This window comes from Choloepus didactylus (assembly GCF_015220235.1).
Source record: "Choloepus didactylus isolate mChoDid1 chromosome 26 unlocalized genomic scaffold, mChoDid1.pri SUPER_26_unloc3, whole genome shotgun sequence".
NCBI classification, from domain to species: domain Eukaryota; kingdom Metazoa; phylum Chordata; class Mammalia; order Pilosa; family Megalonychidae; genus Choloepus; species Choloepus didactylus.
Window position 1 is genome coordinate 81,607 of NW_023637616.1, and position 72,089 is coordinate 153,695.

At 37.2% G+C, this 72,089-nt stretch overlaps 2 pseudogenes; both read right to left on the minus strand.

The window, feature by feature from the left end:
* Window positions 1–29,772: 29,772 nt before the first annotated feature.
* Window positions 29,773–30,905, minus strand: LOC119525798 (annotated as a pseudogene).
* A 4,147-nt stretch (window positions 30,906–35,052) lies between these two features.
* Window positions 35,053–35,990, minus strand: LOC119525795 (annotated as a pseudogene).
* Window positions 35,991–72,089: the final 36,099 nt, after the last annotated feature.

Below are 72,089 nucleotides of genomic sequence, written 5' to 3' on the forward strand. Positions count from 1 at the left end.
CTCTCTCCCAGTTCAGGGATTTCCCTCAGCACACTGGAAATTCCTGGACCAAGAAACAAACAAAATTCAGTGGACACTGTCATGCCTGCACTCTGGGAGTCTCCATCCCTGTCCCCATTCTTGCACAAACCCACTCAACTCTTAACACACTGTTGGTCACCATAATGATGGCTCTAAATCACAAGACACCTTGACAGTCACTCAGCCTTTAGACCCAGAGTAAGACTTCTGGCAAGCAAAAAGAGAACAAGAAAGCCAGGACAAAGACAGCCATGAATGAAACCTCTTGGCCACTAGGATCTTTGTACAGGACTCAGGTATTCCAGGAGTCCAAGTTTTCCTTGACTTCAAACAGGTTTGTGGATTGCTCATGGGCATCCTTCATTGTGACTACTTGTAAATGAACTCTCAGGTTGCTGAGCACTATTCTTCAGATCCAGCAGTAATTACTGTGCAATTGGAAAATTGAGGTTGGTCAAGGCAGGGACGGGGACACTTCACTTCATGCACCACCTATGCAACACCAACCTGGACTTGCATTTGGATATCCATTATAGGATAGCCATGGGAGAGTCAAAACTCATCATCCAGCAAGTGTGCTCTGGTTGCTGTAAGCTGTAGAAAAGCCCCCATATAAGTACTCCAGCCTGCATGGCCCCAAAAGTCTCCCCAATCTACTGCACTCCTGGGATGCTCTTTTCTTTTCTGATGGCAGGGCATTCATGGGGTTAGAGGCCTGTGGCTTAGCAACCTGATGCTCAATGTGAGGAAGGTGAGGGACAGCATAACTTGTGCATTCACATTCCATATTCTCACCAGATTCTAGGCTTCTTTGGGAACTTGGCTGTCTCTGTACTCTCCACAGATCCTAGCCACATTGAGGTTGCTTTCCTGAGGCTACTTATCTTGGAGTTTCCTGCAGTATAATGGGTACCCTGGGTGCAGGAATCCTATTTTGGTAATGGGAAAAATCCAGTAAAACTTAGTGTGCAATGTAGCTGCTTCTACTCATAAGGTTCAGCAGAGGAATCTGTATTTGAAATGGATATGATGGATACAAAGCTGTATAACTGGAACTAAATGACAAGTTGGGGAAATGAGAAAGAAAGGACTGTGCAGCAATAAAAAGGGCCACAAAGAAAATACACTGGCCTCATGAAGAGCACTGTTGATAATGCTACAAATCTTTAATTAACTGCATTGAAGATAACACATTAATGCCAACATGAGCAATAGGGGGAGCAAACAGTTTTTTTTCAGTTTATTTGCTTTTCTGAAACTTTGCTTTGTTTTGTTATAAGGCAGTGATTTTCGGTGTTTGTGCATTTTTTTTCATTTATAGATAGACTTTAAAATAAATTAATTACAATGAAAGGAATTAAAAATAAATCATAACATTTAAAAACTAATCACCCTGAGGGCACAATAAATTTCTGCAATTACTACCTAAAATTCATAAACTCAGTCGCATCATGAAGAACTGGATAAGTATAATTTGAGGAAAATTCTTTAAAAGGAGGGTTCAGGACTTTTCAAATATATCCAGATGACATCCAATGAAAAAAATGAAAAATTATGCAGAGACTCCCTGGGAAAATAGACACTCTAAGGACCTCAATAGGCTTGGTCCCAGATCAGGGATTTCCCTCAGCACACTGGTAATTCCTGGACCAAGAACCAAATAATATTCTTTGGATGACATCATGCCTGCACTCTCGGAGTCTTCATTTTCCCCATTCATGCACCATCCCACTCAACTCTAATCCCACAGTTGATCATCATCATGTTGGCTATGCATTTCAGGATCCCTTGACAGTCACTCAGCATTTAGAACCAGAGTGATACTTCTGGCAAGCAAAAAGAGAACAGGAAATACCATGGTTAAGACAACTATGAAACAAACCTCATGGCCACTATGATCTTTGAACAGGCATGGCATTCCAGTTGTCCAAAACTTCCTTTACTTCAATGAGGTTCATGGACAGCACATGGTAATGGCTCATGTTGAGCCCTGGTAAGTGAGCCATCAGGATGCTAAACTCTATTCATCATATCCAGTGGTAATTTCTGTGACATTGGAAAATTTAGGTTGTCCCATGCTTGGACAGGGAAATTTCAATGAAAGCACCACCTATGCCACACCAACCTGGAATTTGCTCTTGGTTTTCTGTTTTAAGATCATCATGGGACAGTCAAAAGCTCACCATCCAGCATGTGTGATATGGTTCCTGTCAGCTGCAGTAGAAGCTGATATAACTACTCCTCCTTGCAAGGTCACAAACTCCTACACTGTCTACTGCACACCTGGGGTGGTCTTTACCTTTAAGATGACAGGGTAGCCATTTGGTTAGAGGCCAGTCACTTGGCAACCTGATGCTCATTGTGAGGTAGATGAGGGACAGAATAACTTATGCACATGCAATCCAAATTCCTACCAGATTTCAGGCCTCTTTGTGATCCTGGTGTGACTCTGTCCTCTCCACAAGTCCTAGAACCATTGTAATGTATTTGCTGTGGTGATACAGCTTGGGATTTCCTGCTGTATGATTGGCACAGCTAGGTACGGGGATTCCTCTTTGGAGTAATGTGAATTGTCCAGTAACACTTGGTGTGCAATGTATCTGATTTCACTCATAATGTTCAGCAGAGGAGTGTGTATTTGAAAGTGGATATGGGGGATATGGAGTAGTCTAACTGGATCTAGATGACAAGTGGGGTAATGAGAAACCTAGGACCATGCAGCAATAAACAGGATTGCAAGGAAAATACATGAGCTTCCTGAAGAGTACTGTTCATAATGCTACAAATCTTTAATCATCTGCATTGATGATAACACATTAATACCAACTGGGGCAATGGGATGAGCAAAGATGGTATTTCAGGTTATTTGCTCTCTGAAACTTTGCCTTGTTTTGTTATAAGGTAGTGATATTTGGTGTTTGTACATTGCTTTCTTTTATAAGAGGTACCTTGGCATTATCAGGGTGAAAGACAAGGGATACTATCCTCTGCTTGTATTCAAAGTAATTCCTGGTACACTTGTGAGAATGAATTTCCAGGTGAGCTTCTATTTGACAGGAACTGACCAAAATTTTTAGGTTGATCTATTTTACCTCAAAAACAAAAACAAAAACACACAAACCAGAAATGTGTACACAGAAAACAAACAAAAGTTACCTCAATAGAAGCAAATATTATATCACAGAAATTTTAGGCTTCTTAAATGGCTTACCTCTATATTTGTGAGACAAACTTGAGGTTGATGAATTTCTAGACAGAAACTATAAGAAGTATTTCATCAACTTTGGCTCATTGTGAGTATTAATCTCAAAGTTAAAGTGTTTAAGTTTATCTCAAAAAATGGGGATATTTTCAGAATTGTGTGCATATACATAAACATATCAGGTAGGCCTTACCTAAGTAATTCCAGAATTTGTAGAAATGGAAATGTAAAATTGATGTAATCATAGTCATCAATAAATATACATATATTGGAATATATTTTGGGGGGATATTTGATTAAATAATCTGTCAATATGTCTTCTGAAAATTAGTAGTAATGAGTGAGCTATAGTATTAATACACCTGAATAAAGTAGTCTAAGGTTTAATGTATGATCTGCCATTTGTATTAAATAATACTGCATACAATAGAACAGTAAATAATGCATGAATCTATCATTTTTTGTTATATAGCTAGTACTTTTTTCTGTTTTGCTGAAATTAATTTTGAATAGGAAAATAGCATTAAGAGCATGACCTCTGGAATCAGATTATCTTGGCATAATCACAGAGCCAACAGCATATAATGATTGTGACTCTTGATGAGTTACTTAAACTTCTGTGCCATTTTTCTCATCTAAAAATGTGTACAAAAGTAATACCTATGGCATATTTTCAAATGTATAAATGTGATATAAGGTATCAAATTCATTCTAATCATACAATATATTGGAGTCTCTATTATCTAATACACAAATAACATGCATAATTTATATTTGAAAGGTAAACTAAAATTTTCTTTAGTAATATCTTGCAAACTATTATTTATTATGAATTTCTAGAATCATAAAATACTTTTTCCAAAAAAGCTACATCTATCGTATAAACAAAAACTGTTTTGAAGTCATTCAACTAAATATGGTTTCTCAGCAGCTTACAAAAGTTGAATGCTATTATGGAAAGTACAAATAACACAAATATGTCTGGCTTCATCCTGATGAAGATGGGATTGACAGACTCTGATGTGTTTGATGGATGTTGAAGAAATCTGGTGGGTACTCTTTATGTTATTTCTCCTTATATATCTGATTATCTTCCTAGGGAATGCAGGGATGATACTGCTAATTTGCTTGGGTTTCCAGCTTCACACCCCCATGTATTTCTTCCTCAGTCACCTGTCATTCTTTGACCTTTGTTACTCAACTGTCATCACTCCTAAAACTTTAGAGAACTTACTGACTTCCAACAAGTATATCTCATCCATGGGCTACTTCAACCAGATGTATTTTTTTGTCTTTTGCTGTGTCACTGAATTTTTCCTTCTGTCTTCTATGGCCTATGACTGCTATATAGCTATCTGCAATCCTCTCCATTACCCAGTAGTTATGTCCATGAGACTTTGCCATGCCCTCATCACTGGGTCCTATGTGATTGGCTTTACTGAATCTTTAGTCAATGTTCTTTGCATAAACAGTTTACACTTCTGCAAATCAATGTAATCTATCATTTTTCAGTGACAAAACTCCAATTTTATCCCTGTCCTGCACTGACACTAGTGACACTGAAATCATGATATTCATTCTCACTGGATTAAATGTATTGGTGTCTCTTATCAAAATCTCTGTGTCCTATGGGTCCATCTACTATCATGAAAGTTAAATCCACCCCCAAAAATCACAAAGTCTTCCCTGCTTGTGCCTCCCATCTCCTGGGAATCACCATCTATTATGGCACTACAAGTTTTGCTTATTTAAAATTAAATAAGTCCTACTCTTTGGGAAGGGATCAAGTGGCCTCTGTGTTTTATACTATGGTGATCCCCATGCTAAATCCTCTTACTTATTTTCTTAGGAACAAAGAAGTGAAAAATGCTATCTTTGTCATGCAGAATAGAAAGGATTCCAGGAAATTGAAATAACAGTCAAACTGACATTTAAGTGAATCTTTTCTTTCTTTCTTCTTTGAATATTTAATTGGTCTTTCTAAATACTGCAGCAGCCTTTAGTTTCCATGACTATTGAGTCATCTTCTATTAGAACTCTCATGATTTGCAACACTACCAAGAATATTTTTTTAGAAATTGACATAGTAATTGGAAATCATGAAATATGTGTTAAATCTGTGATTTAAATATATTTATTGTTTACTACAACTCCTGTGTAAAAAATGTGGTTTGTCATTTAAATTGTATCAAAGAAATCCCCATACATAATACATTTTCAGAGAATTTTATTAAAGAGAGCACTTCCAAAAGTCATTCCACATAATCTCTACAGAAGAAATAACAACATGTAAAGAGTGCAGCTTTGGACTGGACAATTCCAGTGCTTATTTCCCAGATCTGTCAATTTTTTAGCTGTATGGATCCTCACCTTAGAAAGTCACTGAAACTGTTAATCTAATTTTCAGAGATGGACTAGGAAAATAACTAAATCTGTATAGTTTTGTTAAAGATTGAATTAGACAATAAATGGAAAGAATTTAATGCAATTCTAATCAATTACAGACTTATCATCAGAGTACTTATATTCCTGCAAAATTTGAAAATACAATAACTTTTGCATGAAAATGTTCACAGGTGTTTTCTAAATATTTTGCTTATTCTTATTCATAAAGAAATAGCATGAGAGGATCTAAGATGGTGGCATAGAGAGGAGTGGAAGCTAAGTAGTCCCTCTGGAACAACTAAAAAAACCAGAAACAACTGGTAAATAATCCAGAATAACTGCAGGGAAACAAAAATGACAATCCACTCATCATACACCAACCTGAATTGGGAGGAATGCTTGAGATCACAGCATGAAATCTGTAAGTAAAAACTGGAGATTCATATTGAGACCCCTCCCCCACAGCCTGAGCTACAAAGCCTCATGGTGCCAGAGTGAATCTTTCTCCCAGCAAGTGAATACAGCTCAGCTGAGCTCCAACTGGGTTTTAATTAGCGAGTGTGAACTGCTCACTATGAGGTATGAATTCTCAATAATTACACAGAGGCTTTGGGTGATGACTGACCTTGGAGAGCTGGAGGGTCACCTTGGACTAACTCTGTTCCTTTTTTGACTTAGTGGATCCATTTTCAGTTCCCAGTTCTGTGACCCAGACAAGGGTATAGCATAGGCAGAGAGAGACCATTGAAATGCTAATGACCTCCCCCTAGGGCGTCTATCTTCTCTAAGAGGAAAGGGGTGGGGCCAAGCTCTACTACCTGCCTTTCATTCAGAACTTGGGGAAAAAGAACCACACCTCCTTATACTGGTCAAAAATTATAGGCTAACAGGCACCACCTGCTGGGCAGAAAAGCATAGTGACTGGAGACATCAGAGAGTGTACCAGTTTTCTAAGACACACCCTGAGGGAAACAGGATACTGAATATTTCTTCCTTCTGGGACCTTAGCCCATTCTGGTCTGGGGAGGCCTGATTGGGGTAACCAAGGAAACTATGCCTAGACAACAGAAAACTACAACCTACACCAAGAAAAATGAGGCTATGTCCCAGTCAGGTTAACAAACTTGCACTTCAACTGTGATGCAGGAATTGAAACAACTAATAAGTCAATTCAAAAAGTTTAGGGAACATATGACAAAAGAGCTGAACCATATAATGAAAACACAGGGCATACATAAGGTAGAAACTGAAAGTTCATAAAACCAACTGGCAGAATCTATGGAAATGAAAGGCAAAACACAAGAGATGAAAGACACACTGGAAACATACAACAGCAGATCTCAAGAGGCAGGAGAAAACACTCAAGAACTGGAGAACAAGGCACTTGAAAACCCACACACAAAAGAACTGATAGAGAAAAGAATGGAAAAATACAAGCAGTGTCTCTGGGAACTTAATGACAAAATGAAAAACAAGAATTTATGTGTCATTGGTGTCCAAGAAGGAGAAGAGAAGGGAAAAGAGGCAGAAGCAATAATAGAGGAAATAATCAATGAAAATTTCCCATCTCTTATGAAAGACATAAAATTATGGATCCAAGAAGTGCAGCATACCCCAAACAGAATAGACCTGAATAGGCCTATGTCAAGACAATAATCAGATTATCAAACATCAAAGATAAAGAGAGAATCCTGAAGGCAGCAAGAGAGATACTTTCTATCACATACAAAGGAAGCTTGATAAGACTATGTGTGTATTTCTCAATAGAAAACATGGAGGCAAGAAGAAAGTGGTGTGATATATTTAAGATACTGAAAGAGAAAACCTCCAACCAAGAATCCTATATCTGGCAAAACTGTCCTTCAGATATGAGGGAAAGCTTAAAATATTCTCTGACAAACAATGACCGAGTTTGTGAACAAGAAACCTGCTCTACAGGAAACACTAAAGGAAGCACTGCAGATAGAAAGGAAAAGACAGGAGTGAAAGCTTTGGAAAACTAATTTGGGAGATAGTAGCACAAAAATGTAAGTACACTGAACAAAGATGGCTGTGAATATGGTTGAAACAGGAAGGCTGAGATCATGTGGGAAACCAGAACAAAAGACTAATGATAAAGACTGGGACTGTGTAACTCAGGGAAACCTTGGATGCTCAACAATTGTAATAAAAGGTACAAATATGTTTTTACATGAGGTAGAACAAATGAATGTTAACATTGCAAAGTGTTAAAAATAGGGTGGGATTGGGGGAAGATACAATCAATGCAAACCAGATGCTAGAATTAACAGAAACATTGTATTATGCTTCCTTTAATGTAACAAAAGCAATATACCAAAGCTAAATGCATATGGGGGGCTGAGGAATAGGGGAAGGATATGGGACTCCTGGCATTGGTGATGTTGTCTGACTCTTTATTCTACTTTAGGTTAATGCTATCTTTCCTTTTGTCACCTTCTAGCTATCAAGATTTTTTGTTTGTTTTGTTGTTTGTTTTGCTTTCTCTTGCCTTTTCCTTTTGTCTCTCTTCCTTCTTTGACTCTTCTTTCATCTTTGTGGAGGAAATGTCCTTATATTGAGAGTGGTGATGGTGCTGAATACTTAAATACATGACTATATGGGGAACCAATGATTGTTTATTTAGGACAGAATGTATAGTGTTTGAACAAAACCATCTTAAAAGAAATGGGTTGATGAAGAAATCTTTATGGCAATATATTGAGTGAAATAAGACAGACATGTAAAAGCAAATATTGCAGGGTCTCACTGATATGAACTAATTATAATATGTAAACTCATAGACATCAAATATAAGTTAACAGGATACAGAATGAGGCTAAAGAATGGGGAGCAGTTGCTTATTATGAGCAGAATGCTCAACTAGGGTGAACTGAAATATTTGGAAATGGACAGGAATGATGGTAGCATGTAATGGGAATGACTAACAGTGCTAAAAGGTGTGTGAAGGTGGTGGAAAGGGTAAGCTGCTCAGAGTCATGCATGTCACCAGAAGGAAAGTTGGAAGTTAAAAGATGGGAATGTATAAAACAGTGAATCTTGTGGTGGACAATGTCCACAATTAACTATAAAAAATATTAGAAGTCTCTCTCATTAAATAGAACAAATGTATGTCACTATAACTAGAGGTTAAAAAGAGAGGCATACAGGAAAAATCATATACCTATTGTAAACTATATACTACAGTTAGTAATATTTTAACATTCTTTCATCAACAGTAACAAATGTGCTATACCAAAACTATGAATCAAGAATGTGGGGAGGCGGGGCAAGATGGCAGACTGGTGAGATGTATCTTTTAGTTACTCCTCCAGGAAAGTAGGTAGAAAGCCAGGAACTTCATGGACTGGACACCACAGAGCAATCTGACTTTGGGCATACTTCATACAACACTCATGAAAACGTGGAACTGCTGAGATCAGTGAAATCTGTAAGTTTTTGCAGCCAGGGGACCCGTGCCCCTCCCTGCCAGACTCAGTTCCATGGGAGGAGGGGCTGTCAGCTCTGGGAAGGAGAAGGGAGAACTGCAGTGGCAGCCCTTATCGGAAACACATTCTACTGATCCAAACTCCAACCATAGATAGACTGAGACCAGACACCAGAGAATCTGAGAGCAGCCAGCCCAGCAGAGAGGAGACAGGCATAGAAAAAAAACAACATGAAAACCTTCAAAATAAAAGTGGAGGATTTTTGGAGTTCTGGTGAACATAGAAAGGGGAAGGGCAGAGCTCAGGCCCCAGCTCAGGCCCTGAGGTGCATATGCAAATCCCGAAGAAAAGCTGATCTCTCTGCCCTGTGGACCTTTCCTTAATGGCCCTGGTTGCTTTGTCTCTTAGCATTTCAATAACCCATTAGATCTCTGAGGAGGGTCCTTTTTTTATTTTTTTTAATCCTTTTTTCTTTTTCTAAAACAATTACTCTAAGAAGCCCAATACAGAAAGCTTCAAAGACTTGCAATTTGGGCAGGTTAAGTCAAGAGCAGAACTAAGAGAGCTCTGAGACAAAACACAATAATCCAGTGGCTGAGAAAATTCACTAAACACCACAACTTCCCAAGAAAAGGGGGGTTTCCGCTCACAACCATCATCCTGGTGGACAGGAAACACTCCTGCCCATCGCCACCCCATAGCCCAGAGCTTCTCCAGACAACCCAGTGTGACAGAAGTGCTTCAAATAACAGGCACACACCACAAAACTGGGCGTGGACATTAGCCTTCCCTGCAACATCAGCTGATTGTCCCAGAGTTGGGAAGGTAGAGCAGTGTGAATTAACAAAGCCCCATTCAGCCATCATTTCAGCAGACTGGGAGACTCCCTACACAGCCCAGCAGCCCAGAACTGCCCTGGGGGGACGGCACTCACCTGTGACATAGCACAGTCATCCCTCAACAGAGGACCCGGGGTGCACGGCCTGGAAGAGGGGCCCACTTGCAAGTCTCAGGAGCCATACGCCAATACCAAGGACTTGTGGGTCAGTGGCAGAGACAAACTGTGGCAGGACTGAACTGAAGGATTAGACTATTGCAGCAGCTTTAAAACTCTAGGATCACCAGGGAGATTTGATTGTTAGAGCCACCCCCCCTCCCTGACTGCCCAGAAACACGCCCCATATACAGGGCAGGCAACACCAACTACACACGCAAGCTTGGTACACCAATTGGACCCCACAAGACTCACTCCCCCACTCACCAAAAAGGCTAAACAGGGGAGAACTGGCTTGTGGAGAACAGGTGGCTTGTGAATACGACCTGCTGGTTAGTTAGAGAAAGTTTACTCCACGAAGCTGTAGATCTGATAAATTAGAGACAAGGACTTCAATTGGTCTACAAATCCTAAAAGAACCCTATCAAGTTCAGCAAATGCCATGAGGCCAAAAACAACAGAAAATTACAAAGCATATGAAAAAACCAGACGATATGGATAACCCAAGCCCAAGCACCCAAATCAAAAGATCAGAAGAGACATAGCAACTAGAGCAGCTACTCAAAGAACTAAAGATGAACAATGAGACCATAGTACGGGATACAAAGGAAATCAAGAAGACACTAGAAGAGCATAAAGAAGACATTGCAAGACTAAATAAAAAAATGGATGATCTTATGGAAATTAAAGAAACTGTTGACCAAATTAAAAAGATTCTGGACACTCATAGTACAAGACTAGAGGAAGTTGAACAATGAATCAGTGACCTCGAAGATGATAGAATGGAAAATGAAAGCATAAAAGAAAGAATGGGGAAAAAGTCAAAAAAATCGAAATGGACCTCAGGGATATGATAGATGATATGAAACGTCCGAATATAAGACTCATTGGTGTCCCAGAAGGGGAAGAAAAGGGTAAAGGTCTAGGAAGAGTATTCAAAGAAATTGTTGGGGAAAACTTCCCAAATCTTCTAAACAACATAAATACACAAATCATAAATGCTCAGCGAACCCCAAATAGAATAAATCCAAATAAACCCACTCTGAGACATATACGGATCACACTGTCAAACACAGAAGAAAAGAAGCAAGTTCTGAAAGCAGCAAGAGAAAAGCAATTCACCACATACAAAGGAAACAGCATAAGTCTAAGTAGTGACTACTCAGCAGCCACCATGGAGGCGAGAAGGCAGTGGCACGATATATTTAAAATTCTGAGTGAGAAAAATTTCCAGCCAAGAATACTTTATCCAGCAAACCTCTCCTTCAAATTTGAGGGAGAGCTTAAATTTTTCACAGACAAACAAATGCTGAGAGAATTTGCTAACAAGAGACCTGCCCTACTGGAGATACTAAAGGGAGCCCTACAGACAGAGAAACAAAGAAAGGACAGAGAGACTTGGAGAAAGGTTCAGTACTAAAGAGATTCGGTATGGGTACAATAAAGGATATTAATAGAGAAGGGAAAAATATGACAAACATAAACCAAAGGATAAGATGGCTAATTCAAGAAATGCCTTCATGGTTATAACGTTGAATGTAAATGGATTAAACTCCAGAATTAAAAGATATAGATTCGCAGAATGGATCAAAAAAAAATGAACCATCAATATGTTGCATACAAGAGACTCATCTTAGACACAGGGACACAAAGAAACTGAAAGTGAAAGGATGGAAAAAAATATTTCATGCAAGCTACAGCCAAAAGAAAGCAGGTGTAGCAACATTAATCTCAGATAAAATAGACTTCAAATGCAGGGATGTTTGGAGAGACAAGGAAGGCCACTACGTACTAATAAAAGGGGCAATTCAGCAAGAAGAAATAACAATCGTAAATGTCTATGCACCCAATCAAGGTGCCACAAAATACATGAGAGAAACACTGGCAAAACTAAAGGAAGCAATTGATGTTTCCACAATAATTGTGGGAGACTTCAACACATCACTCTCTCCTATAGATAGATCAACCAGACAGAAGACCAATAAGGAAATTGAAAACCTAAACAATCTGATAAATGAATTAGATTTAACAGACATCTACAGGACATTACATCCCAAATCACCAGGATACACATACTTTTCTAGTGCTCATGGAACTTTCTCCAGAATAGATCATATGCTGGGACATAAAACAAGCCTCAATAAATTTAAAAATATTGAAATTATTCAAAGCACATTCTCTGATCACAATGGAATACAATTAGAAGTCAATAGTCATTGGAGACTTAGAAAATTCACAAATACTTGGAGGTTAAACAACACACTCCTAAACAATCAGTGGGTTAAAGAAGAAATAGCAAGAGAAATTGCTAAATATATAGAGACGAATGAAAATGAGAACACAACATACCAAAACCTATGGGATGCAGCAAAAGCAGTGCTAAGGGGGAAATTTATAGCACTAAATGCATATATTAAAAAGGAAGAAAGAGCCAAAATCAAAGAACTAATGGATCAACTGAAGAAGCTAGAAAATGAACAACAAACCAATCCTAAACCAAGTAGAAGAAAAGAAATAACAAGGATTAAAGCAGAAATAAATGACATTGAGAACAAAAACACAATAGAGAGGATAAATATCACCAAAAGTTGGTTCTTTGAGAAGATCAACAAGATTGATAAGCCCCTAGCTAGACTGACAAAATCAAAAAGAGAGAAGACCCATATAAACAAAGTAATGAATGAAAAAGGTGACATAACTGCAGATCTTGAAGAAATTAAAAAAATTATAAGAGGATACTATGAACAACTGTACGGCAACAAACTGGATAATGTAGAGGAAATGGACAATTTCCAGGAAACATATGAACAACCTAGACTGACCAGAGAAGAAATAGAAGACCTCAACCAACCCATCACAAGCAAAGAGATCCAATCAGTCATCAAAAATCTTCCCACAAATAAACGCCCAGGGCCAGATGGCTTCACAGGGGAATTCTACCAAATTTTCCAGAAAGAACTGACACCAATCTTACTCAAACTCTTTCAAAACATTGAAGAAAAGGGAACACTACCTAACTCATTTTATGAAGCTAACATCAATCTAATACCAAAACCAGGCAAAGATGCTACAAAAAAGGAAAACTACCGGCCAATCTCCCTAATGAATATAGATGCAAAAATCCTCAACAAAATACTTGCAAATCGAATCGAAAGACACATTAAAAAAATCATACACCATGACCAAGTGGGGTTTATTCCAGGCATGCAAGGATGGTTCAACATAAGAAAATCAATCAATGTATTACAACACATTAACAAGTCAAAAGGGAAAAATCAATTGATCATCTCAATAGATGCTGAAAAAGCATTTGACAAAATCCAACATCCCTTTTTGATAAAAACACTTCAAAAGGTGGGAATTGAAGGAAACTTCCTCAACATGATAAAGAGCATATATGAAAAACCCACAGCCAGCATAGTACTCAATGGTGAGAGACTGAAAGCCTTCCCTCTAAGATCAGGAACAAGACAAGGATGCCCACTATCACCACTGTTATTCAACATTGTGCTGGAAGTGCTAGCCAGGGCAATCCAGCAAGACAAAGAAATAAAAGGCATCCAAACTGGAAAAGAAGAAGTAAAACTGTCATTGTTTGCAGATGATATGATCTTATATCTAGAAAACCCTGAGAAATCAACGATACACCTACTAGAGCTAATAAACAAATTTAGCAAAGTAGCGGGATACAAGGTTAATGCACATAAGTCAGTAATGTTTCTGTATGCTAGAAATGAACAAACTGAAGAGACACTCAAGAAAAAGATACCATTTTCAATAGCAACTAAAAAAATCAAGTACCTAGGATCAACTTAACCAAAGATGTAAAAGACCTATACAAAGAAAACTACATAACTCTACTAAAAGAAAGAGAAGGGGACCTTAAAATATGGAAAAATATTCCATGTTCATGGATAGGAAGACTAAATGTCATTAAGATGTCAATTCTACCCAAACTCATCTACAGATTCAATGCAATCCCAATCAAAATTCCAACAACCTACTTTGCAGACTTGGAAAAGCTAGTTATCAAATTTATTTGGAAAGGGAAGATGCCTCGAATTGCTAAAGACACTCTAAAAAAGAAAAACGAAGTGGGAGGACTTACACTCCCTGACTTTGAAGCTTATTATAAAGCCACAGTTGCCAAAACAGCATGGTACTGGCACAAAGATAGACATATAGATCAATGGAACCGAATTGAGAATTCGGAGATAGACCCTCAGATCTATGGCCGACTGATCTTTGATAAGGCCCCCAAAGTCACTGAACTGAGTCATAATGGTCTTTTCAACAAATGGGGCTGGGAGAGTTGGATATCCATATCCAAAAGAATGAAAGAGGACCCCTACCTCACCCCCTACACAAAAATTAACTCAAAATGGACCAAAGATCTCAATGTAAAAGAAAGTACCATAAAACTCCTAGAAGATAATGTAGGAAAACATCTTCAAGACCTTGTATTAGGCGGCCACTTCCTAGACTTTACACCCAAAGCACAAGCAACAAAAGAGAAAGTAGATAAATGGGAACTCCTCAAGCTTAGAAGTTTCTGCACCTCAAAGGAATTTCTCAAAAAGGTAAAGAGGCAGCCAACTCAATGGGAAAAAATTTTTGGAAACCATGTATCTGACAAAAGACTGATATCTTGCATATATAAAGAAATCCTACAACTCAATGACAATAGTACAGTCGGCCCAATTATAAAATGGGCAAAAGATATGAAAAGACAGTTCTCTGAAGAGGAAATACAAATGGCCAAGAAACACATGAAAAAATGTTCAGCTTCACTAGCTATTAGAGAGATGCAAATTAAGACCACAGTGAGATACCATCTAACACCGGTTAGAATGGCTGCCATTAAACAAACAGGAAACTACAAATGCTGGAGGGGATGTGGAGAAATTGGAACTCTTATTCATTGTTGGTGGGACTGTATAATGGTTCAGCCACTCTGGAAGTCAGTCTGGCAGTTCCTTAGAAAACTAGATATAGAGTTACCATTCGATCCAGCGATTGCACTTCTCGGTATATACCCGGAAGATCGGAAAGCAGTGACACGAACAGATATCTGCACGCCAATGTTCATAGCAGCATTCTTCACAATTGCCAAGAGATGGAAACAACCCAAATGTCCTTCAACAGATGAGTGAATAAATAAAGTGTGGTATATACACACGATGGAATACTGCGGCAGTAAGAAGGAACGGTCTCGTGAAACATATGACAACATGGATGAACCTTGAAGACATAATGCTGAGCGAAATAAGCCAGGCACAAAAAGAGAAATATTATATGCTACCACTAATGTGAACTCTGAAAAATGTAAAACAAATGGTTTATAATGTAGAATGTAGGGGAACTAGCAAGAGAGAGCAACTAAGGAAGGGGGAACAATAATCCAAGAAGAACAGATAAGCTATTTAACGTTCTGGGGATGCCCAGGAATGACTATGGTCTGTTAATTTCTGATGGATACAGTAGGAGCAAGTTCACAGAAATGTTGCTATATTAGGTAACTTTCTTGGGGTAAAGTAGGAACATGTTGGAAGTTAAGCAGTTATCTTAGGTTAGTTGTCTTTTTCTTACTCCCTTGTTATGGTCTCTTTGAAATGTTCTTTTATTGGATGTTTGTTTTCTTTTTAACTTTTTTTTCATACAGTTGATTTAAAAAAGAAGGGAAAGTTAAAAAAAAAAAAGAAAGAAAAACAAGGGAAAAAAAAAGATGTAGTGCTCCCTTGAGGAGCCTGTGGAGAATGCAGGGGTATTCGCCTACCCCACCTCCATGGTTGCTAACATGACCACAGACATAGGGGACTGGTGGTTTGATGGGTTGAGCCCTCTACCACAGGTTTTACCCTTGGGAAGACGGTTGCTGCAAAGGAGAGGCTAGGCCTCCCTATGGTTGTGCCTAAGAGCCTCCTCCCGAATGCCTCTTTGTTGCTCAGATGTGGCCCTGTCTCTCTAGCTAAGCCAACTTGAAAGGTGAAATCACTGCCCTCCCCCCTACATGGGATCAGACACCCAGGGGAGTGAATCTCCCTGGCAACGTGGAATATGACTCCCGGGGAGGAATGTAGACCTGGCATCGTGGGACGGAGAACTTCTTCTTGACCAAAAGGGGGATGTGAAAGGAAATGAAATAAGCTTCAGTGGCAGAGAGAATCCAAAAGGAGCCGAGAGGTCACTCTGGTGGGCACTCTTACTCACACTTTAAACAACCCTTTTTAGGTTCTAAAGAATTGGGGTAGCTGGTGGTGGATACCTGAAACTATCAAACCACAACCCAGAACCCATGAATCTCGAAGACAGTTGTATAAAAATGTAGCTTATGAGGGGTGACAAGGGGATTGGGAAAGCCATAAGGACCACACTCCACTTTGTCTAGTTTATGGATGGATGAGTAGAAAAATAGGGGAAGGAAACAAACAGACAAAGGTACCCAGTGTTCTTTTTTACTTCAATTGCTCTTTTTCACTCTAATTATTATTCTTGTTATTCTTGTTTGTTTGCTAATGAAGGTGTCAGGGATTGATTTGGGTGATGAATGTAGAACTATGTAATGGTACTGTGAACAATCGAAAGTACGATTTGTTTTGTATGACTGCGTGGTATATGAATATATCTCAATAAAATGAAGATTAAAAAAAAAAAAAAGACATAATGCTGAGCAAAATAAGCCAGGCACAAAAAGAGAGATATTGTATGTTACCACTAATGTGAATTCTGTGAAAAATGTACAATGTTTTATACTGTAGAATGTAGGGGACCTAGAGATACCAATTAGTGGAGGGGGAATGATAATCTAATAAGAACAGATAAACTATAGAGGGTAATCTCAAGGTTATGGGAATGCTCAGGAATGATTATGGTTTGTAAACTTTCTTGGATATAGTAAGATCATGTTGGAAGCAATAGAGTTATTTTAGGTTTTTTTTTTTTTTTTTTCTCTTATTCCTTTGTTTTCTTAGGGGTTGTTAATTTTCTTGGGGTATGGTAGGAACATGTTGGAAGCAATGTAGTTATTTTAGATTATTTGTTTTTCTTACTCCTCTGTTTGGACATGGTTTATTAATTTTCTTGGGGTATGGTAGGAACATATTGGAAGCAAAGTAGTTATTTTAGGCTATTTGTTTTCCTTAATCCATTGCTTTGTTTGAAATGTTGTGGGTTTTTTTTTTGGTTGTTGTTTGCCTGTTTGTTTTTAATTTTTTATAAACAAAGTTAAAAAATTGAAAAAAAATCAGTAGAAAAATGGGAGTAAAAACTAAATGACAAATAGGGTGGGATGGGGGGATGGTTTGGGTATTCTCTTTTCACTTTTATTTTTTATTCTTTTTCTGATTCTTTCTGATGTAAGGAAAATGTTCAGAAATAGATTGTGGTGATGAACGCATAACTATATGATCATACTGTGAACAGTTGATTGTATACCATGGATGACTGTATGGTTTGTGAATATATTTCAATAAAACTGAATTAAAAAAAAAAGGACAATATTTAAGTGCTTCCAAAACTGTAAAAAAAAAAAAAAAAAAAAAAAAAAAAAGATCATCTAGATCTATCAGGCAAATAGTCCCATGAGTTTAACTTCCTTTTGAATGTTAAATGTCCTTATGTCTCTAAAATATTATCAAACCCAAAATCCTAACATATAATCCTTAAACAAAGTAATAGCAAAATCAATTTGCTTGACATGTGACTGGACCATTGTGCTTATAATTTTCATTTTTCTAACTACATAGCAACTTTTATATCAAAACATAAAACTAATAAAATTTCAGTAGTGCTATTCATGCTATGTGCCTCTGTCTACATCCCCACCCCCACCATATATAGAAGACTGTAGATTTTATTATATTTTTCTGAAGTTATGGGAACAAAGTAAAATACAGAGAAGAAAAATAAATTTAGACCTGGAAACTCATTTCCTAGCTACTAAAATAACTACTTTTTTTTTGTATTTGGTATTGGTTTAACAATGGAAAATTATTGGCTCATTGTTTCTCAGGCTAGAAGACTTGCTTCCACTTTGGGGTGATACCTTCTTGGTGGCTCAAAATCTTTGCTGTTCCCTGGTTTCTCTGTTACATGGCAATGCATATGACAATGTTGTTTTCTTCCTCTGGGCTCCATTCCAGCTTCTGGATGTTTTCTGTGGGGTATATCTCTCCATGGGACATTCACCCTGCTTATAAAGGACCCGGTAATCCAGATTAAATCCAATCTGATTTAGTAGGGCCACACCATAACTAAAGTAACATCTTGAAGAGATCTTACTTACAATGGGTACAGACCAACCAGAATGTGGACCAAGACCAAGAAAATGCCCAAACTGGGGTACACAATTCAATATATATCAAGATGCAATAGAATTTTCTCAGAGTCCAAGGGAAAGAACTTTAGATAAAAAGAAGAGCTCCCTTAAATGATGATCCACAGTCTCTAGCATTGCTTCTCTGTAAATCTTTCCTCCTTTCTCTATCTTCAACATCCCTTCAAAGTGCAAACCCCTGTCCTCATTTGGACAAATCACTCACTCTTATCATAGGATATTTTGCTGTCCCCAGCCAGGGTTCTCAGTGAGACAAAATTAAGTACACCATTACATCTTCTGAAGTTTGATTATTCATTCTAGATAAAAGGCCACAGGTGGCTCAAGCAAAACACTCCAGAGTGAAAGAAAGAGATTTGATACTTGGTATAGTCTATTTTGAGACTCACCACCAGCATGGGATGAAAGTATGCCCCTTCATATATTCAACTGTCAGAACATATGCAAACACACACACATGTACAAATACATTCCAAAGGAAGGCAATTTTTTTCCCAATAAAATTAATCTGCAAAAGTTTACCCTGCTCATAGTGCTGGTATGATTTTACATTTTCATGCAGGCAAGTTTCCCTTCCCTATATTCAATCTCTTGTGCTCTCCAAATCTGGCTCTAGATTTTCATGGAAGCTAGTGCAGATGCAATCAACATAGTCATCTGCCTCATATCACCACTCTTAAGCAAAAATCAACTTCAAGAAAATATTGAGAATTATCATTTGCTTTTTTCATTTTGCCTTCATTCAAATTCCTCCTAACCCTCACTCCCTTATAATTAGTGAGGAGGATGAGATGTGATTCTGGATATATATATATATATATATATATATATATATATATATATATATATACCATGTAGATATACACATAAAATGTATAGTTACATTTTAAAATTTTGGTAACAAAATAGAATGTACCTTGTTCTAATATGAAAACTATTAACCAAATGCAACTTTGAAAGATGGCTATATAGACTAAGCTCATACTGCAGTCACTGGGTTCCTGAAAATTGACCTTCACCCCCAACTACATTAGTCAGCTTACAATTTTCTCAGTATCTTAAACAGATGATAATAGCTGCAAATTGTCCTGATATATGCTACTGGAGGCTTCTTTAAAGAAACAGTTACACAACTTGTTTCTCCCAATTTGTGTGTGTGTGTGCATATTCTTTAAAAAATTTACATTTTCAGAACTTGAGTTTGGAATTGAGAACTTTGAATTAATATGTTAAGAAGAATCCAAGAGTTGACTTGTTTAAATATATTAAAGTCACTCTTACTGACAAAAAATTTTGTGCCTTCTCAATCTCATTATGTTTTAAATAACTTGAAATGCTATCCCATTTGATTATGTTTTATCATTTGTCATTGCTATTTCATACCACATCTGAAATAATATTTTTTCAAAGAATTTTCCCATCCTTCTCTTCAATAGAGTCTCACAGCCACTGTGAGATTGGTAGGTCTTGTGAGTAATACTAACCACAGTTGAGAGAAGGAGAAATGGAAGCTCAAAGAAATTAGAGAGGACCATTTTTTATAACTATCTTGAGCCCTTTTTCAATTATTACCCAAGAGGTCTCTAGTACTACATCATCACAGATTCAATACTTAATAACTTCATGCATTGGCTCATAAAATTCTATCCTTAATTTCCCCCATGTGCATAGGTTTATAGCTTTTTATTCTAAATGTCTCTTGAGCATTTCATGCTATATATTTGATCAAAACTTCAAAATGAACTGGATATCCCCTTCCACTAATTATTTTCCTCCTTCACTAGTGCTTGTTGCTTTCATATACATTGCCTATTCTGATTTTAAAACCTTCTGTTTTTAGGGATTTTTCCTTATCTGCCAACATCATTTTCAATTGCTACTCATTCCTTGTCCTTTGTTCTAATCAATTTGCTCAGTTCATCATCTTGTAAAGCTACCAGGATTTTTCTTGAAAGTCTGCTTTCCACTCTGTTTTTTCACTCACTTGAAATATTTTCCACAAATTACTCAGCTATTTCTAGTCTCTCCTTCTGTGCCTTCAAAACTTAATGTCAATTCTTCAAAATGCAGCTATTAAGAATTCTGGTATGTTCATTAATTGTTTTCTGGAAATGTTATCATCTCTATACTTCTTGAAGTCTATATAGAGATAGAAAAGGATGAATTCTATATCCTCTCCCAAGTACCCTAGACCTTAAGTTGGATGATCTCCATCTATATGTTAAGAGTAGCTCTGGACTAGGAAACATAAAACTTAGTCTACTAGTTAGTTACATGATTTGGGGCAAGCAACAACCTCCTAGGTATCAAGACCTCTATCAACAAACACAAGAATATTAGAGTAAGGAAAAATCTCCCAAAGTGCAATCATTATTTCACCTCTCAATCATTTCCATGAGCATGCAAGTGGTGACATCACTTTTCTCATTTGTTAGAGCTGCCATTATGCAAAATACCAGAAATGGATTGGCTTTTATAAAAGTATTTTATTAGGTAACAAACTTACTGTTCTGAGGACATAAAAGTGTTCAACCTAAGGCATCAGCAATAGGATACCTTCACTGAAGAAAGGACAATGGCTTCCAGAACACCTCTGTCAGCTGGGAAGGCACATTGCTGGTGACTGCTGGTTCTTTGCTCCCAGATTGTATTTCAAAATGGCTTTCTCCAAAAAAGTCTCTGGGCTTCTGTTTTTGCTTTTGTCTCTCAGCTCCTGTGCACTCTTGCTTCTTTTTCCTAGGGTGTTTCTCTCGAAGCATCTAGGGGTCCATTCTCCAGGGCAAACTCTAAGTTTCATCCTTAGCTTAGCATTGGCAAACATCCTTTTCTCTGCATCTCCAAGTGTCTCCAAGAATCAGCATCTGTGTCAGTTCTCAGCTTCTCTTAAAGGACTCCAGTGATCTAATTAAGACCCACCCTGAATAGGTGGGGTCCACACCTCCATGTGAATGATGTAATCAATGGTCTTGCACACATTTGGGTGAGTCACATCTCTATGCAAACACTCAATCAAAAGTTTCCACCCAACAAGATTGGATTAAATGGTCATGGCTCTTCTGGGATCCATAACAGTTTCAAACCAGCACAATCACCATCTACTCATCCCCACATCACTCTCTACCTACAATACCATTTTTCTGATTCCCTGTAGGCAAGACAGATCAAAAACATACTGCATATGTAAACAAACATCTCAATTCTTTCTAGATGCATTTCATTGCCTCCATGTTTTTCCTCAAGCCATTCTTATCAAGCTTTAGGTTCCTTACATGGCAGTAAACTATGTTTGTCAAGGTAATAAGTTATCTCAGACATGTCAAATACAATGATCAATTCTAGATTCACATTTTCCTGAATGTATTAGCAGCAATTAACACAGTTGATCACTACAGCCTTCTAGAAACACATTCTTAACCTGGCTTCCAGGATAACACATTAACATGAGTTTATCCCATATCTTATTGGCCATTCCTTCTTGGTCTTCTTTGCTGGTTTCTCTTTTTCCTAACTTTTAAATGTTCACATCCTCCAAGATGCAATCCTCACCCTGTTTCTCTTTTCAATCTACACTGACCCACTAGATTATCATATTATATTCAACTGTACATTTACCATCAAACACATATCCACTTACAACTCTCATTTAAACTCCATATTCATATATTCCACCTCTTATTAAGCATCACCATTTATATGTCTAAAAGGCATTGCAACTTTAACTTAACCAAAACAAAAACATTTAACAAACCAGCTCCCTTTAGAATCTTCAAATCACCTATCCCCTTCTCCTTCCCCTTCTCAACTAAGTGGCAAGATTCTTCACCCAGCAGCTCAGTCCAAAAGCCTTAGAGATATTTTTATTCCTCTCTTTTTTTACACAACACATCCAATCCATTAGCAAATCCTGTTGACTAAACTTTTAAATCTCTTTCTGAATTCCTTTATTTCTCATCATTTCCATTCCAACAACCATAGTAGAACTAAGGATGTTCCTGGTCTGAAATAGTGATTATACGAAGTTTTCAAAGGTGTTCACTTAGGGCAGGCATATGATTCAATGAGAAAATGGGGCATTTGTAAGATTTGTACAATCATGTTCCTTCTAGAGGTACATGGCTTGGCAGCACATGTCTTTGCAAAGTTTAGAAAAGGACTCATCTTCCTCTGATAGACTATAGTCCTGTGCAAGAGCACAACGCTTAAAAAGCAGAGCTCCCTCATTGATCCTCAACCTGCATGATTGTACAAGCCACCATTGTCTTTCATACAGAGCCCTGGAATCACCTCTTAATTCTCTCCTCACTTCAACTCATGTCTTCATATATTTGGTTCCCCATAAATCTTCCAACATGATGTTTCTACATTCTAAGCATACTTTGGCACTCATTCAAAGATATCCAATGGTTTCTCATCATACTCAGAATGCAACGCAGATTCCTTCCAATGTCTAACAAAGTCATAAAGGATCTCAACCTTTCTCTTACTTGACTTCATTTTCCTACATTACCTGACATACTCACTCTTGACTAGACACATGGCTTCCTTGCTGTTTCTAGAGAACACCAAAATTGTCCTGCCTCAGACCTTATAGATGCTGCTCCTTTTACCTGTAATCATCTTCCACCAGATCTCTGCATGGATCTCTCCCTCAATTCATTCAAGCACTCCCTAAGGAATGTATGGTTATACAGGCATAACTTGTAGGTATCATGGGTTCATTTTAAGACTACCACAATAAAGTGGATGTTGTGATCAAGTAAGTCACAGAAAATTTTGTGTTTCCCAAGGCATATGAACATCATGTTTACACTATGCTGTGGCCTTTTAAGTGTGCAATACCACTGTCTAAAAATCAATGCACACACCTTAATTAAAATGTGGCACAGAGACATGCTAATGGCAATATAGCCAATGGGCTTGCTCTCTGCCGTGCTGCCACAAGTCTTCAATTTGTAAAAAATTCAAAATCTGTAAAGCACAATAAAGTTAAGCACAATAAAATGAGATATGCCTGTACTATCTAAAATAGGGAAAATGAACAAAATTTTTCTTTCTATCCTCTTACCCTGTTTTTCACTGAATGTATTATAGTATGATATATTTTATACATACATCCTTATGTGTTCATATAGTTCCCTCTAAATCATAGGATACTGAAGGGAACCTTATCTATCTTGTTGATCACTTTATCCTCTAGTTTCTAGAACAGAGCCTGGGTTATTTGGATTGAAAACATACTCAAAGCAAAATGGTCTGTCCCAACACTAATATTTTAATATGTTTCCATTAAATGTAAGAAAGGCAATATACCAAACCTAAATGTGTATGAGAGGGAGGGATAAGGGGTATTTTGTAGTGGTGGTGTTTTCTGTCCTTACTATTTTGTTGTATTACATGATATTTTATTCTTCTTGTTATTATGTTTTTTAATATTCATTAAAAAATAGAACTTATTATTAGTAACCAATATGTTCAAGAGCTGAGTGTCGTGATAAGTGGACAACTATATAATGATACCATGAACAACTGACTGTACACTGTAGACTTTCTGGAGGTCAGTGTGGTTGTTCTACAAGAATCTAAGTATGTGGGGGCAATAAAGTCCTGCAACCTCATTATGGGGTATGTACATGGAAGATCTGAGAGCAGAGTTATGAATGGACATTTTTACACTGGTGTTTATGAAGGCAGTATTCATTATTTGCAATAGGTGTAGGTTGCCATAGTGTACATCAACTGAGGAACAGAATGGTGAACTGTGGTGCAATGGAACCACAATGGAACACTAAGCAACTATTAGAAGAAGTGAAGCTATGAGACAGGCAATGAAGTGAATGGATGTTGTAGACAGCATTTTGAATGAACTATGCTAGAAACTAAGGCAAACACTATAATACCTCACCAATATGGACTAACTACAATGTGTAAATTCAGAATTGAATCTTAGAGCACAGCATAACAGGGAAATGATTATTGTAATGTTACCTAGATTATAATCTCTTATGGCAGTCAAACATATTCATGAACTGTAATGGCTATTTCCAAACTCTGAGATATTTATCCCTTTTTTAAAACCTGATTGCTCTATGCATCACTCAGAACTAGATATTGACAGATATGAATGTCAATATTATTGCATACAGCAACTGTTAAAAAAAGCTAGCTGAAAAAGAGATCAGACATCAATTACAGATATGAATGAAGAAGATATGGCTCAGATTAGGGCAAATTAGGCTAAAGGGTAAAGGTTGAAACTGACCATGTGTTAAAACTTAAACTTCCATGTGAGACTAATGGAAGGGATTTTTTTTTTTTTGGTGCAGGATCTATATTTTCTAAACAATATGCATCTGCAGTTTGTTCAAACACCACAATTGAAATATTGAACAGGATGTGAGATATGGTAGGATGTAAAGTTTACAGTGAAATAATGACCCAACCCAGAGTAATTTTGACAGAGAATAAAAATATATATGCAGGTGCCTCCTGAGGAGTTGAGGGAAAATGCAGACATGTTGGACTTCCTCACCTGGACTGTTGTTGATGTTCTCACAAACATTGAAGACTGTTTTGATCATGGTTTTAATGTATTGGAATAGGTAGAAGTAAATATCTGAAACTATCAAACTCTAACCCAGTAGACTTGAATCTTGAAGATGATTGTGTAACAATGAAGCTTACTAGGGGTGACAGCATGATTGTGAAAACCTTGTGGATCACACTCCCTTTATCCAGGGTATGGATGGACGTGTAGAAAAATGGGGACAAAAACTAAATGAAAAATATGGTGGGATCTAGAGGATGATTTGGGTGGGTTGTTTTTTTTTTGCTTTTACTTTTTATCCTTTTTCTGATTTTCTCTGGTGTGAAGAAAATGTTCAAAAATAGATTGGGGTGATAAATGCATAACTATATGATTGTACTATTAACAGTTGATTGTACACCATGGATGATTGTATGGTATGTGAATATATCTCAATAAAACTGAATTTCATTAATAAATAAACAGTTGGATACAAGTGCTAGATGAAATATGGAGAGGGATGTAACTTATCACTTTTGGTGGGGAAGCAGAATGGTACAGTCCATCAGGAACGAAGTGTGGTGGTTCCACAGGAAGTTAATTATGTGGTTTCTGTATGGTCCTGCAACCCCATTATTGTGTATATACTTGTAAGAACTGAGAGTAGGAACACAAATGGAAATTTGCACAGTGGTGTTTATGGTGGCAGTATTCATGATTCACAGTGGATGGAGGTAGCCTAAGGATACATCAACTGAGAATGGAATGATGAATAGTGTTCTGTGCATACAATGGAATATTGAAGGGCTGTTAGAAGAAATGAAATTGTGGGATAAGCAAATACTTAAATGGAACCTGTGGACAGTGTGTTGCATGAAATCAGTCAGAAATAAAAATACAGACATTATAATGCCTCATTAATATGGATTAGTATACTGTGCAAACAATGAGAAGTGAATTTGAGAACATAGTAGGTTGTCAGGGGAATGCTTTTTGTAATGTTTCCTAGATTGTAAACTCTTAATGGCAGTTACCTCTATTCCTGAGTTGTAATGGATATTTCTATACTTTGAGATGCTGAGCTTTTGGCCAGTCCCTGGAACTTCAGGGCTAGAGTTTGTAGCTCTGAATTTCAACAATACCCCATATAGCAAATGTGAAACAGGTGCAAGAGATCAGACTTCAGTTAGCAATATGAATGAAATGATGTTGGTTAGGGCTAAGGTAAATCAGACAAGGGGGTAGAGGAAAATACTGACTGTGTTTTAAGACTTCAACTTCTGTGAAAGACCAAAGTTAGAGATGTGTATTTGGTGGAAAATTTTATTTTCTGTGCATACTATATAATTTAACTTGTTTCTGGTTTATTCAAACACAATAATTAAATGGAAACTTGAATATTCAGTGAAATCTGGTTTGTCTGTACATGTTACTGTGAAGCCCTGATACATCTCAAAGTAATTTGTGCAGAGGATAAAAAGTATTTGAGAAACCCCCTTCAGGAGTGGTGGAAAATTGTGGAAATATAAAATTTACCCACCTGGGGAATTCCTTATATTCTTGAAAACTTTGGGAAATACCAATTTAGTAGGCTGAGCCCTCAATCTTGGGACATGCCCTTATGAAGCCAGTTACTGCAAAAGAGAGAATAATCCTACTTATAATTGTCCTGAGTCACCCACAGAGAACCTCTTTTGTTGTTAGATGTGGCCCCTCTCTCTAAGCTGACTTGGCACATGGACTCGCTGCCCCCTTCCCAATATGGGACATTAACCCATGAGTGTAAATCTCCCTGGCAAAGTGGGTCATGACTCCCAGGAATGAAGATGGACCTGGCATCATGAGATTGAGAACACTTTCTTGACCAAAAAGGGGAAGAGAAGTGAAGCAAAGTAAAGTTTCAGGGACTGAAATATTTCAAATGTTGTCAAGAAGTCATTCTGGAGGTTATTTTTATGCATTAAAGATATACCCCTTTTTAGTTGTTAGTGCACTAGAATACCTAGAAGGAAATACCTCAAATTTTTGAACTGCAACACAGCAGCCTTGATTCTTAAAGATGAGTTTATAACTGTATCGCTTATATGGTGTGACCATGTGATTGTAGAAAACCTTGTGGCACACACCCCATATATCCAGTGTATGTTCTGAAGAGTAAAGAACCAGGGAGAAAAAAGTAAATGAAAAATGGGGGGATGGGTTGTTTTGGGTGTTTCTTCTTTACTTTTATTTTTATTCTTATTTTTATTATTATTTATTTTTGCATAATGCAAATGTTCAAAAATTGTGTTGATGAATGCACAAATATGTGATGATACTGTGAGCAACTGATTGTATACTTTGGATGATGGAATGCTATGTGAATATATCTCAATAAAATTGTAAGGAAAAATGTAATTAATATAATTTAATTTAAAATATAGATAACCTAGATCATTTCAATTTGGATTAAAAAACTTTCTAATGCTAAAAGTAGTTGCAGAATGTCTAAAAATAATGAATAAAATATATATTGGAATCTGCATAATACAAGTTAAGCAAAGTTCAAAGTAAAAAAAACATGTATTTTACTATTCATTACAATAGTAATAAAAAGCATGATAAAGACAATCTGCAGCAGCCTGTTGGAAAATAGAAAATGACAAAAAATGAAGGAAAGTGATAGGAATAAATAAAGAATATCAATCTAACTAGGCAACTAGAAAATAAGGGTAGCAAAATAATTATTAGTTTCTTCTCTGGAATAAATCATTAATGCAATTCTATAGAATACATTACCTTGTAAACTAATGAAGGAAAAATATTATTAAATTAAAATTCTATATGGCTGAATATATCCTGCTAATATAAGTCAAAATAAAGACATTCCAAAACAAACAAAAATGGAGAGAACAGTTTTGAGATATAGGAGATAGTGAACAGTAATAAAATGCAAAGTATAGGTTGAAAATTCCTCTTTTATCATATCAGCAGTAGAAATGGCTCAGATAATATGATTATCTACATGGAAACCATTGAATCACCTGAACTATTACTCATACTAGTCACAAGATTTACTAAGGTAGAGAGTTGTGTTTTAAGATGCTGAAATGAACTCCATATTTAGGAAAAAGTGTCATATAAAAGAAATAATGAAATGAAAGCTTCATTTATAAAACAATAAGAAATAAGAAGTGGTCAGAAATAAATTTATGATAAGAATGAAATGGTAAGTTACTCTTTTTTTAAGGTATAAAGATTGATTACAAATTTTCCACCAACTATTTCTAGCCATATAATTCTGGATATCACAGATGGGTTATATAACAGTATTATTTTATATTCATCTGCATGAAAATCAGGGAAAGATGAAAAGAAATGTGTATATGCTGCCTTAGAATGAAACTTTAAAGCTCACATTCACAGTGTGGTACCCTGTGAACATATCAGTCCATTAAGTGAAACCTGCTCTTCTCCTCTCACCAGCCAGCTGCAAGACCTTGGACAAGTCACTTCTCTGTTTCCTCATTTTAAAATTATCTGTCACATGACTTCTCTACCTCACAGATTCAATTTCCTGTATGCAAAATAATATGAAAAAATAACATGGACTCACAAGTGTGGAATATTTTAGTATAAAATGCTTCATTCATTACTGCCCTTCTTATTTTAGATTAATAATATTTATATTTCAGTAAAAGTCAACACTTGTTTGAAAAGTGAAATTTTGAAAAGGAATTCCTAGGCATTAGTCTCACTGATGATAATATGGTATGGTTCTAAAGGCAGTGCCTCAACCCTTAGGAATAGCATTTGATATAAAATTATAAAATAGCCATAAGCTCTAAATACCAAATAATAAAATGAAATGTCTTCTTAATTATCCAAATGTCATATGAAAGAGTAATGAGGTCAAGTTTGTGTGATATGTAAACAGGGAAAAACAGCAGCAGCATGGTTTGTCCAAGGAATATAAAGTACAAGAGTGATTGGAAACCAAATTTCATTTACTTTGAAGCTTATTCATGTAGAATAAGTTTCTTCAGCAAAACATTTAGCATGCACAATGTCACCACAAATTCTATGGTGTGGCCAGGTACTTAGGTCCTTCAGCAAAATTTTTTAGAAATACTACCATTTCTTTTAATTGCAATTATCTCTAGGGCCTCAAAATTCAAGGGACAAATGTCCAGTGTGTAGGGACAGATGAGTAGAAAAGTGGGGAACAAATATAAATGAAAAATAGGGAGGATGGGGAACATGGTTTGTTTTGGGTGTTCTTTGTTACTTTCATTTTTATTCTTATTTTTATTATTTTTTGGAGTAACGAAAATGTTCAAAAAATGAATGTGGTGATGAATGCACAACTATGATGAAACTGTGAACAACTGTGCACTGTGGATGATATTATGGTATGTGACTATATATCAAAATTGGAAGAAAAAAATTCAAGGGACAAGTTAGGAGGTATTTATAATTATAAAAAAGGGAAGAGTTTCACATGCAAATTAGAGCTACAAAATTATTAATATCTGGTAAAATGTTTATTTGTACATTTATAGGATGTAGCTGAATGTAATGTGTATTGCAAATTTTGTTGGAAACTTGGAAGACAAGATAAACAATCTGCAAATATATCTAGCTGACTTATCAAGTACCAGCCCATTGCTGTTTGTCTCTATACTATACTTCTATGTCAGTTTCTTTAAACTTTTCAGCCTTTGGGGTCTCTGAACCTTGGATGGAACCATTTAGAGAGTGGCTATATGTATGTAGAGTATTATTTTTAGAAATGATCTTAGTTTATCAGGGTGAAATGATAAATATTACAAATGCTGAGAATGAGAAAATTAGGTTTGTAAGAGCTGCCAATTATTTGGGTACCAATTAGAAAGTATCTTCATCTGATTCAATGTCACTTTTGGGTTTGATAAGTCTTTCTAGTTCCTCTCCATCCCCACTTGAGTGCTCCCAAAATCTGCCTCTTAGATGTCAGATCCTTTCTTGCATAGGTGCATAGTCTATACCTTGAGAATTGCTGGTATTGTAAATAAATATGGAGAGGACAGATGGGTCATCCAAGAAAAACTCCAAGGTAGGCCTGAAGTTAAAGATCAGGACAGATACAGTTGTGGTGATAACAGTGGTGACTTCAGCCAAGACATGGAACATGTTATCCTGAAACTTCAGAATGAAAGCCCCTGAGAGGTCCTGGAATCTAATTACAAAGATAAGGGCCACTGAAAATGCACTGTGGCCATAAAAATTATCTGGAGTTCTTAATCTGGTCATGGTTACTGCTCTGAAGACCCAGGGTCAGTTGGTTTAAAAAGAATGCAAAATAAATAGAGTTTGCTTTTCTGTATGAAGATGACTTCAGTGAGCTCTTTCCTTCCTTGAATACCTTTTCATTATATATACTGGCCATTGAAGAAATAAAACACTGACCTATAATAAGAAAATGGCCCAAGCAAGAGGATGTGGCTGAAAACCCTGACTGTAATGTTCTTCCACTTAGCTTCAGGAAAATCCATTCTTTTCACAGACAATTATCTTTCCTGGAACACTCACTTCTGAAAAGAAGGCAGGAATTGTGTGGGCTGAAGAAAGCATCATGTTGAAATCCATGTTCTGCCAAGTTATGCTGTGAAGTTTCAGTTCTATCAGAGTCACAACAGACAAAAGCAGAATCAGGAGTGATGCCCACTGTATCCAGTTTAGATGCTGCTTCAGCACTATCCTGTATAGAAGAGATGTTGTTATAATGCTAATATTTGAGAAGATAACAGCCATGGCTTTTCTTTATAACCCAGAATGACACAGGCACATAGAAAACTAGCTTCATCAGTTAACATACATTCACAGTAGTTGAATATAATCATATTTTTCTCTTCATTGGCTGAATATTTTACCAGTAGGATGAGACTTGAGCTTAAAGCAAGGATTATGGCCTCTAGCTGTAATGCATACATTGTTTACATGAAGGAGAACATAGGATGACCACAGCCCTTCCTTTCCATTCTGTTTGTGTTTAACTGCCTAAGTCCCCTATAAGAGCTTCTAGTTGAAGAGCACACATTCTACAGCTGAGAAAATAACTGTGAAATTCTGCAGTAGTAGCAGAATTCTAGGGTCTATAGGCTGGGACACTATGGAAAGGAAAAATAAGCCAAAAATATCTCTGACCCAAAGCCTCCTATTCCAGAAAAGAAATGTCCTGACTCAGATGGAGTCTGAGTGTTTCTCTTGAAGAAAAATATAGGAATATTCTTTAGAAATTTTAAGTCCTCCTTCTCTTGGAAAATAAGCCTCATTCTTTTAATGATATCATTTCACCCTTAATTAGCTGACATATTTCCTTTGATTCTCAATTGAAATATAAACTATAAAAATATATATGCTGCTCTTGTGCTTAAATGAAGAAATAAACTCAAATACAATTGATAAATGTCTGAAGAATAAGATCCATGAAGTAGAATTTTCCCTAACAGCTAAATTAATGTGCTATAAATCACCAGTGATTAAAGAAGGGTGGATTGAACTCACAGAGATAGAAAGACTAATGGAAGAGTACATAATTATTTAACATGTATCCAATATTTATGGGAAATCTACTTGAAAATCATTTGCTGTTTGACTCATGATCTTGTGATGAATAAATTTTTATCACGTATACACATATGATCTACACATCAAACCAAAAAGCAGGTTAATAGAGTAAAATGATGAACTAAAGTGTTTTTGTTTCTTTTTCTTTTAATTTCAAGAAATGAGAGTACTGGAGGTAAACATGTTGAAATCTTTGAGACATTGGTTAAGGCAGGTATTTCTGGCTCAGTTTTAAAGCATAAAAAGAAAAGTAAATGTAAATTTTATAACTAAATGAAAATAAAATATAGTTTCAAAAAATAAATATTAATTTAAAATGGCAATCAGGCAAGATGTTTGCAACTCAAATTAGCCAAAGGTTAATGATTATTATAAATAAAGTACTGATTTGGAGAAGAAAAAGTACAATAACACAACAGAAAATGAGGAAAACACTTGAAGAAAGATTTTACATGTATTAAATTCACATAACACCAACTCTTATATATTTATATGTGAAGTAACAAATTTATTCATAATGAAAATAATAACTAAACCTCAAAATATTTCTCATCTGCCAGATTGGCAAAATCCAACATTTTGAAAATAAACAGTCTTAATAAGATGCAGAGTAAATGTCATTCTTTCATGGCCATTGGCAATTAAACATCGCTCTGGAGGTACAAATCTTTACAGTTCCTACTGAGGAAAGCTTTTCAATATGTGTTAAATTTATGAATGCATTTTCTCTTATATTAACAACTGTACATCTGATAATTCATCATATATTCATATGAACCCACATATACACAAACATACACACACGTACATTGCAGTACTGCTTGAAATATTAAAAATTGGGAATATCCAGAAAATCAGTACTAAGGATATTTTTAAAATATAGAATGTCCAAAATATTTAATAAAACATGCTTTGTTTATCCTGGAATCAAATATAATGTAAATGCTATTTATAAATATATTTCTGGATATTTAACTTCTATAGTATGTATTTTTGAAAAATGTGACACAGTTCAATTTTAGATTTAGAATATAATAATATGAATTAAATCACCTGATATTATAACCATATAGAATATATGAAGTTATGCTGAACAAAGTTTGAGTGAAATGCACCCGGTGAATGGAAGAAAGTGATTTTTCAGAGCCTTGAGTTTGCTTAGTGAAGTCAAGGAATTTTCCTTAAGACAGTGATGCATGAGGTGATCCTGAAGGATGAGTGCACAACCAGATTGCTGGGGTAGGGAGTCTCTTTCTAGGGAATGAGCATCATATTCAAATATTTCTTTAGGAAAGTGCATGGCAAGTTTATGGTGATACGACAAGTAGTGTGGCTATAACTCTGACAAGGAGAAGGAACATAGAGATAAGAGATGTCATGCAGTGTTCCTAGGTCAGGATCAGCAGTTTGGTTATTATTGTTAAAACAATGCATTGGTGTTGATCAGCTTTAAGAAGGAAGAATCAGACCTAATTAATTTGTTACAACACATTACCTCTAGTTGAGTCCATGGATTATGGTTTGTGAGATGCTCTATGAAGAATTGGACAGACCCATGAGGAGATTACAGTGGCACCCAACATACAGCAATGCATAACTCATATTTAGTTTGGGTCTTAGAGATGGAAATATGTCATTATTTGATAGCAAAAATAAGCAAGGATTGTTGATTGATTTGCAATGAACAGTGATGGAGTAAGGGATGACAAGGAAGATCCAAAGGTGATTTCCAACTTAAACAGGTGGTGTCCCATTACATAAGATTACCTTCAGAGGTGATAAAATAAAAAGATGAGTGTACTTTTGTACATGACGACTTCCACAGTTAATGCCTGTATTCACAAAGAAATGATCGGTGAAGCTGACATATTTTACATAGGAAGTCGTTTCAGCAGCATTTTGAAGGAACAAACATAATAAAACTTAAAATTCAAAATGTAAATAGCATTTATTTTAGCAAATTTACACTACAGAATAACATATAGCCAAAAAATAAGACAGTTAAAAATAATTTACCTGTATGGGAAGTTGCATAAATGCTTATGAAAAGTGTGAAAAGTAAACATATACATGCATATTCAACCCAGCTGGTAAAAATGTGTATACTAAAGTAGTGTCAAGATTTAGGAAACAGCCAATCAGGAATATTTCCTTCTATTTTTAATATTGTTTGTCTTTACATTTCAGAATTTTCTTCAAATGCTCTCACCTTTTATAATCAAAATGTTAAAATATTTTTTGACTTTTACTTTGACTTCCTTTCTCCTCATGTTTACATTTTATTTTGTGCTACTAGTTTATGATTTTATTTCCTGTGATTTTATTTTATTTTACTCATGCTGTGTTTCAGGATTATCAGCTTTAAAGCATCCTTCCTAAATTAAATGTGATAACTAGTTTTATTGTCAAATTTCCCCATTTCCAGTGAAACCACTCATTACATTTACTGTATTTTTTAAAACTAAGTTTTAAAAATTTACAAAAATAAAATGTCAGTATTAAATGAATTAATTGGACAACCAAGCATCTTTTGTAAGTGTTTAAATTGGAACAGATTTTGTGACCCATGAGGTCTGAGTTGGTGTAGGCAGCCCACATAAAACTCTGATTTTGTCATATCAAAAGGAGGAAACATAACATTATAGGAGAGGTGAAGTGACAAGGAGAAAGCTGGATAAGATATGCATATATTAATACACATTATCCCAAGAACACAGATTCTCGAATGATTATGACCATTAGTCAGGTAAGAGAATCTCCCTTCAGTTAGGAGTACAAAGAGAAATTTTTCTCTGATTCAGAATGTTTCCATGTTGTTTTTTTCAGTGTGCATATAGCTATTGATAATCTGATGAAAATAGAAAGTTTAAGAAAGATCTATGACATAAATTCCACATTTATAAGTAAAGGTAATTTTGAAAACAAGATCTGTGAATTTATACCTCTTTAAAAATGAAAACTGACTAGGTACTCAGAAAAATTATTTATTATAATATTCATATATTCCATATGTTTATACATCAAAATTTAATATGGGGAAATTTCAAACATTTGCATATACCACAAGTGTTTGATTTCATTTTGTTTTCTTATTAAAAATTGACCATTTGAAACCTTGGTTGCTTAAAATAGTGCTTCCAAAAATTTAATTAGTATACCAATCACCCAGGGACCTGGTTAAAATGCATTCAGGAGGGCTCAGATGTAGTCTGAGATTATGTGTTTCTCACAGTCTCTTAGATGACCTTAATACTGCTGCATCACACATCACATTTTGAATTGTGATGGTTTAGGAAGCAAACAATGAAATATATTCACTTTAAAAAGATGGGTTTGGAATATTTTTCTTCAAGCATCCTTGCTTTCCTTTAAGATCCCAAACTATACTAAAATACACTGAAAATCTTAAATCTTTTCATTCACATATGAGGATGATACATAATAATGGGAAAAAAATTCATAATATAATAATTTTCCAATACTTACTATTTGTCAATATTGTTGGGAAATCCACTCTACATTGCTCATTTTAGTTAATCTCCAAAACGCCTTTATGTTTCAAGCTAAGAGCAATCTCTTTTGTGCTAGAACTTTCCTGAAAGCTTTCTTCACATCTTTGTTTCTAAAAGTATACATGAGAGGGTTTAACAATGGGGTGACCACACGATAGAACACTGACATGGTTTTCCCAATGGTGAAACTGGTTGGCTGGAGGCCGAATGTAGGCAAAGATGATGGTGCCAAAATAGATGGTGACCACAGTGTGGTGGAAAGCACATGTGGGAAAGTTTTCTTCCAAGCCTACTGTGAAGACATTCTTACTATTGTGGCTACAATTTGGCCATAGGATGACATAGTAAGTAGGAAAGAACTTAGAATCACAGTGGAGGTACATGTGTAACTCAAGGCCCCCTCCAAGAATATATCTGAGCATGAGAGTTTGAAAATGGTGTCTTCATCACAAAAGAAATGATTGATCTTCTGGGAGCCACAGAAGTTGAGGTGAGAGATAAGCATGGTAGGTAGGAGAGGGGCAATGAAGCCCCCAAGCCAAGATCCAGCTGAAAACTGTAAGCAAACCTGAACACTCATGAGGAGTGAGTAGTGAAGAGGGTTACATATGGCCAGGTACCTATCATAGGCCAACATTGCTAGCAGGATGCACTCAGTAGCATCCAAGGAGAAAAAGAGGTAGCACTGGGTTATACAACCTGAAACAGAGATAGTGACAAACTGTAAGAGGCATGTAGCCAGCAGTTTAGGCACTGTAGCAGCAGTGTACCAGATTTCCAAGAAGGACAAATTTCCTAGGAAAATGTACATAGGTGTCTGGAGTGTGGGATCTAGAGGACAATGTAAATTATGAGGGTATTTCCTGTGAGGGAGAGCAGGTAAACAATAACGAACATAAAAAATAATGTGAGTTGCAGTTGGGGAATATCAGAAAATCCAAGAAAAATGAACTCCCTCACTGTTGTTTGGTTTGTTGCACCCATACTTCATCATCTCTGATCTGGAATGAATCAATAAAGCCCAGAAAGGTGTCATATGAGCAAAAAACAAGGCTTAGATATTCTTATATTCATTTGCTAATGATGATATGTATCTCTAACAATAATGATACATATTGGCTTAGAAAAAAATTGTCATCATTCTGAACATGGATTTCTCTTCTTCAATTTTCCAAACAAATCTCCAAAGTAAGAATTCCAATAATCCACATTATATAGATGAAGAAACTGAGGGAGTAAGTAGCTGTCTGATAGTTACAACATTATAGTGGTGGTACTGATTTTGAAATTAGCAAGTTGATTTAAAAGACCACAATCCACACTAATACATGTAATGTTTTTGCATGGAAGAACATGACATTGTCCCATCACTGGAGTGTGATGAGAAATCAAAAGCATAGAGCAGGACAGAGGCCAGGGATGAGGAGTTTCATGGACTGGAGTTCCTCAGCCATGTAATTATGACCATTGAGACAAAGCAGTATGCATAATTTGACTTTATGACTCTTGATTTAGGAATCAAATAGGGGATGCTGGGAGGTTGGTACATGTATGAAATTCTGTTCAGTAAACAAAACAATGAGTAGTATTAAAAATTTACATGAATGAGATTTTGTTTTTATATATTGTTTTAAATTCCCTAAACTTTGACTTGCTTGTCTTAAAAATAGTTATGCCTACCTATTTTCCCATAGTGGTTAAGAATTGTCAAACAAATAAATTTTAGAAGAGTTAGATATTTTTGAGAAATAGCAGCTTTTCATTAAGCATTTTAAAATACACAAGCTTTAGAGCCAGAATATTCAGAAGATAAATATAAAGTAAAAATTGCTTTTAGTATCCATAAAAATTATTATATATGTAAAATATCTTTATTCAACTGGTGTTTATAAAGTCCCTGCAGTACAGTCAGAAACTTGAGAACTCCTATATCACAATCCAAAAGACAGCTGAATTTAACATGGAGTCATTTGAGTTAACATCTACAATGTCTGATTTTAAACATTTATGGAAGTTTTGAATCAGAATATTCTACTGAAAAAATAATAAACGCTTTAAATCACTTACTAGGTTTCTCTGTGTTACACTGTTGATACAGTAGATAATATTTCAAGATATATATAATAGAAATCATGAATTACCTATTTAAAATTTTAAAGTAATATTAGTATGCTTAGGATATATTTTACATGTGCTGCTATCCCAAGTTATTTATATTAATCCCCTAAAAATTTTTAAGGTTTCTGCCATATTTCTCAGGGTAAGAAAGATAAAATTGTAATATTTGCAGGCTATAACACTATTCAAAAATATTTGGAAAATATTATGTCTAGCAATACACCTATTATCTATAGTTTTGTCAAACTGGATGAAAGAGCTTGGACTAATATATTTTAATCTTTTGCATTATTTTGATTTCATAATTCTTTAAAAGAATCATTAAAATTTGTATTATTCATGTTACACCAAGGATGCAATGGGTTTCTTATTCCTCTTATGAAAGGAATATTGTGTAAAATTTTTTTCCAGGAATCAACCTAAATTAACTATTTGAAAAGAATATAAGTAAGAGTTTGACAACAGAATCAAGCCAATGTCATGCCATGGAGTGTCCGGCGCTTTCTCCGCCCCGCCTCGAGTCCTCGGTCGGCCGGCGATGGGGACCAGAGAGATAAGGGGAGAGAGGGTGCGGACAACGTCTTACCCGGAGCACTTGTGATCACTCAGGACTCGCGGTGGTAAAGCAGATAAACTTTTAATGGGACTAGGCAATCATCATCTTTACAGGTTCCACCCGGGGCGAGACACCTCGGGGGAGAACAACCTCGATGCGGCCGTCAGGTACGGCTCCTTGTGGGCTGTCTCCCCGAGCTTTGCCCGGGAACTTTCTTATAAACCTTGCGTGTATCCAATGGGCTAACGCCACGCACACAAGCATGATTGGTGAATACAGCGGGTGGTTACATACATCAGAAGCCGGAAGCAGGATGTGGGCGCCATCTTGGCACCACTCGATGGGCGGGGGGACTTTGGAGCAGGTTTACAGCGCATGCGCTATGCCCGTCCCGGGAGACGGCTCTCCACAATGGAGAAACTCCTCCCCTTTTCCTAAGACATGTCATGTTAACTTAATTCTGCCTGTAATAATATTAGGATTGCAGACATAACATATATTAACTTAGGCAGGACTGAAGTGTAGAGAAAATTAACTCTAAATCAATTTTAAAAAATAACCTATGAAATTGAGGAATTTTATTTATTTTATAAATGTATGTAAAATATTTATTTTTATTTATTTATAGTTATAAATAAAATATTTATGAATAAAATAAAAAAAATTGCACTGTGGTTTTAATTTTCTAGCCACAGTCATGCCCATTATTTGCCATAGGAATGACTGAGGAAACATATTGTTTCTGCCTATAGAAATAACGAAAATCATAAAAACTACAGTCATTTGGCCTGCATCTCTATTACTCCCAAGACAAGTGAAGAACAACATAGATATTTCCAAAGTTATACCCACATCCTGTTTTCTGTTCGACAATTTTTCTGGAATGGGATATTAGTTACATTTTGTTGCAAATACTTCTCATCAGTAAGTCTGAGTATTGAAGCAGAGAAGCATCTACAGAATTTGGCTTAAAGGGAATTAAACCTGCTCCCTATCTCCTCACTGGTGATGTCTATGGATCCATTGGTTTTCACCCTATATTATGGACTGTCTCATGGTATCTATGTTATAAACATGAACAGTTCTGTTTTCATTTTTTCTTGGTATCTTTTTTTCCCTGCTGCCAAGGTGCAGGGAAAGCCATAGCCTGAGATACCTGTTGTGAGAAGTATATTCATAATTTCTTGTTTGGAGAACTGGAGAGTTCTCTTCTATCCTGGGACTTCAAACAGGCTCCCTGAAGACTTTCTTTTGGTTGGTGTCATTCTTTCCTCCCCTTAGAGTATAAAAGGAACAGAAGAACTACAGGAGGCATTCATGATGTCTCCATAGGTACTGAAGGAAGAGCCAACTAAGTGGTTTCATTAACTGTAATTTGCAGTATTCCTGCTACAAAAGTTGATTGCAGAATATTATCCCTCTGTATTATTTGATTAGTTGGTTGCAGAATATTATCCCTTTGTATTTTCTCTAAGGAAACAGAATATGTTGTAAATGACATGAGTATTTTTATAGGAATTGACTCATGACTATGGGAATAGGAAAGTCTAAATTCCATAGGACAGCCCACAAGCTAGAAACTCTGATAGTTTTCAATGAATTCCCCAGGAGAAGCTTGCCTAGTAAATTAGAGATGGAAATTCTCCCTTATGACTGCTGAAAGAATCACTTCCCATTTTAAGACCCTGTTTTTGGATAAGACATCTCTTATTGTTAAAGGCAAATTCCTCAGTTAACTGTAGATGTAATCAGTCATAGATGGAGTTCAACTTACTGATATTTTAAGTCCTCATAGTAATAAAACAGGCCAGTGCTTCAAGGACCAAAACACTGGACACCATAACCTAGTCAAGTTGACCCAAGAACTTAAACATCACAGTTCATCCTTTTTCTACTGGGCACCCATACACATCTCCTCAAGCCATACTTAATCTCTAAATAAAGAGTAATGTCATATATTCACCTACCAATACTCAAGTGTCCTGCCTATAACTGGAAATTCACCAGCTTTCTCCAGAATAGTCCTAGATACAAACTATATCTTATAACATAAATAATATGACATGAAGTTAACAAATTTATGTCATACAATAATGGCCTAAGATAGGGAAGAAAACAAGGATATTAGTTTATATATATTCAATCATACTCATAAAAAAAAGGAAGGAATATTCATAACCATTATAGCCCTCTTTTCTGTAACTGATCATGTGGTTTAGCTTCAACTACACATTCCATATTTCTTTTATCCATGGCAAGTACCTCAGCTGACCATGGTCCTTTGCTTGAGGTGCTGACTCAAAACTCCATTCCTGAAGTTTCTGGGCCATTGGTAACCCTGCTTAGATTGGGTTGTTGAAGTTTTCTATTGACTATACTCATACCCACAGGACATAGTAGTACTAAGAGATGCCATAGTCAATACCCTGTATCCCAAACTCTTCATTACCTCTATTGTGTAGTAGCAGTCTTATTATGTCTTTTTGTGTTTTTTTTTCAAATTTTATTTTGAAATAAATTTAAACTTACAGGAACAGTTGCAAAAATAATACAAACCCCATACAAAGAATTCCAGCATAACCCAACCCCCCTCCACTGATACCCAGATCCACCAACTTTAACATCCTTTCACTCCACCATTTCTTTCTTTTCCTCCCTCCCTCCCTATCTATCATCCATTACCTACTGTTCTGTCTTCTGAACATATGAGAGCAAGCTGCACAAATCCTTGAACAAACAATATAATTCACATATACATTTCCCATGAACAAGAACATTAATTTATGCAATCACATTAAGAGCAGCTAAGAAGTTCAAGAAATTCAACATTGATACAAAGCTTACATTCTATATTTCATTTTTTCCTTATGTCCCAAATGTGTTCCTTTGAGCCTCCTCTCCTCCATCCTCAGATCCTATCCAGAATTTGATTGTCACTATCAATTTAGACTGTCCTTTATTTTCAATTGTGGAAACATATATACAGCATAAATCTTCCCATTCCAGCCCCTCTCAAGGATTCCATTATGGGAATTAATCACATTCACAATGTTGCAATGCCATCACCTTCCCACCTTCCATTACTAGAAATTTTCCCTTACCACAAACAGAAACCCTACACTCATTTCTTATTAACTCCCCAATGCCCCTTTCCCCAGTTCTCATAAACCATACTCTACTTTTCATCTCTATGATCATATTCTCTGATACTTTCTTTGTGTTTACCATGGGGCTTAAATATAAAATCTTAAATTTATAACAATCTTGTTTTCTTTGATACCAACTTAACTTCAATAGGACTCTTAAACTGTGTTCCTATGCTCCTTCATTCCCCCACTATTATGTAGTTCTTGTCAAAAATTACATATTTTACATTGAGTCCAAAATCACTGATTTATCATTACATTATGTCTTTTAGATCCTGTAGGAAGTAAATAATGGAGTTACAAATAAAAAATATAGTAGTATTTGTATTTATATTTACCATGTGACGTTTACTGGAAATCCTTATATCTTCATGTGGTTTCAGTCAGTTGTTTGGTGTCCCTTACTTTCAGCCTACACAATTCCCTTTAGCATTTCTTATAGGACTTATCTACTGATGATGAAGTCCCTCAGCTTTTGATTATCTGGGAATGATTTCATCTCCCCCTCATTTTTAACCTACAGGTGTTTGTGAATTTTCTAAGTCTCTGATGGTTATTGACCTCTATTTGTATTCCATTGTGGTCAGAGAATGTGCTTTCAATAAATTCATTTTTTTTTTAATTTACTGAGGCTTTTTTTGTGTCCCTGCATATGGTCTATTCTGGAGAAAGTTCCATGATCACTAGAGAAGAATGTGTATCCTGGTAATTTGGGATGTAATGTTCTACACATGTCTGTTAAATTTCCCCCATCTCTTTCTCTTTTCTTTGTTTCTCTGTCAGTAGGGCAGGTATTTTATTAGCAAAGTCTCTCAGCATTTATTTGTCTGTTTAAAAATTTAAGCTCTCCCTCAAAGTGGAAGGAGAGTTTTGCTGGATAGAATATTCTTGGTTAGAAATTTTTCTCTCTCAGAATTTTAAATATGTCATGTCACTTTCTTCTCACCTCCGTGGTTGCTGCTGAGTAGTCACTACTTTGTCTTATGTTGTTTTCTTTGAATGTGGTGAATTGCTTTTCTCTTGCTGCTTACAGAACTTGCTCCTTCTCTTCAGTATTTGAACATCTGATCAGAATATGTCTTGGAGTGTGCTTGTTTGGAGTTCACTGGACATTTATGCTTTGTGTATTTATATTATGTAGAAGGTTTGGGAAGTTTTCCCCAACAATTTCTTTGAATACTCTTTCTAGACCTTTACCCTTCTCTTCCCCTTCTGTGACACCAATGGGTCTTAAATTTGGATGTTTTATTTTATTTATCATATCCCTGAGGTCCATTTTGATTTTTTTTTAATTTTTCCCCATTCTTTCTTTTGTTCTTCCATTTTTCTTCCTGTGTTTCTTGAGGCTGCTGAGTCATTGTTCAGTTTCCTTTTGTCTTGTACTATGAATCTCCAGATTTTTTAATTCAGTCAACAGTTTCTTTTATTTCCATAAGATCATCTATTTTTTTATTTACTCTTGCAATTTCTTCTTTATGCTCTTCTAGGGTCTTCATGTCCTTTATGTCCTGTACCACACTCTTCTTCATGCCCTTTATATCCTGTGCCATGCTCTTGTTGTTTGTCTTTAGTTCTTTGATTCATGGCTCCAAGTACTCTGTCTCCTCTGACCTTTTGATTTGGGTGTTTGGGTTTGCGTTATCCATATTGTCTGGTTTTTTCATATGCTTTAAAATTTTCTGTTGCTTTTGGCCTCTTGGCATTTGCTTTACTTGATAGTGTTCTTTTAGGATATGAAGGATTATTGAAACACCAATCTCTAATTTGTCAGATCTACAGCTTGATGGCATATGCTTTCTCTAACAAGCAGATGGTGTCCATGTGTCACCTATTCCCCTCAAGTCAGTTCTCCCCAACTTTGTCTTTGTGGTGTGTGGGGGTCTGATTCTTGTGGGGTCCAATTTGTGCACCAAGTTTGAGTATGTTGTTGGTGCTATCTGCCCTGAAAATTTGGTGTGTGTCTAAGCAGTTAGAGAGGCAAGGCCACTTAATAATCAAACATCCCAGGTGTTCTTGGAGATTTAAGGCTGTTGCAAGAGTCTAAACCTTCAGTTTGGTCTCACCACAGAATGTCTGTGCTGCAGACCCACAAGTCCTTGGTATTGGTGTATGGTCCCTGGGACTTCTGAGTGGGCCCCTCTTCCCAGCTGTGCCCTTCTTAGGGCCTCTGCTGAGGGAAGGCTGTACTACATCACAAGTGCATGCCAACCCTCAAGAGAAGTTCTGGGCCACCAGGCCATTCAGGGGCATTCCCAGCCTACTGTAAGTATGACTGAATGGGAAATGTCAATTTCCCCCTTTTCACAGAGCTCCACCTTCCCAGCTGCAGGACAATTAGCTGTGGGTGCACTAAAGGCTGTTGTCCATGCTTGATATTGTGGTGTGTGCTTGTGTTGCTGGAAACACTTTCTGTCACACTGGGTCCCTTGGCACATCTCTGGGCTGTGGCACCTGCACTGGGCATGAGCATTCCCAGCCCATCATGAAGATGGCTGCAAGAGGCATGGATTTTTCCCCTTTAGGTTAACCTCTACCTTCCTCACTCTGAGACAACTAGCAGTGGGTGTACGAAAGGCTATCTTCCATGCCAGATATTGAGACAATCATAAGCCCATTCCTGCCATACTTCACTGTGTGGTTCTTGCTGATGTATCTGCAGCTGCTTTTGGGCTTTTTTTCAAAAGAACTAGTCCACCTCCAAATGCCAACCCACACTTTCCCCACACTTCAGCATTGCTGCTGGACATTCAACAGTCTCACTCACTCATTTCAGAATGCAGACTCTTGGTTTCACCAAGTACATGGTCCCTCTGGATTTATCAGTCCTTGTCCAGCTGGTGCATTGCTAGAATTGGTGTTCAGGGTCACTTTCTGGCTTTTATCTAGTATTTTTCACAGAGGTGTTTTTTGCCCTGCCTCACCTAGCTGCCATATTAGGTTCTCCAGTCCTATTTCCTCTTGATAGTCAAGATCAACCATCCCAGCCAGTGTAATAATTCCCTTCTGTGCCTGTTGATACAGAGGAAGGAGGACCCCAACATGGCCAGGTTGCAGCGTTAGTTTCCAGTTCAATGGAAATACTGTTCTGTCTCCTGGTAGATGCACTCCTCCTTTTGGAACTAAGTCCTGTAGGCCAGCAGAGTTTAAAGTTGTCAGAGCAGGAAGCAAACATGCAAACATTTTTTCTATTTGCTCACTAGAGATAATGGTCATTGGTGCCAGTCCCATTTCTACTCCTTGATTCATGGAACCATGAATCCTGGATTTTGGAAAGACAGCATCAGAGAGTGACTGTGATTTAGAACATACACAGTTTCCTGGAGAACATTTCCCAGCAATATATTTCCACCTAATTGGCCCCATAATTGAGTATTCAAAAGGCAATTCCACAGTTCTATCAATCCAGTTGCTTTGGGATGATGGGGAACATGGTAAGACCAGTGAATTCTATGGGCTTGTGCCCATTTCCAAGCTTCATTTGCCATAAAGTGGGCTCCATGATCAGAAACAATGCATTATGAGGGAAAGGCATTCTGTATGTCCATGGTTGGTAGTTTTAGCAGAAGCATTGTGTGCAAATAAGGCAAACACTTATCTGTTGTATGTGTCAATTCTAGTTAGAACAAAATTCTGACCCTTACCTGATGAAAGTGGTCCATGTTATCAACCTGCCCCTGGGTAGCAGGCTGATCACATCAGGGAATGGAGCCCTGTTGAAGACTGAGTGTTTGTCAATGCTGATGGAAGATTGGATATTCAGCAGGGGCTGTAGCCAGGTCAGCCTTGGGGAATGTAAGTCAGTGTTACTGGATCCATGCATAACCTCCATCCTTACCACCATGACTGCTTTATTCATGAGCCCATTGGGGTATGACAGGAGTGGCTGGGGAATGAGGCCAACTGGTATCCATAGAATGGTTCATCTTATCCATTTGATTGATAAAATCTTCCTCTGCTGAATTCACCATCTGATGAGCATTCATGTGGTACACAAATATCTTCATCTTTTTTGCTCATTCAGAATGTCTACACTCTCCTCCTCTAGATCTATTTGTCACCAATTTTTCAATCCTGTTCCTTCCAAGTCCATGACAATACAGCCAAGCCATTGGCAATAGCTCATCAATCAAAATGAATTCTGACCATTTTCCTTCCAAGGAAAATGAATACTCATGGGCACTTCTCAAGGTTCCACCAACTGGTACGATATTCCTTCACCACTGTCCTTTAGTGATGGTCCAGAAAGGTGCTGTCTTGCTGCAGCTGTCCAATTTTGGGTGATGAATGTATATGATTCAGAACCATCTGAAAACTAGGCTTGAATTTTCTCTTCCTTAGTCAATTAATGATAAGGAACTCCTCAAGAGTCCATAGCTATGGGCTGGGAAATAAAAGGTAATGTGGCAGAAGTGGAGGCTATGGGTATTTGGGCCACTCCCCACTTGACTTGCTTGTGCCTTCCAGGGCCTGCTTCAGACCTATTTTTTATATACCACTTCCATTTTATGATGGAGTACTGCTATGCAATCCAAACTTTATGGCTTCATGAATCAGATAACACCCAGTTCATCTGGCTCTTCCTACAACCAAACAAGAAGCAAAATGCCTAGTTGACATCTTTGGATTTTGGAGACAACATATTCCCCATTTGGGTGTGGTACTCCAGTCCATTAACTGATTGACCAGAAAAAATGTTAGATACTCCCAGTTCATGATAACTAACATAGATCTGATGGTAACTAAGGAGCCCATTGTTAAGTGGTGAGTCTCTGCTAAGGCTGAGTAGCAGGCCAAATGCTTTTTATCAAAAGAAGTGTAGTGACTGGCAGTGGGTGGCAGAGTTTGCTTCAAATTCCTAAAGGTATGTGCTGTGACTCTTCTAGAGGTAATTGTCAAGGGCCTCAGACAACATCTCTATTTGCCACTGACACTTGTTTCACCATTGTATCTGCTGGATGATATGTCCTAAGTGGCAAAAAAGCTTGCACACTGTCTGGATCTGTTGCAGAGCCTCCATTTATGGTTTCCACTCAAATCTAACAGTTTTTCTAGTCAGTTAGCAAATGGATTGTAGTACCACACCAAAATGGGGAATATGTTGTCTCTAAAATCTGAAGATGCCAAATAGGCATTTGCTTCTTGCTTGATTGTAGGAGGTGCCAGATGCAAGTGTGTATCCTTCACCTTCAATGGGATATCTCAACATGCCCCACACAAATGGACACTTACAAATATCACTGAGCCAGAAGGACCTTGAGTTTTGTTGGATTTTGCTCTCACCCACTTACATGGAAATCTAGAGTAGTAGCTACTTCTTGCTTGCTAGGTCCAATCAACATGCCTTCCTCAATATAATGGACCAGTGTGATGTCCTGTGGGATGGAGAGAAGATGTTGTTCACTGTGTCCTAGATTATGACATAGGGCAAGATAGTTGACATAACCCTTAAAGTTTATGGCTGGCCTTGTCTGTTGAAATCAAACTGTTTCTGGCAATCTTTGCTAAGAGCAGTTGAGTAAAAAAATCATTTCCCTGATCAACAGAATATCAGATACCAGGGGGTGTTTTGGTTTGCTCAAACAATGTGGCAGAGCTGCTGTATTTGGAATTGCCACTGGTTAAGTTTCTGATAATCCGGTTATCCTCTAAGACCCACTTGTATTCTGCACAGGTCAAATAGAGCTGAATAAGGATGCAGTGAGAATCATCACCCCTGCACCCTTCAAGCCCTTGAGAATGTCCCTAATCTCTGCAAACCCTTGAGGAATGGGGTATTGCTTTTGATTTACTAGGTAGAGGCAGTTCTAGTGGCTTCCACTTGGCTTTTCCTACCATAAGATCCCTCACTCACTAAGTCAGGGAATCAATGTGGTGATTCTGCCAGTTGCTGAGTATGTCTATTTCAGTCATGCACTCTAGAGAAATAACAGAATAAGCCCAGGGATCCACTGGACTCACTGTGAGATGGATGTGGGTTAAAATATCTTTGACCACCTGAACTCCATAAACCCTTGACCTTACTGGTGGATCACAGTAATGTTTTTGTCTCCTAAATTTAATGTCACTTCCAAGTTGGAGTGTAATAATCCATGAAAATTTTGATCATCTCCTTTTCCCAATGAATAGTTACCCTGGTAAAAGGCCACAGGTACTTTGAGGAAGGCTGGGGGGAAAATTAACAGTATAAAATTTTGGCAGTGTAGCAGGGTTTATCCCCAAGAGCACACAACCTTCCCTTAATTTGAGGGGCTCTTTATCTGTAAACTTTCTCAAGTCTGGGAATCAGTTAAGGAGCAACGACTCTCTGATTTTTGTAATTCAAGTTAGACTTTTGTTCACTTGACCTAGAACTCTTCTGCTTATACAGATTAAGTAAGAATTTAGAAGACTGCCTATCTTTTTCACTTCTAGGTACCCTCATGGTCTACTATTCAAACCATAAGTCTCTGCATGTTAAACCAGTCTGACTACCATTTTGAGTCTGCTCTCTTATGGAAGCACATACACCGTTTATTTGGTGATTAAGTTCTGCCATTTGGCTTCTGCCAACTTGAGATCTAATCATCCTCATTGTATTTAAGGATCCAAGTTCAGTTACAGCAGCTCCCACAGTACCTAAAGAGTAGAGCAACCACAGAGATCTTCAGGGATGATGGATTTAGTATCACAAATTCATTCCTCAAAGTCCTGGTGAAAGATGTGTCTTCAAGACATTCCTGGGGTGGGTGAACTTGTATGACATGTTAAATCCACTCTAACATTTCAATATCTCTAAGCATTGGGATGCTTGTATGTACATTATACTAGGGCATTTCAACTTCAGAAAATGTAGGTCTCCATTTCTTCCATGCTTCAGCCAACCATCCTAACAAACTGTTAGAGCCATTTTTAACCCTTTGAGCTCCAACATTGAATCCAGATTCTCTGCTTAGTGGGACCAAATCAAGAAATTCAACCTGATCCAACTTCACTTTCCTTCCACCATTGTCTCAATCCCTTAATATTCATTCCCACAAACATTCCCCCATTTTCTGTCTATATAAATTAGAAAAGTCATGCCATTTTTTTGACATGTATACACCTCCTCATGGGTCACAGTTTTGCCTCACCTTTTGTGGACTGATTTACCTCAATCTAGTTACATGTCTAAAAGAAAAGAAGGGTGGTGGGGATAGGTGATGAACACAATTAAAAGTGTCTTGCAAGAAAATTACCTCAGGACATTCACTTGCAAAAGAAAAGTACCTCAGGACATTCCATTGTATTTTCATCTGGTGAAAAAGTATTAATATGGTCAGACAGTGAAATAAGGCATTTTCCTCAGGAAAGATGGACAAAGGTTTATCAGGCTCAGCAGGGTTAATATCTTCAGGCGGATCTTGGATGGCTGATTCCTCAAGGCAGATGGAAGGTTGAGTGGCTGACTTTGCATTATAGACCATTACAGGTTTATTTGTCAAGATGAAGCAAAATGTAGGGTTTCCCCATTCCAATTTTCAGGATCCCATTCCTTTTAATTCAATGCCCTCCTTTTAATAGATAATGCTGTCCAAATTTGGGGATGCAATTTACATGGTATTTCAGACTGTTATACAGTGAGTCTCTGGGACTGGTTTCCACGTATGTCAGGTCTGTGGCTACAAGAAATAAGATTTTCATTCATGGAACATTTAGAAATTTCATGTCCTTCATATATTGGTTACATTGGGAATTTGAAACCTTGAGTTTAATCCTTTCTTTTACAACTCTATCCAGGGTTTTTAGGAGCAAGCAGCTAAAATCAGTAAGATTTTGCACTATTTTAAATGAGAAAACAGATTTTATTCTCTCTGGGCCCAACCTGAATCATATCTTCTGATCACAGTTTTAATAGATGGGTTATTAGCTCAGCAGACCACTCTCCCACTTTCTTTCCTCCCCTACTGTTACATCCTCCACCAAAGTATGGGCAAAGATATCTCTAACCCCTACCATCATCCCCAAAATCAGTGTATGATAGTCAAAAAAAAAAAAAAAACTGAAGAAAGACTCCTAACCAAGGAACAGACTTACCAATGAATGACCTTCTGTGTTCTGATCATTTTAAATCAGGGAGGGCTAATGTGACCACACAAACTGCCCCACTCTGGACACCAACAATCTCCTTTTAGGTGCACTAACAGGTGTTACATGTCCCCATTATTTATTTCTGACATTTTGAAGTTCCAACAATATTGAATTTCTTCATTTATTTGACTTTAAACACTGAAATGCTTCAAAGAGCCATGTCAATATGCATGGGGTAATTTTAGGTTAAAAAAAATAAGGTCCATCTCTCCTAGGTCAAGTTGTTTTAGGCATGATCACAACAATCAGTTTGCACTTTTTTTTAACTAGACAAGTTGTGGAATTCAGAACAGTCATGCATAAAATACAGGATTCATATATACCATCCTAATATTAACACATTATTTGTTGTGGCATGTTTAATAAAAGTACATTTTTCTAATTTATTATTAATTACAGTTTATGGTATATATTAGAGTTCACTGTGTAGTGCAATTCCATGGATTTTTTAAATGTTACTGTTATCATATATACTATATGATGTTTCTCTATAAACCTCATTCTGAAATATATTTTAGTGTAGTTAAACTTATAATATTTCTGTCATTTTAAATAGGTTCTCTGTTTTCTTAAGCCTTAACTTCCCATTCCCTATCCCCTACCACAGTTCCCTGGTAACATATATTATAGATTCTGATTTACATGTTTGCTTATTTTAACTATTTAATATATTTGAGATTATACTATATTTCTTTCTCTCTGGCTTATTTAATTACACATGATGTCTTAAAGGTTCATTCATATTATTATTATTATCATTGCATTTCTCAGAACTTCATTCCTTTTTACAATGATATAATATTCTATTGTTTGTATATACCATATTTTGCTTACCCATTTATCAGTAGATGGACACTTGGATTGCTCCAATCTTTTGGCAATTGTGAATAATGCTACCGTTAATATCAGGGAGCAAGTATTTGTTTGAGTTCCTGCCTTCAGTTCCTTTGGGTATATACCTAGTATTGGGAATACCAGAATATATGATAATTCTATGTTTAACTTCCTGAAAAACTCTCAAACTCCCTTCCAGAGCAGCAGAACCATTTAACATTGCCACAGCAATGAATGAGTGCTCCTATTACTCTGCACCCTCTCCAAAACCTATAATTTTCCATTTTTAAAATAATAGTTATTCAAAAGGGTACAAAATGGTATCCCATTGTAGTTTTCATTTGCATTTTCCTGATGGTCCATGATATTCAGCATTTCTTTAATGCAGTTTTATCATTTGTAGATCTTCTTAGGAGTGATATCTATTCAAGTCTCTTGCACATTTATAATTGGCTTTTTAGTCTTTTTGTTAAGTTGAAGGAATTCTTTGTATATTCTGTGTATTTAACCTTTATAAGAGATGTGGCTTCCAACAGTTTCTCCCATTGTGTAAATTTGTGCTTTACTTCCCAGGATAAAGTCTTTTGACATACAAAAGTTTTTTTTCTTTTTTATATTCTTTTCATTTTCCCATGGTGAGATACAAAAAAGTATTTCCCTTGTTTTTTATGCTTTTCATGTAAAATTGAAGAGGCCATCACCTAATAAAAGTTTCTGATAATGCTTCCATTATCTGGTAGTTCTATTATATTTAGGCCTTTGATCCTTTTTGTACTGACTTTTGCTCAAGGTATGAAGTAGGGGTCCTCTTTTCTGCAAATGGAGACCCAGCTTTCCTACCATTATGTTAAAAAAGACTAATCTTTCCTAATAGATTGTTCTTTGTCCTCTTGTCAAAAATCAGTTGCCCATAAAGATGAGGGTTAATTTCTGAGCTCTCAATTCAATCCCATTCATTTATATTTCTGCCCTAATGCCAATAACATACTGTTATGATTACTGTGCCTTTGTTATAAGTTTTAAGATTGGGAAGTATGAGTCCCCCAGCTTCATTCTTATTCTTTAAAATAGCTTTGACTATTCAGGGTCTATTAGTCTTCCATATAAAATTGATTGGCTTTATGATTTCTGCAAAGAAGGTTGTTGGAACTTTTATTTGGGAATGTATTTAATATATAAATTGCTTTGGGCAGCACTGGTACCTTAATATTTAGTCTTCTAATCCATGAAAACAGAATATCCTTACATTTATTTGGATCATCTATGATTTCGGTTGACAGCATTTTGCCATTTTCTGCATATAAGTCCTTATAGCCTTGTTTAATTTTATTCCCAGATATTTCATTCTTTAGTTGCTATTTTAAATCTATTTTTTCTTGATTTCTTCTTCTAATGCTTATTCCTTGTTTATTGAAACACTATTGATTTTGGGGCATTGATCTTGTACACTTCCACTTTGCTGATTTGTTAGCTCTAGGATCCTAGTTGCCTATTTTTCAGGATTTTCTGTATATGGGATCATGTCATCAGCATATAGGGAAAGTTTTATTTCTTCCTTTCCAATTTGGATGCTTTATATCTATTTTTCTTGCCTAATTCCTCCAGCAAAAAGTTTCAGTACAATGTTGAATAGCAGTGGGGAAGATGCACGTCTTTACTTTGTTCCATATCTTAGAGGGAATATTTTCAGTTTTTCATCATAAAATATTATTTAGCAATAGGTTTTTCATATGTGACTATCATTGTATTGTGTTAGGTTTTCCAATTGAGAAGAGAAGAGACAAAAGCTTGATCAAAAGGAGTTTCATTCTCTAGCTATGAGCAGGTGGGCTGAAGCATAAGAAAATGGCAACAGCTCCAAGCCAAGGGAACAGTAGGGCTTATAAAAGATGGTTGGTGGGAAGTTCTTTGCCCAGGGATGGGGAGGCTGGCAGGTTTAGGTTTGCAGTCTGTTAGTGGCTACTTTTGGGAAAGGGGGTATTTGGCAAGTTTCTATTGGACAGCTTGAAAGCAGGGGCTTGAATTTTGGAAAGTTTAAAATTTTAACATTCAGGATTCCTAAGGGTGGGGTCAGTGGCTTACTGTAGACATGCAGGGTTCCTAGGGTGGGCTGAGCAGTGGTTGCCCTACCACAACATTTCTAAGGGCAGGGGTGGGGTGAGGGCCCAGGGTCTGAACCTAACACCATCATTCTAAGTTTTATTTTATTTTTTTAATCAAAAGGGGTTGTGAGTTTTGTCATGTGCCCTTTCTGCATCAGTTAAAATGATCATGTTTTATTTTTCCATCATTGTGTTTATGTGGGGTATTGCATTAATTGGCTATCTTATGTTAAACATTACAGAGTGTTCCCTCTTCAATGTACTGGAAGAGTTTGAACAAGATTGTTTTTGTCTTATTGGTATGTTTGTTAAAATTTCCCTGTGAAGCCAACTTGTCCTTGCTTTTTTTGGTTGGGAGGATTTTCATGACGCATTCAATCTCTTTATTAGTATTTGTTTGAGAACTTCTATTTCTTCATGATGTAGTGTAGGTAGTTTGTGTTTTTCTAAGAATTTGTCCATTTCTTATAGTTTCTCAAATTTATGAGTGTAAAGTTCTTCATAATATCTCTAAATTGTCCTTTTTATTTGAGAGCATTCAGTAGTAATGTTCCCTTTTTCACTTCTGATTGTTATTTTTAACCTCACCTTTTTATCAGTCTAGTTAAAGTTTTATCTATTTTATTGATCTTTTTTGAAACCAACTTTTGGTTTTGTTGATCTCTATTGACTTTTTGTCCTCTTTTCATATATTTCTGTTCTAACATTTGCTGTATCCTTTCTTCTATTTCCTTTGGGTGTAGTTTGGTTTTCTTTTTTCTAGTTCTTCCAGTTTTGAGGTTAGGTTTCTGACTTGAAGTGCTTCTTCTTTCTCTTCTTTTTTTAATGTAAGCATTTAGAGCTGTAAATTTTCCTCACAGTGCTGCATTTGATACATCCCATAAGGTTTGGTTTGTTCCTTTTTTTATTTTATTTCCCCCAAGTTATTTCCTCAATTCCCCTTATTCCATTGGTTTTTTAAGAACATTTTGCTTAACATTCCACATATTCAGGAATTTTCCACTTATCACTCTGATAATTATACTTAGCTTTCTTCCATTTTTGTTCAGAAAATCATACACTTTGTATGATTTCAATACCTTTGAATTTATTGAGACTTTTTTGTTACTTAGGATATGCTCTAACCTGGGGAATGCTACATGTACACTCAAAAAGTATGTGCACTCTTTTTTATTTGGGAATAGTGCTCTATAGATCTCTTTGGAGTTTAGATGATTTAGGGTATCATTGAAGTCTTGCATTTCCTTTAAGTTAATCTAACTAAATGTCTATCATTCTTGAAAGTGGTATATTAAAGTCAGTGACTATTAATGTAGAACCATGAATTTCTACCTTTAAACTGTCAGTATATGCTCCATATATTTGGGAACTTTTCTCTTAGGTTCTTTTGTAGGTAAATTGTTACATCTTCTTGATGAAGTTGCCCCTTTACCAGTATATAATTACTTTTTGCCTCATAATGGTTTTTCTGTAAAGTTTATTTTATCTGATATTAGTATAGCTACCCAAGCTCTCCTTTGGTTATGAATTGCATGGCATACTTTTCCCATCTTTTCACTTTCAACCTACTTTTGTCTTTGAATTTCAGGTCAGTCTTGCAGAAAACATATAGCTGTATCATGATTTTTATCCATTTTGCCAAACTCTGCCTTTGACTGGAGAGTTTGCTTCATTTATATTTAAAGCCACTATTAATAATACAGTATTTCTTCTGGCTTTATAATAATGTTTATAAGTTTTATGCATATTTTGCCCCTCAATTCTTCCATTATATAACTGTATATATGTTAGCTTTTTTGTGTAGTAACAAATTGAACATTTCTCTATTCTATTTGGATATATTTTTTTCATATATTTTCCTTATACCTCTTATGGGGATAAAATATATCATTCTAAATGTATAACAGTCATATTTGTTTGAGGACCAACTTGACTTCAATAGCATGCATATTCATTTTTAGCATACTCCTTGGTCCCTCAATTTTTGATACATGTTACCACTTATATCTTTGTACATGATATGTCCAAAACCACAGATTTATCTTTACTTTTTATTGATTTGCACCTGTAAGAAATAAAAAGTGGATCTACATAGCAAACAATAAAATAAAAGACAATAGTATTTATATTTCAAATTACCCAAATGTTTATGTTGGCTGAAGGTCTTCATTCTTTTATGCTGCTTCGAAAGGCAGTCTTGTGTCTTTTTCTTTAACCCTGAAGTGCTCCCTTTAGTATTGCCTATAGGGCAGGACTAGTGGTGATGCACTCCTTCAGTTTTCATTAATCTTGGAATGTCTTAATCTATCCAACATTTTTCAAAGAAGTTTCACTAGACATAAAATTATTGATTGGCAGATGTTTTCTATCAGCACTTTAAGTATTTTAACTCACTGCCTTCTTGCTTCCAAGGTTTCTTATACAGAATCTTCACTCAATCTAAATAGGACTTTCTGATTTCTTAAATCATTTCTCCTTTTAAAACCTTCAGCTGATTGAATGAGACATCTCTCATTGTTGAAGCCAATCTCATCAATTGATTTAATGCATACAGAGCAACAGGTGCAATCAACATTTATTCTTTATATGTTGCTTTTCTCTTGCAAGTTTTAGAACTTTCTATGTTTTTTTTTTTCATTAAGTGGTGTGAATAATGTATGATGGTGTATATTTTTCTTCATGTTTTTCTTTTTGGTATTATCTCAGATTCTTGGATGTGCATATTCATGTCTTTGCTAAGTTTGAGGATTTCTCATTCATTATTTCTTTAAATATTCCTCCTGCAACTTTCTCTCTTTCTTCTTCTGGGGCACCATTCATGCATATATTGTTATACTTGATAGTGTCCCAAATGTGTCTTAGATATTTTATCTTCTTATGATTCTTTTCTCTATGTGCTTCTTGCTCTATCTAATTTCAGTTGTCTTGTCTTCAAGTTCATGGATTTTTTCCTCCACCAATTCCAGTCTGCTTTTGCAACCCTCGGGATATTACATTTCAGTTATTGTGTTCTTAATCTCCAGTAGCTCTGTTTTGTTTCATTTCAATATTTCTATTTCTTTCCTAATATTGCTCATTCATTGTTTTCCTGATATACTTTAGTTCTTTCTCTATTTTCTTTCATCTGTTTGAGTAATTTTAAGATTATTTTGTTAAATTCTTAGTTCAGTAAGTCCACATTCTGGTACTTTTATTGGTGTTTTCTGAATGTTTATCTCATTGCTTTGGAAGGGCCATCAATTTGGTTTCTTTATTTGCCATTCATTCTTTTATTACACAATAAACATTTTAATATTTTAAAATATTAACTCTTTTTTTTATTCCTTAAGGTGAGTGTTTCTTGATTTTGTAACCAGCTGGTGATCAGACAGAGGTATGCTTGAGTTGAAGCCTTCCTATCAATAAGGTCATGCAAAAATAAAGGCTGTGTCCTTTCTGTATTTTCTGCACCTGTACTTTCTCCTGGGCTTACATGTGTCCTTATTTTAGAGTTCCCCTGTTTAGAGACATTTGAGTGACCCCTGGGTTTCCTAGAAGACAGACCTCCTCCTGGTTGTTTTAAGGAGGTTATCTGCCTCTATATTTTCTTACAATCTTTTCACTGCCTCAAGCTACTTTTGCCTGGAGGGTAAACCCTGGGAAGGAGTGTCAGTGTGGAATTTCTTAAACCAGTTTTCTCAGATGAGGCAGCACCATGGGCATAGCAAAATGCCCCAGACCATCTCCAAAGTGTCCTGGGGAGAGATCAGGATGGGCACTTCCTAGATTCTTTGATGCTTTCCCAAAGCTGAGCTTTCTTGACTTGCCCAGTGAATGCAGCCCTTGAATATGTCTCCTCCTGCCCTGAGTTGGCATAATGTCTTTAATTCTCTTTAACTGCCTTTTTGTCTGGGGTGACTTGGAAAAATTCACACCATCAGAGCTGAGTGCCCAAAAAAGGAAACTCTCCTTTCTGATTTCTTAAATCATTTATCCTTTTAAAACCTTCAGCTGATTGAATAAGACAGCTCTCATTGTTGAAGCCAATCTTGTCAATTGATTTAATGCATACAGAGCAACAGATGCAATCATCGTACTGATGATCTAAATCTTCATAGTAACATTCAGAGCAATGCTTGCTTTACCAAAAAATGGGCACAATAACCTGGCCAAGTTGACATATGAACTTATGCATTGTATCTTCAATATGTCACCCACCACAGAGATGATAAAATGGTTGTATTCATTAGCATATGAAGTTTAAACTATGCTTGCACTGAAAAGATACAAAAATATTTTTGCTGGCTTGGTGTCTCTTTAAACCAAATAACTAAGTTCCTTTTGTGTGCAGAAAGCAATGCTTCTCACTATGGTATAAGCCATTGTTGAGACTTTAACCAAGGGTTCACATACAGGAGCACAGTGAAAATGTTCAGATGGCATGGAAGAGTGACATTCTTTTCAATCAAAAGAAAGAAAGAATTATACATAGAAGATTGAATGAAATAAATCCAGATGATAGCCACATATGTGTACTGATAGAGGAACTTAGTTTAAGCTTGTTCAAATTACTTGAGGAAAAAACTGTTTTATTCAATGCATTATTTTGTGAAATATAGTTAATCCATATATAAAATAAAAGCTCAATCCTTATGCACAAATGTCAGATGGATCAAACATTTATGCATTAACGGAAGAAATTTTAAACAGGTAGTTATCAATGAGAAAGTCAAATTCACCATGAGATATTTGGATATCTCTGGAGGCAGTTTGTTTTCATAAATATGAGATATTAATGACATTAGTTGACATTGGGTACCATATCAGGGATGCTTATCATCTAGAGTTGCCCAGTATCTGCCTGCATTAATAAGTGCTCTTATGAGAATCACCGTCAAAAGACAATAGAAGTAGAGGTGGGGCAAGATGGCAGAATGGTGAGCTGTATGTTTTAGTTACTCCTCCAGGAAAGTAGGTAGAAAGCCAGGAACTGCGTGGACTGGACACCACAGAGCAATCTGACTTTGGGCATACTTCATACAACACTCATGAAAACGTGGAACTGCTGAGATCAGCGAAATCTGTAAGTTTTTGCAGCCAGGGAACCCACGCCCCTCCCTGCCAGGCTCAGTCCCGAGGGAGGAGGGGCTGTCAGCTCCGGGAAGGAGAAGGGAGAACTGCAGTAGCTGCCCTTATCGGAAACTCATTCTACTGATTCAAACTCCAACCATAGATAGACTGAGACCAGACACCAGAGAATCTGAGAGCAGCCAGCCCAGCAGAGAGGAGACAGGCATAGAAAAAAAACAACACGAAAAACTCCAAAATAAAAGTGGAGGTTTTTTGGAGTTCTGGTGAACATAGAAAGGGGAAGGGCCCTGAGGCGCATATGCAAATACCGAAGAAAAGCTGATCTCTCTGCCCTGTGCACCTTTCCTTAATGGCCCTGGTTGCTTTGTCTCTTAGCATTTCAATAACCCATTAGATCTCTGAGGAGGGCCCGTTTTTTTTTTTTGGTGTTTGTTTGTTTTGTTTTGTTTTGTTTCTTTAATCCTTCTTTCTTTTTCTAAAACAATTACTCTAAGAAGCCCAATACAGAAATCTTCAAAGACTTGCTATTTGGGCAGGTCAAGTCAAGAGCAGAACTAGGAGAGCTCTGAGACAAAACGCAATAATCCAGTGGCTGAGAAAATTCACTAAACACCACAACTTCCCAAGAAAAGGGGGGTGTCCGCTCACAGCCATCATCCTGGTGGACAGGAAACAATCCTGCTCATCGCCAGCCCCATAGCCCAGAACTGCCCCAGAAAACCAGTGTGACGGAAGTGCTTCAAATAACAGGCACACACCACAAAACTGGGCATGGACATTAGCCTTCCCTGCAACCTCAGCTGATTGTCCCAGAGTTGGGAAGGTAGAGCAGTGTGAATTAACAAAGCCCCATTCAACCATCATTTCAGCAGACTGGGAGCCTCCCTACACAGCCCAGCAGCCCAGAACTGCCCTGGGGGGATGGCACTCACCTGTGACATAGCACAGCCATCCCTCAACAGAGGACCCGGGGTGCACGGCCTGGAAGAGGAGCCCACTTGCAAGTCTCAGGAGCCATACGCCAATACCAAGGACGTGTGGGTCAGTGGCAGAGAAAAAACTGTGGCAGGACTGAACTGAAGGATTAGACTATTGCAGCAGCTTTAAAACTCTAGGATCACCAGGGAGATTTGATTGTTAGAGCCACCCCCCCTCCCTGACTGCCCAGAAACACGCCCCATATACAGGGCAGGCAACACCAAATACACACGCAAGCTTGGTACACCAATTGGACCCCACAAGACTCACTCCACCACTCACCAAAAAGGCTAAGCAGGGGAGAACTGGCTTGTGGAGAACAGGTGGCTCATGGACGCCACCTGCTGGTTAGTTAGAGAAAGTGTACTCCATGAAGCTGTAGATCTGATAAATTAGAGATAAGGACTTCAATTGGTCTACAAATCCTAAAAGAACCCTATCAAGTTCAGCAAATGCCACGAGGCCAAAAACAACAGAAAATTATAAAGCATATGAAAAAAACAGACAATATGGATAACCCAAGCCCAAGCACCCAAATCAAAAGACCAGAAGAGACACAGCACCTAGAGCAGCTACTCAAAGAACTAAAGATGAACAATGAGACCATAGTTCAGGAGATAAAGGAAATCAAGGAGACCCTAGAAGAGCATAAAGAAGACATTGCAAGACTAAATAAAAAAAATGGATGATCTTATGGAAATTAAAGAAACTGTTGACCAAATTAAAAAGATTCTGGGGGGGCGGGGCAAGATGGCCGACTGGTGAGCTGTATGTTTTAGTTACTCCTCCAGGAAAGTAGGTAAAAAGCCAGGAACTGCGTGGACTGGACACCACAGAGCAATCTGTCTTTGGGCATACTTCATACAACACTCATGAAAACGTGGAACTGCTGAGATCAGCGAAATCTGTAAGTTTTTGCGGCCAGGGGACCCGCGCCCCTCCCTGCCAGGCTCAGTCCCGGGGGAGGAGGGGCTGTCAGCTCCGGGAAGGAGAAGGGAGAATTGCAGTGGCTGCTCTTATCGGAAACTCATTCTACTGATTCAAACTCCAACCATAGATAGACTGAGACCAGACACCAGAGACTCTGAGAGCAGCCAGCCCAGCAGAGAAGAGACAGACATAGAAAAAAAACAACACGAAAAACTCCAAAATAAAAGCAGAGGATTTTTCGAGTTCTGGTGAACACAGAAAGGGGAAGGGCGGAGATCAGGCCTTGAGGCTCATATGCAAATCCCGAAGCAAAGCTGATCTCTCTGCCCTGTGCACCTTTCCTTAATGGCCCTGGTTGCTTTGTCTATTAGCATTTCAATAACCCATTAGATCTCTGAGGAGGGCCGTTTTTTTTTTTGTTTTTTGTTTTTTGTTTTTTGTTTTTTGTTTTTTTAAATCCTTTTTGCTTTTTCTAAAACAATTACTCTAAGAAGCTCAATACAGAAAGCTTCAAAGAATTGAAATTTGGGCACGTCAAGTCAAGAGCAGAACTAAGAGAGCTCTGAGACAAAAGGCAATATTCCAGTGGCTGAGAAAATTCACTAAACACCACAACTTCCCAAGAAAAGGGGGGTGTCCGCTCACAGCCATCATCCTGGTGGACACGAAACACACCTGCCCATCGCCAGCCCCATAGCCCAGAGCTGCCCCAGACAACCCAGTGTGACGGAAGTGCTTCAAATAACAGGCACACGCCACAAAACTGGGCGTGGACATTAGCCTTCCCTGCAACCTCAGCTGAATGTCCCAGAGCTGGGAAGGGGGAGCAGTGTGAATTAACAGAGCCCCATTCAGCCATCATTTGAGCAGACTGGGAGCCTCCCAACACAGCCCAGCAGCCCAGAACTGCCCTGGGGGGATGGCACTCACCTGTGACATAACAAAGTCATCCCTCAACAGAGGACCCGGGGTGCACAGCCTGGAAGAGGGGCCCACTTGCAAGTCTCAGGAGCCATACGCCAATACCAAAGACTTGTGGGTCAGTGGCAGAGACAAACTGTGGCAGGACTGAACTGAAGGATTAGACTATTGCAGCAGCTTTAAAACTCTAGGATCATCAGGGAGATTTGATTGTTAGGGCCACCCCCCCTCCCCGACTGCCCAGAAACACGCCCCACATACAGGGCAGGCAACACCAACTACACACGCAAGCTTGGTACACCAATTGGGCCCCACAAGACTCACTCCCCCACTCACCAAAAAGGCTAAGCAGGGGAGATCTGGCTTGTGGAGAACAGGTGGCTCGCGGACGCCACCTGCTGGTTAGTTAGAGAAAGTGTACTCCACGAAGCTGTAGAACTGATAAATTAGAGATAAGGACTTCAACTGGTCTACAAACCCTAAAAGAACCCTATCAAGGTCAGCAAATTCCACGAGGCCAAAAACAACAGAAAATTATAAAGCATATGAAAAAACCAGACGATATGGATAACCCAAGCCCAAGCACCCAAATCAAAAGACCAGAAGAGACACACCACCTAGAGCAGCTACTCAAAGAACTAAAGATGAACAATGAGACCCTAGTACGGGATATGAAGGAAATCAAGAAGACCCTAGAAGAGCATAAAGAAGACATTGCAAGACTAAATAAAAAAATGGATGACCTTATGGAAATTAAAGAAACTGTTGACCAAATTAAAAAGATTCTGGACACTCATAGTACAATACTAGAGGAAGTTGAACAACGAATCAGTGACCTGGAAGATGACAGAATGGAAAATGAAAGCATAAAAGAAAGAATGGGGAAAAAAATTGAAAAACTCGAAATGGACCTCAGGGATATGATAGATAATATGAAACGTCCGAATATAAGACTCATTGGTGTCCCAGAAGGGGAAGAAAAGGGTAAAGGTCTAGGAAGAGTATTCAAAGAAATTGTTGGGGAAAACTTCCCAAATCTTCTAAACAACATAAATACACAAATCATAAATGCTCAGCGAACTCCAAATAGAATAAATCCAAAAAAACCCACTCCGAGACATATACTGATCACACTGTCAAACATAGAAGAGAAGGAGCAAGTTCTGAAAGCAGCAAGAGAAAAGCAATTCACCACATACAAAGGAAACAGCATAAGACTAAGTAGTGACTACTCAGCAGCCACCATGGAGGCAAGAAGGCAGTGGCATGATATATTTAAAATTCTGAGTGAGAGGAATTTCCAGCCAAGAATACTTTATCCAGCAAAGCTCTCCTTCAAATTTGAGGGAGAGCTTAAATTTTTCACAGACAAACAAATGCTGAGAGATTTTGCTAACAAGAGACCTGCCCTACTGGAGATACTAAAGGGAGCCCTACAGACAGAGAAACAAAGACAGGACAGAGAGACCTGGAGAAAGGTTCAGTACTAAAGAGATTCGGTATGGGTACAATAAAGGATATTAATAGAGAGAGGGAAAAATATGGCAAACATAATCCAAAGGATAAGATGGCCGATTCAAGAAATGCCTTCACGGTTTTAACGTTGAATGTAAATGGATTAAACTCCCCAATTAAAAGATATAGATTCACAGAATGGATTAAAAAAAATGAACCATCAATATGTTGCATAAAAGAGACTCATCTTAGACACAGGGACACAAAGAAACTGAAAGTGAAAGGATGGAAAAAAATATTTCATGCAAGCTACAGCCAAAAGAAAGCAGGTGTAGCAATATTAATCTCAGATAAAATAGACTTCAAATGCAGGGATGTTTTGAGAGACAAAGAAGGCCACTACATACTAATAAAAGGGGCAATTCAGCAAGAAGAAATAACAATCGTAAATGTCTATGCACCCAATCAAGGTGCCACAAAATACATGAGAGAAACATTGGCAAAACTAAAGGAAGCAATTGATGTTTCCACAATAATTGTGGGAGACTTCAACACATCACTCTCTCCTATAGATAGATCAACCAGACAGAAGACCAATAAGGAAATTGAAAACCTAAACAATCTGATAAATGAATTAGATTTAACAGACATCTACAGGACATTACATCCCAAATCACCAGGATACACATACTTTTCTAGTGCTCACGGAACTTTCTCCAGAATAGATCATATGCTGGGACATAAAACAAGCCTCAATAAATTTAAAAAGATTGAAATTATTCAAAGCACATTCTCTGACCACAATGGAATACAATTAGAAGTCAATAACCATCAGAGACTTAGGAAATTCACAAATACCTGGAGGTTAAACAACACACTCCTAAACAATCAGTGGGTTAAAGAAGAAATAGCAAGAGAAATTGCTAAATATATAGAGACGAATGAAAATGAGAACACAACATACCAAAACCTATGGGATGCAGCAAAAGCAGTGCTAAGGGGGAAATTTATAGCACTAAACGCATATATTAAAAAGGAAGAAAGAGCCAAAATCAAAGAACTAATGGATCAACTGAAGAAGCTAGAAAATGAACAGCAAACCAATCCAAAACCAAGTACAAGAAAAGAAATAACAAGGATTAAAGCAGAAATAAATGACATAGAGAACAAAAAAACAATAGAAAGGATAAATATCACCAAAAGTTGGTTCTTTGAGAAGATCAACAAGATTGACAAGCCCCTAGCTAGACTGACAAAATCAAAAAGAGAGAAGACCCATATAAACAAAATAATGAATGAAAAAGGTGACATAACTGCAGATCCTGAAGAAATTAAAAAAATTATAAGAGGATATTATGAACAACTGTATGGCAACAAACTGGATAATGTAGAAGAAATGGACAATTTCCTGGAAACATATGAACAACCTAGGCTGACAAGAGAAGAAATAGAAGACCTCAACCAACCCATCACAAGCAAAGAGATCCAATCAGTCATCAAAAATCTTCCCACAAATAAATGCCCAGGGCCAGATGGCTTCACAGGGGAATTCTACCAAACTTTCCAGAAAGAACTGACACCAATCTTACTCAAACTCTTTCAAAACATTGAAAAAAATGGAACACTACCTAACTCATTTTATGAAGCTAACATCAATCTAATACCAAAACCAGGCAAAGATGCTACAAAAAAGGAAAACTACCGGCCAATCTCCCTAATGAATATAGATGCAAAAATCCTCAACAAAATACTTGCAAATCGAATCCAAAGACACATTAAAAAAATCATACACCATGACCAAGTGGGGTTCATTCCAGGCATGCAAGGATGGTTCAACATAAGAAAAACAATCAATGTATTACAACACATTAAAAACTCGAAAGGGAAAAATCAATTGATCATCTCAATAGATGCTGAAAAAGCATTTGACAAAATCCAACATCCCTTTTTGATAAAAACACTTCAAAAGGTAGGAATTGAAGGAAACTTCCTCAACATGATAAAGAGCATATATGAAAAACCCACAGCCAGCATAGTACTCAATGGTGAGAGACTGAAAGCCTTCCCTCTAAGATCAGGAACAAGACAAGGATGCCCGCTGTCACCACTGTTATTCAACATTGTGCTGGAAGTGCTAGCCAGGGCAATCCGGCAAGACAAAGAAATAAAAGGCATCCAAATTGGAAAAGAAGAAGTAAAACTGTCATTGTTTGCAGATGATATGATCTTATATCTAGAAAACCCTGAGAAATCGACGATACACCTTCTAGAGCTAATAAACAAATTTAGCAAAGTAGCGGGATACAAGATTAATGCACATAAGTCAGTAATGTTTCTATATGCTAGAAATGAACAAACTGAAGAGACTCTCAAGAAAAAGATACCATTTTCAATAGCAACTAAAAAAATCAAGTACTTAGGAATAAACTTAACCAAAGATGTAAAAGACCTATACAAAGAAAACTACATAACTCTACTAAAAGAAATAGAAGGGGACCTTAAAAGATGGAAAAATATTCCATGTTCATGGATAGGAAGGCTAAATGTCATTAAGATGTCAATTCTACCCAAACTCATCTACAGATTCAATGCAATCCCAATCAAAATTCCAACAACCTACTTTGCAGACTTGGAAAAGCTAGTTATCAAATTTATTTGGAAAGGGAAGATGCCTCGAATTGCTAAAGACACTCTAAAAAAGAAAAACGAAGTGGGAGGACTTACACTCCCTGACTTTGAAGCTTATTATAAAGCCACAGTTGCCAAAACAGCATGGTACTGGCACAAAGATAGACATATAGATCAATGGAATCGAATTGAGAATTCAGAGATAGACCCTCAGATCTATGGCCGACTGATCTTTGATAAGGCCCCCAAAGTCACCGAACTGAGCCATAATGGTCTTTTCAACAAATGGGGCTGGGAGAGTTGGATATCCATATCCAAAAGAATGAAAGAGGACCCCTACCTCACCCCCTACACAAAAATTAACTCAAAATGGACCAAAGATCTCAATATAAAGAAAGTACCATAAAACTCCTAGAAGATAATGTAGGAAAACATCTTCAAGACCTTGTATTAGGAGGCCACTTCCTAGACTTTACACCCAAAGCACAAGCAACAAAAGAGAAAATAGATAAATGGGAACTCCTCAAGCTTAGAAGTTTCTGCACCTCAAAGGAATTTCTCAAAAAGGTAAAGAGGCAGCCAACTCAATGGGAAAAAATTTTTGGAAACCATGTATCTGACAAAAGACTGATATCTTGCATATACAAAGAAATCCTACAACTCAATGACAATAGTACAGACAGCCCAATTATAAAATGGGCAAAAGATATGAAAAGACAGTTCTCTGAAGAGGAAATACAAATGGCCAAGAAACACATGAAAAAATGTTCAGCTTCACTAGCTATTAGAGAGATGCAAATTAAGACCACAATGAGATACCATCTAACACCGGTTAGAATGGCTGCCATTAAACAAACAGGAAACTACAAATGCTGGAGGGGATGTGGAGAAATTGGAACTCTTATTCATTGTTGGTGGGACTGTATAATGGTTCAGCCACTCTGGAAGTCAGTCTGGCAGTTCCTTAGAAAACTAGATATAGAGCTACCATTCGATCCAGCGATTGCACTCCTCGGTATATACCCGGAAGATCGGAAAGCAGTGACACGAACAGATATCTGCACGCCAATGTTCATAGCAGCATTATTCACAATTGCCAAGAGATGGAAACAACCCAAATGTCCTTCAACAGATGAGTGGATAAATAAAATGTGTATATACCACACGATGGAATACTACGCGGCAGTAAGAAGGAACGATCTGGTGAAACATATGACAACATGGATGAACCTTGAAGACATAATGCTGAGCGAAATAAGCCAGGCACAAAAAGAGAAATATTATATGCTACCACTAATGTGAACTTTGAAAAATGTAAAACAAATGGTTTATAATGTAGAATGTAGGGGAACTAGCAGTAGAGAGCAATTAAGGAAGGGGGAACAATAATCCAAGAAGAACAGATAAGCTATTTAACGTTCTGGGGATGCCCAGAAATGACTATGGTCTGTTAATTTCTGATGGATGTAGTAGGAACAAGTTCACTGAAATGTTGCTATATTATGTAACTTTCTTGGGGTAAAGTAGGAACATGTTGGAAGTTAAGCAGTTATCTTAGGTTAGTTTGTCTTTTTCTTACTCCCTTGTTATGGTCTCTTTGAAATGTTCTTTATTGTATGTTTGTTTTGTTTTTAACTTTTTTTTCATACAGTTGATTTAAAAAAGAAGGGAAAGTTAAAAAAAAAAAAAGAAAAGAAAAAAGACAAACAAGGAAAAAAAAAAAAAAAAAGATGTAGTGCCCCCTTGAGGAGCCTGTGGAGAATGCAGGGGTATTTGCCTACCCCACCTTCATGGTTGCTAACATGACCACAGACATAGGGGACTGGTGGTTTGATGGGTTGAGCCCTCTACCATAAGTTTTACCCTTGGGAAGACGGTTGCTGCAAAGGAGAGGCTAGGCCTCCCTGTATTTGTGCCTAAGAGTCTCCTCCTGAATGCCTCTTTGTTGCTCAGATGTGGCCCTCTCTCTCTGGCTAAGCCAACTTGAAAGGTGAAATCACTGCCCTCCCCCCTACGTGGGATCAGACACCCAGGGAAGTGAATCTCCCTGGCAACGTGGAATATGACTCCCGGGGAGGAATGTAGACCCGGCATCGTGGGATGGAGAACATCTTCTTGACCAAAAGGGGGATGTGAAAGGAAATGAAATAAGCTTCAGTGGCAGAGAGATTCCAAAACAAGCCGAGAGATCACTCTGGTGGGCACTCTTACGCACACTTTAGACAACCTTTTTTAGGTTCTAAAGAATTGGGGTAGCTGGTGGTGGATACCTGAAACTATTAAACTACAACCCAGAACCCATGAATCTCGAAGACAGTTGTATAAAAATGTAGCTTATGAGGGGTGACAGTGGGATTGGGAATGCATAAGGACCAAACTCCACTTTGTCTAGTTTATGGATGGATGTGTAGAAAAGTAGGGGAAGCAAACAAACAGACAAAGGTACCCAGTGTTCTTTTTTACTTCAATTGCTCTTTTTCACTCTAATTATTATTCTTGTTATTTTGTGTGTGTGCTAATGAAGGTGTCAGGGATTGATTTAGGTGATGAATGTACAACTATGTAATGGTATTGTAAACAATCGAAAGTACAATTTGTTTTGTATGACTGCGTGGTATGTGAATATATCTCAATAAAATGATGATTAAAAAAAAAAAAAAAAAAAAAAAACAAAGAGCATTGGCTTGGCCAAGGAGAGCCAAACGTAGCAAAAAGTACACCACGAAAGAACTTTCATGGTGAAATGATTATGTTTGTATCCAGATATGCTGGTAGCGTGTTTATTCGTGGTGGTGCCTCAGGCGCGATAAGACCTGCTTCTTTCAGATGCCCTAGACTGCCATTTGTTTAGCTGGAGTAATGAATGTGCTCATCTGGCTGATATAAAGTATTTCCACAGCCTGTGACTGTGTTTATAGAGAGCGGGAGAGAGACCACAGGCAGCAATTTGTCTTCTTAGGTATCAGCAAAGTCTTCTTCTTTAACAACTAGAGGATTTATTTTTAACTGCTTGACTCGGTGTGTGTCAGATGATTCAGACCGTCAAACTGCAGATTGAAGTACCGAGCGCGGGGGGAAGCTGAAATGGCAGAGGAAAGGGGGCTGGCTGGGAAAAGGGGTGGGATTTAGAGCCGTGCCTCCGTAGCTCTGCCTCCCAATGTGGGAGAGAGTTGAGGGCTTCCAGCAGCACGGGTGTATTTGCAGGTCAAGCTGAGAACTAAAGGGTAATGGCTGCCTCTCGGCTCCTTAAAGACAGAATTGCCCAGTGATTGGGGTATTGTGAGACAGGATCCAGGACCCAGGGACCAGAGTATTCTGAGCATCGTTCTCTGCTCTTTGGCAAATTGAGCTTTTCTCCTGCTTGATGCTGCCTGTCGGGAGAAGCCTCTCACCATGATCGATAGCTCCAAGAAGCAGCACCAGGGCTTCCCAGAGATTTTAACTGCTGGGGATTTTGAACCATTAAAAGAAAAGGAATGCCTTGAGGGGAGCAACCAGAAAAGTCTTAAGGAAGGTCAGTCTGCCTGTGGACAGGGCACAGCGGCCACATTCCTGTTCCTGTCACCCGGTCTAAGCGTGTCTGTCTGCTAACTGTGCTGTGTGTCTCTCCTCTATCCAGTTACGTACCTTTACATTCCAAGTTCTTTGCAATGAAAGCTAAATGCTGCTCTTGGTAGCTGTTACTAAAGATTCATTAACTGATAGAACTCTAGGGATTTTGCAATAACCAATACAGAAAGGGGCCTTATGAGGCCAATCCTCATTTCAATAAAATCCTTCTAGGTTCATTTTGTATATTTCTCATGTTTTCCATTTTTTTTCCTTCTCTGCCCCCCCCCCTTGTGTTTTAGAAGAAGCCATTTCCTTTTCAGTGTTAGTCAGAACACTGTTTATTTTAGGTTTGCAAACATGTGATACCAGGAAAATTCATTTTTTCCTATTAATATATTTGTGGCTTTCATTGTTTAAAATGATTGCTTTAATTAATTATAATGTACACTGCATAATTTTTTTTAACAAAGCAAATAATAAGCTTGAGAATGCTGTCAGTTATTGTTAGTGACCATCATACAGGTATCTCACTGATTCATTTAAGAAAACAGCCAAAGGTAAGGGCATTTCTGTTCTTGTCCTGGCATACAATAGTGTGGCAAGACCAATGGACAGCTTCCTTTATTTTGGCAGCGGAGGTAAGGGCCAGGAGGTACAGAGAATAAGTTTTTCCTGAATTTAAGACAGGACGATCACCACCAACACCCCCTCCCCTCCTCCAGTGCTTGCTTATTTGGAAACTGATTTTCTAGTCCCCTTTGGGGAGAATAAAACCACTTATTAACTTTTTGCTTTTATCTGCTTTCAGCTTCTGCCATCGGCCACCCCCTCACCTCTCCACACGCCCCTTCTCTTCTCATAGAGATCCAGGCAGTAAATGTAGAGTTATCCACCTGAGTAAATCTTCTTCCAGAAAGATATCCCTCCTCTTTTAACCTTAGATATTTGGAATAGGAGAATGTGATGATAGATTGTTACAGATTTAAAAGAGAATAACAAGAACAATAATTTGACTTAACTAGAGTTAAAATACTTTGGGGTATGGGTAGAAAAAATACCTAGATGGAAACAAATGACACACAATGAAGTATAAATAGCTGTTGCTAGGAGCCAAACAATGGAGTTGCCTCTGCTTGTGCACAGCAAGCCTTTTGTAAATGTCTTATAAAATCAATACCAGTGGAATTTTTAGGACACATTTCTGGAAAGTTGGAGGTATAAAGAGAGCTCATTGAGAGGAACTTAAATTTTTTTAAATCATTAATTTAGAATTATCTATCCATCATTTAAGTCAAATTCAAATGTTAAGCTCCTATTAATGCCATGTATTTAAAACAGTGTTTGTACTACTTGAAAAATTGGCAAAATACTAGAAAATGGAATAGGAAAAATAAAAAGATGTCACAGTAGCAGAGTATGATAATCATATAAAGCAAGGATTAAAATATAAAACCAAGGAGGAGACTTGTCGACAGGAACAGCAGACTAGAGTTGAAATGGTTGCTTAATGTACAGATTCTTTCCCTAACAATTCCAACCATGCTTTCGGTTCATACATGTGCAACAGGATAATGTCAGATGAGCGTGGACTCCGCAGTTAGATAGACGTACTTGGATTCAAATCTCAGCTGCACCATTTACTTTCTTTGTGACCCAGGACTAGTTCACTGCTCTGAACCTTAATTTCCTCATGTATACAATGAGGATAAATAATAACTACTACATAGTGTTTTTATGTGATGCCTGTTTTAGTGCCAGTTTCTCATCCTCCTTGTTTTTTTTTTAACCCTTTGTTATTTTCCCTTTCTATTTAAAATTTTAATGTTAAATCCTGCATTTATAAAATAGAAAAGTATTTTGTACATTGTGGTATAAATTCATAGCTGTGAAGAGGTAGGGAGAGAACTTTCATATTTCAAAACACTCTACAGAAGTGATTGGATAATAAAATTCATCTATTGCACCACAAAAAAAAAAAATAGATTCTGGACACTCATAGTACAAGACTAGAGGAAGTTGAACAACGAATCAGTGACCTCGAAGATGACAGAATGGAAAATGAAAGCATAAAAGAAAGAAAGGGGAAAAAAATTGAAAAAATCAAAATGGACCTCAGGAATATGATAGATAATATGAAACATCCAAATATAAGACTCATTGGTGTCCCAGAAGGGGAAGAAAAGGGTAAAGGTCTAGGAAGAGTATTCAAAGAAATTGTTGGGGAAAACTTCCCAAATCTTCTAAACAACATAAATACACAAATCATAAATGCTCAGCAAACTCCAAATAGAATGAGTCCAAATAAACCCACTCCGAGACATATACTGATCACACTATCAAACACAGAAGAGAAGGAGCAAGTTCTGAAAGCAGCAAGAGAAAAGCAATTCACCACATACAAAGGAAACAGCATAAGACTAAGTAGTGACTACTCAGCAGCCACCATGGAGGCGAAGAATGCAGTGGCACGATATTTTTAAAATTCTGAGTGAGAAAATTTCCAGCCAAGAATACTTTATCCAGCAAAGCTCTCCTTCAAATTTGAGGGAGAGCTTAAATTTTTCACAGACAAACAAATGCTGAGAGAATTTGCTAACAAGAGACCTGCCCTACTGGAGATTCTCAAGGGAGCCCTACAGACAGAGAAACAAAGAAGTACAGAGAGACTTGGAGAAAGGTTCAGTACTAAAGAGATTCGGTATGGGTACAATAAAGGATATTAATAGAGAGAGGGAAAATATGGCAAACATAATCCAAAGGATAAGATGGCTGATTCAAGAAATGCCTTCACGGTTTTAACGTTGAATGTAAATGGATTAAACTCCCCAATTAAAAGATATAGATTCGCAGAATGGATAAAAAAAAATGAACCATCAATATGTTGCATAAAAGAGACTCATCTTAGACACAGGGACACAAAGAAACTGAAAGTGAAAGGATGGAAAAAAATATTTCATGCAAGCTACAGCCAAAGAAAGCAGGTGGTAGCAATATTAATCTCAGATAAAATAGACTTTCAATGCAGGGATGTTTTGAGAGACAAAGAAGGCCACTACATACTAATAAAAGGGGCAATTCAGCAAGAAGAAATAACAATCGTAAATGTCTATGCACCCAATCAAGGTGCCACAAAATACATGAGAGAACATTGGCAAAACTAAAGGAAGCAATTGATGTTTCCACAATAATTGTGGGAGACTTCAACACATCACTCTCTCCTATAGATAGATCAACCAGACAGAAGACCAATAAGGAAATTGAAAACCTAAACAATCTGATAAATGAATTAGATTTAACAGACATTGTACAGGACATTACATCCAAATCACCAGGATACACATACTTTTCTAGTGCTCACGGAACTTTCTCCAGAATAGATCATATGCTGGGACATAAAACAAGCCTCAATAAATTTAAAAAGATTGAAATTATTCAAAGCACATTCTCTGACCACAATGGAATACAATTAGAAGTCAATAACCAACAGAGACTTAGGAAATTCACAAATACCTGGAGGTTTAAACAACACACTCCTAAACAATCAGTGGGTTAAAGAAGAAATAGCAAGAGAAATTGCTAAATATATAGAGACGAATGAAAATGAGAACACAACATACCAAAACCTATGGGATGCAGCAAAAGCAGTGCTAAGGGGGAATTTATAGCACTAAACGCATATATTAAAAAGGAAGAAAGAGCCAAAATCAAAGAACTAATGGATCAACTGAAGAAGCTAGAAAATGAACAGCAAAACCAATCCAAAACCAAGTACAAGAAAAGAAATAACAAGGATTAAGCAGAAATACATGACATAGAGAACAAAAAAACAATAGAAAGGATAAATATCACCAAAAGTTGGTTCTTGAGAAGATCAACAAGATTGACAAGCCCCTAGCTAGACTGACAAAATCAAAAGAGAGAAGACCCATATAAACAAAATAATGAATGAAAAGGTGACATAACTGCAGATTCCTGAAGAAATTAAAAAAATTATAAGAGGATATTATGAACAACTGTATGGCAACAAACTGGATAATGTAGAAGAAACGGACAATTTCCTGGAAACATATGAACAACCTAGACTGACAAGAGAAGAAATAGAAGACCTCAACCAACCCATCACAAGCAAAGAGATCCAATCAGTCATCAAAAATCTTCCCACAAATAAATGCCCAGGGCCAGATGGCTTCACAGGGGAATTCTACCAAACTTTCCAGAAAGAACTGACACCAATCTTACTCAAACTCTTTCAAAACATTGAAAAAAATGGAACACTACCTAACTCATTTTATGAAGCTAACATCAATCTAATACCAAAACCAGGCAAAGATGCTACAAAAAAGGAAAACTACCGGCCAATCTCCCTAATGAATATAGATGCAAAAATCCTCAACAAAATACTTGCAAATCGAATCCAAAGACACATTAAAAAAATCATACACCATGACCAAGTGGGGTTCATTCCAGGCATGCAAGGATGGTTCAACATAAGAAAAACAATCAATGTATTACAACACATTAAAAACTCGAAAGGGAAAAATCAATTGATCATCTCAATAGATGCTGAAAAAGCATTTGACAAAATCCAACATCCCTTTTTGATAAAAACACTTCAAAAGGTAGGAATTGAAGGAAACTTCCTCAACATGATAAAGAGCATATATGAAAAACCCACAGCCAGCATAGT